At 44.0% G+C, this 71,480-nt stretch overlaps 2 protein-coding genes across 2 annotated transcripts in view; both read left to right on the forward strand.

Moving 5' to 3' along the window:
- C14H5orf47 (chromosome 14 C5orf47 homolog) overlaps positions 1-3,126 on the forward strand; it is a 6,654-nt gene extending 3,528 nt beyond the window's left edge. The window contains exons 3-5 of the mRNA XM_086759238.1: positions 12-114; positions 2,666-2,715; positions 3,100-3,126. Of these exons, the coding sequence (XP_086615364.1) occupies positions 12-114; positions 2,666-2,715; positions 3,100-3,126 (180 nt within the window). The remainder of the gene's footprint in view (positions 1-11; positions 115-2,665; positions 2,716-3,099) is intronic.
- Positions 3,127-12,964: 9,838 nt separating this feature from the next.
- NSG2 (neuronal vesicle trafficking associated 2) lies at positions 12,965-50,594 on the forward strand. The gene is made up of 5 exons (XM_086759166.1): positions 12,965-13,221; positions 13,782-13,932; positions 27,241-27,360; positions 46,965-47,075; positions 48,628-50,594. Exons 2-5 carry the CDS (start codon positions 13,804-13,806, stop codon positions 48,817-48,819), a joined length of 552 nt encoding a protein of 183 aa, XP_086615292.1. The 5' UTR covers positions 12,965-13,221; positions 13,782-13,803; the 3' UTR covers positions 48,820-50,594.
- The last annotated feature ends 20,886 nt before the right edge of the window (positions 50,595-71,480 follow it).

Below are 71,480 nucleotides of genomic sequence, written 5' to 3' on the forward strand. Positions count from 1 at the left end.
TTATCTTTCAGGCCAAAGTCTGGCTTAAGGTCCAGAAAGTAATTTCAAAAATGCTTGAAGAAAATGAAAAGTTCAGAAGTCGACTCTTGACTTGCAGTCAGTTCGATGGAGAAGGTAGGTAATGAACTGATAATATTTTGTTTTAGTAGAGAAAAAAAATTACTATGCAAGTGCTTTGACTTAAGATCCATAGGTTTAAGCTCCATTCAGCTGTTTGTTTTGGGTAAGGGATCTTTCAATTCACAAATTATGGAATTAATTGCATACTTTACACACTTCTAGCCATATTAAAAAAAACTCTTGTGTTACATTGAAGGTCTTACGTGTATTAATTTGGAGGAAGCATGGCAGAAATCGTTTCTGCAGTTTAACATTAAAGACGTGAACATAAATTATCTGTAAGTTTTTCTGAACACATGAAATGTGTAATTAAACTATTATTCACAGATCGGTCTAAGGCAGTACTTGTATGAATAATAATTTATTTTTTCATACAGGAAAATAGTGGTTGGTTTCATACAGACAATAAATAAATTAGATGCTCCCCAAAGGTAGCTGTAACACAATTTAACGTAACCATCAAACATGGTCTCACACTGTGCCCTGAATACAGCTATTTCATTACTGGAAAATGACTTGGGAATTAAAACCGGTGCTCTGCATTGAGGCAACTTCAATTAGAGACATTGTAGTTGCTGCACAATTTAAGATAATACAGTGTATGCTTACAAATGTAATTGGAATTTCTGGCCTCACAGTCTGATGAGTTTTAAGAAAAAGAATATACTAATCCATGAAGAGTTGCCAGGCAAGTTAAAGAATGGCACATTCACCCACAGCGCCTCTGCTTAGCTTGGATTTGTGTTGATGGAAATTTTCCACATGTAGGGGTGTTTGGGTATATACCAAAATGTGTGTCGATTGTTGCCAGTATCTTATTTTTGGAAAACATTGTATGTTGCATACTGATTTGATTTCCACACATGTGACAAGAAAATATTCCCGTAAAAACTTTCTTTATGAGAACAAAAAAGTGCAATTCTGGTTCGAACCAGAAATTTGTTTACCCCAATGGGTATTCCCTGCAGCCTACAGTGGATGTTATTGGAATAGCAGAAGAAATTCCACAGTATGCTGCAACAACACATTCCACAATTATGCTGCAAATATTCTGCATTAGGTGGAAAAGCACTTCTTCTGTTTGCTTTAAAACCAATTCCTGATTAATTTTGGTATTATGAGATGCTGAGTATTAATTATGTGCTATTCTTACCCTTTATACCAATTATTATGCCATTGACTTCTGTCATATTTCCATTTAGTTCTCTCTCAAGCTGAGAAGTTCCAGTCTACTAAATCTCTCCTCATATGGAAGCTGTTTCCTGGCTCTGATAATCCTTATTCTCTCATCTTTGCCATCAATTAAAATGTTATCTACCTCTCTATATGGTGCATAGTTCATTTATATTATTGCTCATTTGTCTGTGATAATTAGAGTAATTATTTGCAACTGTAACACTGTATCTGACTCATGCCTGTATAAGTGAGCATCCGTGAAATGTAAGAATTCCACAGGGATGGGCATGGGTACCCTTCCTCCAGAACTATCTGTTCCTGCTAGCCAGGAGAGGTTGAGTGGAGGGGGTGCATGTTGTTCACAGGGCTTTTTCCTCTCTAACACCTGTTGCAGAAGCCATTGTAACACCGTGCTTCTCTACCTTACCTAAAGGTTTTGATCTAGCAGCTTCCAGGTATTTTCTCCTGCAGCTTAGATCATTGCAGAAGGCTTCGTGCACAGCTGTTAATGTATTATGTAGGACTTAGCAGTCACTAGAGAAAAAAATAAGTCTTCTGGAATTTTTGTTTTCTTGCTTTTAAGAGAAAGGAAAACAAGAGACAAGTAAAAATCACATAAAAATATATGATTGCCTCCAAAATTTCAAGTTATTGTAAAAAAAGCCAATAATTCTGCTGATAGAAAATATCTCCTAGGTGGATTTACCATCTCAGTGTAATGACTGCTAATCTGCTTTTCTGTTTGTTATGGATACGCAATGTGCTGCTTGTATTTACGGACAGGGCCCATTGCCTTTTCAGGTGCTCATTTCTTTTTGTCATCTGGAGAGAGCAAGCATTGTCTTTGTATATAATTTCCAGTGACTTAAAAAAAACCAAACCCACAACCAACGAACCACACCCCCCACTCCCCAACACTTAACTCTATCCTTAATTGTAATTGTACCTCATTTTTCAGGAGCTTTAATTGAGAATCTACTATTGAGCTCTGTTTAGGTGAAAACCATCAATTCTAATACCTTATTTCTAATTAGCAGATTTTACACAACATCAAATCAAGGAGATAAGTCTCCTATCGATCTGAATTTTTCATTAAACAAGAAGCAAATGGAATAATTCTAGCAGACATTTAGATATGGATCAACAAATCTGAATAAACTGGGTTCATTTTAATCTTTTTTTTTTACTAGATTAATAAAGCTAGAAAATTAATGTCGCAGTTTATTGCCTCTATAAATAGTTTTCTTGAGAGAACAAAAATCTACTTGAATTCTAATGCTACCTATTTAATCCTTGGAATGCTGCAATTAAGATTAGATTCAGTGTGACTGAAAATGACGATGTGCCTCCACAAAATATTCTCCCACAGGCAATGATATGAACCAAAGTTCACAGAATGAGGCATCCTGCCTGGACAGGGTATGTATGTAGTCCATTAATTGCCAAGCGAGATTAAATGCTAAAATAAACAAAATAATCATATTAAAAAGACACACTGATATTGTTTAATGTTATTAATAAGTACCAGTTGTATATTTCACTATTACTGACATTGGGCTCAAATGTTTTTCAAAATTTCAGTCATATTTGGGAAGTAGAATGGCCCTGTTCTCAGCAGGAAGGGTTGTGTGCATTGCCAAGACCGGGAAGAAGGATTTTACCTTTTCATTGAGCTAAATCCTTCTCTGATGGTCTAAAGTAAAATCTGAAGAATCTGAATAGAGTCTTTATTTGTCACACTTTATATCTGACTTTTTTATATTAAAGGCAATGCACCACTTCACTTTTATCTTTTTTCTCTAGGAGGAGTCCATCTTTGGCTGGATATAGCAAGAAAATAAAGGAAGATTCAATCAAAAAGGAAATACAAAAGTAATGAAAGTTTTTATTTTGATCTAGTTCTTACTGAAGTCGGTGGCAAGACTGCAAGTGATTTCAGTGAACACAGGTTCTCTCCTGTTTGACATATGCACTTCTACTGTTTAAGAGGTTTGTTTTTACAGGGGCTTAAACAGCTCTGTTGCGAGATATTTATTTCAAGTCATTAAGTCTAGTGTTTCACTTAGCTATTAGTTTTTGAAAGTTTTTTAATGAGCATAATATTGTGACAGTTTGCTTGCAAAAGAATAGACATACATGTTTAGCACTGACTCTGTATTTATAGCTATTCTTTTGTAGCTTGTCAGAATCATAAACATACACTAATTCAGTAAGGCAGAACTCCACACAAGATATAAAGAAACACTTTTTTTCTTAGTCATTTGAATAAATTTTACTTTATTATATTAAAATAATACACAATTACCCTTCTGTTCATTCATCCATTTATACATGAATCTCAGCAAGTATTCTGAATATGAAACCAGGGGAATGTTTTCTGTCTCACTGTTCATCGTGAAGCACATAACGATATAATCATAATCAGAAGGTATTGTTTATCTAGCTGACTTCAATAACACAATATAATTTTCTTCTGTTATGGAGTTTCATACTTGAACTCTTGATTGACTGTTAAACCCTTTTAAACTAGCAAATTGTGTAAATGGAACATGAAGACTGCATAAAAATACTATGTACATGAATTTCATCTTTGTAGATAAAACATTCACCTGTCACAATCATATGTCCTTGGTTTCAATAAAAGGATTGTTTTTCATTGCATAATGTCTTAGTGTTTGCAGATATAATGACTGGCATGTCAGAGTGTTGAGCTTTAATAACATGCTAGCGATTGTGTCATTAAGCAGCAGAGCATTTGGAAGGGTTTAATCTCTGATTTCTTAACAGTAAAACTGCAAGTACATAACTGGAATGTGCCTTTTTGATGACAGCTCTGGCATCAAGGTTCTTTTCTGATTTGTGGTTGAGTAATATTCCGATTTTACTTAAAATAGTTGACATTTCAGCTTGGAAAAGGAAGTGAGAAAGCAAAGTATTCAATCAAGATGTGATAATTTTTCTGGCAGAGCAAAAATGTCACAGTTCTTTGGTATTTTCAAAATACATGTTTGGAGTCACATATATTTTTAGGGGTTTTTTTTTGTACTAAGGGAGATAATCTCTCTATTCCCACAGCTTTATCAATGAAATATTTGCATGGAGAGTATTTAGTTTATAATCCTGGACTGTAAACTGTAGAGTTGTTGCTCTAATGTTTCTTTTCTTGTAAACTACAGCTGCAGTTGGTACTTTTACTGGCACAGACTTGCAGGACCCTGGAAACAAAGCTTTTCTTCCAGATGCATAATTGCTACTTTTACAACATAGGTGAGATGTATTAGCCTAAACCTTTGGGTGAAATTCAGCCAACTCATTAAGATTCTTTGGATAAATATAGACCCTTGTCTGTGGGACTATGCCAAACCATTTTAAAAGGAAGAAATTACAAAAGATAAATATGGTCCTAAATCATCCCTATCCATTTACCTCATGCAATCTGAAAAGTCTGTACAGGTTGGTTGTCAGTAGCTGCCAGGACTTTCTGATAGTGTTTTACCTGCTTGCTGCAGCCACTCTCTGTGTGTAAATCCCCAGAAGGTGCAGGGGAACACTCAGCCCCTACAAAACAGATTTGATCTTTTATTGGTACGTATGTGGGAATGGAGGAGTGCCAGCTTCCCCTTTGCGTGTTCAGGAACCAGTGAGGTGTTGAGGTGTGCTAGTTTAGTCCTAGCATTGCCCAGCTTCACTAGCTTTGCTAGATTTTGTGTGGACACGGAGTAGCCTGGACTTACGTGCTGTGTTGCTCCAGTTTTACCCAGATGTGATTTGAGAGGAAGGCCTGTGCAGCACTGACCTTCCCATATGGCTTTGTACTTGCTAACATCCTGCTAATCAAGAGAAAGGAAAAACTGCTGCCTTCCTTATTAATCCCGCAAATCTCCAGAATGCTGGTCGTGTCCAGAGCTGAGGATGGTCAGCAGCACTGCTTCTCAGCCTGCAGCGTGTGTGAAACCGCAAGTAGGAGCCTGCAGCCCCTTTCCCAGAAACCCTATGGTGATGATGATATGATTAATTTGTTGGGATCTACTAATAGAAAAGAGCTTTCTGTTGGCAGTACTTTGAAAGGGATCTTTAATTTCAAATCATTTTGGGCCAGAACAGTAAATGCAGTGGGGCAAAAAAATATATGCTGATTTAGGTTCAATTTCTAATCCTTTGGGAATTGAAGTCTAGTTTATTAATGTAGGGACCAGGTTTCAAAGGTACTGCTGTGAATGAAGGTAGTCAGAGTAGTTAAGCTGCTGAAAAAAGAGTGGAGAAAAAGCTAGCTCAAGATACACAGACAGACCAGCTGACACATACTCCATCACCATCAGCTCAGACCCTGCAGTAACACATTTTTTTTCTACCTTCTTATGACCATTTAAGCGTAAACTTCAGAAGAGAAAGTAATTGTTGTGTTGTATTAAAATATGCCTATATAATCAAGTAAGTAACATCTTCAGCCATAAAAAAAGAAAGGATTGGTTTACACAAGCAAAACTTTATTTAAACTCTCTTTGTTAAAAGGAGTCAGAAATAAACAAGGGACCCTCAGGGCCCTAGATCGTATGCTTGAGATTCAGAAAACAACTGATCCTCCTCTGAAGTCCCGCAAATCCAAAAGCAAGTGTCATACTGTCCTGCTGTGGTTCCTGGGAAGCAGTGTTGTTCTTTCACATTCTTCAAAATGCATATCAGTTACCTGAAGGTTTTAATAACAAATCTCACTTGGAGTGCGAACCAAAGCAGATGTGCAAATATAGAGGTCACGCTTTGTCTTTGCTTTGCCTTGTTCTCAATACATGATTTCTCTTTCTACAGAAAACAAAAACTCTAGTTTATTTGAAAAGTTTGAAAATTTTTCATCTCAACCCTATGAACAGTTGCCAGGATATCTGATGAGATACCTTGCGGTATAAAGGTGAGAGGGAGCAGCCAGGGCATACAGAGTAGCTGAAGGCATTGCTGCTGAATTCTTATTATCTGTAAATAATAGTGTCAGACACTTGTCTTAAGATCTTAAAGCCAGTCTGAATAAGTGTTCTTTTGTACTTTGTTTTCATAAATACAAATGACTCCATATGAAGGTAAGCAAAGGAGAGTAAGGCCTTTGTTTTTTAAATTACTGTTCCATGCTAGTTAGACATTTACTGGTAAAACCAAATTTAACTGGAAATAGCACATCTGTGAGGCCTGAAATATTTTGATTGAAGTTATCCCATTTGATGAATTCTTGCCAAATTGAGCTCCCGTGGCTCCTGGAGCACTTCTTGGCAGGTCAGCCCAGGCATTGCAGCCTGCTCTGTCCTGGAGTGCGCTGTCCAATGGCGCTGAGCACTGTCCAGGGTTTGGGGGCTTGAAACTCCAGCTGGTGGTCTTGGGGTACTGCTTCCAACCTACTGTAAAGCTAAAAGCAAGAAAATCCTGGTAGCTTGAACTCCACTTTGATTGCCATGTTTGGAAGCGCTAAGCGGCTTGGCTGAAGCAGGACTGCTGGAGCTCCTGCATGCCCTGACGTGGAGCTGTGACTTTGGGCAGGCTTCCCGGGGTAGTCCTCAGCATCAAAGCTGCACTGGTGCCAGAGGGTCTTGGGAGATCCCACGGCTACTGTGTGGAGCTGCTGCTTGCAGATGCTGCTGCTATTGCCAGAGGCTATGTCACTGATCAGACGCAGACTTGGGAATTGTGTTTTGGAAGTGTTTTGATGTTTTTGAAGTGACCTTTCTGGGAATTTCCAGTTTGTGGGCATTTTTGAAAGAGTTTGTTTCCTGCTTGATTTGGACCAAAGCCACCAATTCAGATAAAACTCCATTTCCTGCAAACTGGAGGCTTTGCTCGCCAGGCAGCTCTTCTGCTGGTGCCCCATCTGCTCTGGTGTTGTGATGGATCAGATTCCTCTGCCCTAACAGTAGAGGTTCTGTAGTCCCATGGTCTGTGAGGTTATCATAACTTCATCATTACAATGTAATCAATCACTGAGGTTACTAATATTTCATTGCTGATTCCTTCCGTGAGAAGATTTCAGCTCTTAAGCAAAACTTGAGAACGGGATGTGGAGTTTCTAACACAGTCAGATTTTGGGAAAATATAAGGTGACCTTTGTCTTCACTGAACATTTACATCCAGTAAATGTCTTTGTCTTTAGGGCCCTCTCTGATAGTCAATGTTCGTGTTTTAACTTCAAAGCTTCTAATACAATTTTGCATGGACTCTGACTAAAGAATAGCCTTCAGCAGGCAGTTCAATTCTGGGTTTTTTTTTTTTTGGGAAGTGACTGAAAGCAAATTTTGGGCATATGTGACATTTTCTGTGTGCAGTAGGTCCTTAAGTATAAAACAAAACAGGAGGCAACTTTGATTTATGGCTCTCGTAAATAATTCTCAGTGACATAGGCAGGTTTGTGTACTATGTATATTTTCATTGCATAAGCACTTATATAACTATGGTGATAGGAATTTGCATAAAAAAAACAAAGAAACCAGACTTTGAGTTTAACATCATAGGCTTTCCAACACATTGAAGTAGCAGGGGAACCTATTGCTTAAGTGGAAGCTTACTTTATGAGGCAAAGAGAAAAATTTATTGAAGCATATTAAGGCCACGGTGAATTTTTATTAAATATTCACAGGAAGTTGCTCATTTGTTAGTGACAGCATCACGGCCATCTGATCTGATGCAAAAAAGTTCATGTTTGAAAGTTTCTGCCTGCCTGGTAGCTAGTGAAAACTGACAAATTCTCCCTCTCTTCCAGAATCTTTGCACTCTCTTGTATTTTGAAACGAATAATAAATTAACGTGGCTTTTTTTCCTGTACTGCTGTATGCTTATTTTCTTGTTCCTGATGTCTGTGTGACAGGAAGTCAGCAGTGCTGATGTAATTCTGTGTAATGGATGAGTTCCTCCACAGCAATGACTACGAGTAGTTAACCCCCAACTTAAAATGTAGATGATCACTTTTTACATCTCTTGGTATTTCAAATTCCTTTAACTACCTATAAAGTAAAACTTCTTGACTATGGTGCTAATTTGCATGTGGAGTGATCTTCCAAGGAAAAGAACAGAAGTGCCCTCCTTGCTTGACTCTGCTATCCTAGACTGAACAAATCAATGGGGGATGAGCAGTTTGGAGCCTGGGCAGGGAACAGAGACTGGGCCTTTTCTAACAGCTGTAGGTCTGCAGTTCGCTCAGGCAAGCACTTTAGTGGTAATAGTCCCATATTATGGGTTCAGATTGAGGTTGTGGTGAGATTCCTTCCCATGTCGATGTGCTCTGTCTGAATGTTAATTTCCACCCATATTGTGGTGTTTTCTCCAGCAAAACACAAATCTGAATTATCACTGTACATATTTGTTAAGTTGCAGGACTCAGATCAGGGCTAGGTTTGGCTGAAACTGTCTCCTGAACTGGTTTTCTTTCTGAACTGTACTCCTTACTGATCTTCACTGTTGTATTTGACTAATTTTGAAAGGAATTAATGCGAGTGTTTGAGAAACAAACTTGATCTTTTGGTAGAAGAGTCTGAGGTGGATGATGTTACTCCTGGGATTGCCCAACCTTGACTGCATGGTGTGCAGGAAACATATTTTATGAAGAGAGACAAGGAGCATAAAGATTTCTTAGATCAAGGAGCAAGTAAGTAAAATAATATTAATTAGCATTGAAAAGAAGTTGATTTATATGTTCAGGGTTGAAGTGGATAGAGGTTGAACTATTCTGTGACTGACATTTTGTTTACAAGTTGCAGAATTTACAATACAGTGCAATGCTATACCCAAGCCCTATTACAAATATTATGCCTCTTAACTACAGCCAATAATCTTCAGTGTAAACTGATAATGAAAACAGTAATTCTGCCCTGATTTGTTTAACTGGAAATAGAAAATAATATATCGTGGGAGTCTTATTAAAAGAATAAAAAGAGGCATATATTTTTGTTGACAGAAGAAATATATTGTTTATTCCTCTGGAGTCTCATGTTGCTCATATTGCTGCTTTGTCTTATTGCCAGCCACTGAGCTGCTCTGTGTGGGTGGAAATGTCAGACTCTGTATTTGCTCCATAAGACAATCTGTATGTTACTTTCTGATTTCTTATAGTCAGTTGGGTTTGCTTTAATGTTGTCCTTAGAGAACGTTCACTTTTAGCATCTTGCTGGCAACTTTAGGCATCTATTTTTTTCTATAAAGCATCCTGCTTATGTAAATTTGCTCCTGGTAGTTTGTCAGTTTGTGAAAGAGGCATTTTGCAAAGAGGTATTTTCAAACTGAAGTGGGATGTACTGACCCTAAGTAGCTAGAGGGCTAGTTCAGTCTCATGGAGGGAACAGAAGCTACTGGATGTAATGTCAAGGAGGGCTTTGAGAGATTCATCATCTCTCTGCACATCTCCCTCCACCACACTGCCAAAATTCTCAGATGGTGCCACTGAAAGACATTGATTAAAATGTGCTTCTACTCTGAGAAGTCATAAGGTAAAAGCAGCATCTGCTCACTTATCACAGGTTCTCACTGCTGGTACTCACAACTAAAAGTCTTCTAGTGAAAAAGTGGCTCTAGGTGCCAGTGCTCGAGTGCTGGCAATTTTGAGCTGTGTTCTCTGGGTTACATGGAATATCTTCAGCAGAGTTTAGTTCTGTTTACTTATCAGTAGATTTGCAACTACATGGAAGTTATTTTACAGTGGAAGTAATGCATAAGAAGGAATGGGATTTACCTCATTGTCCCTTAGCTATGTTACTCTGAAGAGTATTCAAGTATAACCAACAAAAGTTAATATATTAAACTCTGTGAGCATATCAGTGTATTCACGCGAGCAGACATGCCGAACAAGCAGATAACCTTATTTGCAACTTTATTTTTCATGGTGTAACCACAGCTTTCCACGGGTTTGCACAAGTGATTTTGGAGATTGAACATCAATGTGTTTCTGAAAAGTGTTGCTTAAGACATTCCCTTAAGTCAGAGGATCTGCCTATGTATCGCTAAGATAGTATTTTGGCTAGCAAGATATTAATTACTAATGTTGACGTGCATCAAAATGATTTGGTTTTCAGATCACAGAATGCAATTCCAAGCTATGAAAGACATCACTTTGCTTTTCAACAAAGAGCTCTCATGTCCCTTGGTGATTACCAGACAAAGGTGGAAAACCACATTGCCGTGTCTATGGAGTTACAGTGAGTTGTTTCCTTTGCATTTTTTAATAATATTTCCTAGTCCCTCAGTTGAAAAGAGCCCTTTTGTTGACAGTGAAGCTAGAGTAGTTCAAATGTATCCATTCAGTAGAAAATAACTAGAGTCTGTGAATCTCTGGATGGTCAAATCACTTCAGATGATACGATCTGTAATGTATTGAAAGTTGGGGAAAGAGTTGCTGCAGTTGCACTTGCTTGCTTGGAGCATCTGCCATTCGGGGAGAGGCTGAGACACTCAGGATTGTTCAGTGTGGAGAAGGCTCTGGGGGCTCAGAGCTGGCCTTTTCTCACTTGTGCCCAGTGACAGGACAAGGGACAATGGGTCCAAACACAGGAAATTTCATGTAAGCATAAGAAAAGCTATTTTATGACGAGGGTGGCTGAACACTAGAACAGGTTTCCCAGAGCATTTGTGGTGTCTCTGTCCTTGGACATATCCAAAACCTGACTGGACACAGCCCTGAGCAACCTGCTCTTGCTGTCCCTGCTTTGACCAGGGGGGTCAGACTGGATGCTCTGCAGAGGCTCCTGCCAGCCTCAGTGATGCTGTACGTGAAGGATACAAAATGCTCTGATAGGAGCCTGGTCCAGTGCCCCTCTAGGACCAGAGAGCTTTGGCTCAGGATCTGGAGAGTGGGCAATCTCTGGGATGAGACTGGGCTTCTGGCATAACTTGCAAAGTATATGCTTTTGGATTTTCTTACAGCCTCTGCATTTTGAAGGTCCTAATTATTATCCTGAGCCAAACTATCACAGTGGCATTCATCTCTGTGCAGAGCATGAGAAAAGAACTTTGCAGGGTTTATAACTTGCTATGTATTTGCACAGATCCTAGCCCAGATGGGCATTGATGGTTGATTTTCTGGTATTACTACAACATGAAAACATTGTAGTAATGTAATGACTAATCTTTAGTGAGTGTTTTTATGTGCTCCTTCAGACCTATAGAGCATAAGTCCTTTATTTTCCCTGCAACCTGCCAGCTTTCTTTGTAGGTATCTATTCTTGGTCTGGTCTGCAGCAATCTGGAGTTGTAGTTACAGTGAAAATCTTGTTGAGTCTTGAGCTGAACATTTTTGTGATGGATGGGTTCTGAGGGGAATTCTGCTACTGAGCTTAAGGAATCTTTCTTGAATTTCCTGAATATGAACTCCCAAAACCTTATGACGTGATCAGGTTTTTTTGCAGATGATTCTGAGAACATCCAAAAGCTATCTGCTGACAAACTTTAGCACTGACTAAAAGTTATTCAAAGTCAAGTTTTGTATGCGGAAGAATCTTATTCTTAAAACCAGAAAAACTCTCTTGGATGAAATCTTCTGTAGAAGTTCGGCCTTATGCAGAAATGTGATACAGAAAATTCCAACCCGAGTGTTAAAAGCTGGTGAAGCTACCAGAAACAGGCTATTTAACGGGCTACGTAAGGTGATATTAGCAGAAGGCAGTTTTGCTGCCCCACCTCTACTGCCTGTCTCTCAGCATTTCTTGCTCTAGACGTTGAACTGCTGTACTGTGAACAGGCTCACACCCATGCATTAAGCGCTTTCACTTGCTCTGCCGAAGTATGGCTTTAAATGAATTTCACAAGTGGGTTCTAAAAAGGCTTTATTATGGAAACAGTTCACGCCTTTTAGGAGTTTATTTAGGTCTTGCAAAAGATGCCAAGTTGCAAGCTCTGGAGGCGAAGTCTATATTTATAAACAAATCAGGCCAAAGTCATCCCAAAGCATCCTCTGTCTCCAAGCGAAGTGCTTCTGTCTCGTCCTGGAGGAGCTGGTGAGGTCGTTGACGCTGGCAGGTGGGCCTGTGCTTGCTGTGGCTGTATGTCTGGTGGCGGTGGAGGTGATGTGGTGGAAGTGATTTCCAGTCTGGCTTCTGGAAACGGGAGAGTCGAGCAGGGACAGCGGCTTGTTCCTGCCCTGTTCTTTCAGCAGCGCTGGTGGGCACTTGGCGGCAGGGCCGGACCTCACGCAACACCCTGGCGATGGGCGCTGTGGTCCATGGCAAAGCGGGGCAATGGGGTGCCCGCTTGACCCAGCAGCAGTCCCATCTCCTTGCAGGACCGCAGCCTCCCTGGACCCCTCTCCAGCCCCCAGCCCTCTCTGTGACGGCACCTGTCCCTGCGCAGTGTGCCGTGGAAGCGCCCCAGCGTGCGTGGGGCCCTCTCTGACCTTCACGCACCCGCATTTCTGCGTGCACGCCACGCTCCTGCAGTGCTGCGGGGCCCTCTCCAGCCCACGCCTCCCGTGCAGCCACACCCGTGCCCCCGCAATCCCTTCCCGCAGCCCTCAACCCACCCGCAGCAGCACCCACGCCCCCCCCTCCCCCGCCCGCCGCCGCGGCCGGCCCCACGCGCGGCCTGCAGGGGGCGCCACCGCCCGCCGTGCGCGGCGGGGACGCCAGGGGGTGCCCGAGGCCGCGCGGCGGCGCGCGGGTCCGTGCGCGCGCGCGACGGGCGGGCGGTGTGTATGGTGGCGGGGGGGGGGGGGGGGGGTGGTGGGGGGGGAGCCGCTGCCCGCCCCCGCCCTCAGTCGCGCTTGCGGAGCCGCAGCCGAGCGCAGGGCGCAGCGCTGTCCCTTCAGCACCGCGCCCCCCACGCGCCTCATTACCGCAAATACAAATTAACGGAAACCTTTCCACCACCCCCACCCCGCAACCTCGCCTCCGCCTTCCCCTGCCCGGCCCCCCCCCGCCCCCCCGCCGCAGCGCCCGGGCCGAGCCGCCGCCAGAGACCGCGTGGTTTGCAGTAAGTAGGGGCTCAGGGGCGGCGGGAGGGGCGCGGGGGGGTGCCCGCAGCCCCCCCTTCCCCAGCATCTTCCCCTGCGGCGCGACCCCCAGCCCCGCCGCCCCCGGGAGAGCCGAGAGGAGGGGACCCTCAAGTCCCGCAGGGCGTGGGGTTTGCAATGGAGGGGGGGGGTGTCTGTACCCTCATAGGGGCTGTCAGAAAAATGGGGGGCGGGGGGTGAAAAGCACCCGTAGGGCCAGACGGCCAGGGGGAGATGTGTCCCGTCCCCATGCGCGTCTGCGGTTGTTTCGGCGGTGGTGGCAGTCCCGACCGGTAACGCCGCCTGCGGTGTCAGTATTTGGGCTCGTGGCGGGGGTCTACACGGGGTGTTTGTGGGGCGTCTGCGTAGGGCACGGCAAAATGCATGCGTGAAGTCAAGGTGTGGCGTGGGGTGCGGGGTGTCTGGAAACCCAGGCATAAAAGCCCAGGTAACTGATCCGCTCAGCCAAACCGAGCCCGGTGAGGCAGAAGTCCTCCCCTTCCCGCTGCCCTTGTGACGTTGGTCATCTTGCTGGTTTTAGGTCTGGAAAGCAAGGTCCGAGAATGGTGAAGCTGGGGAGTAATTTGAATGACAAGAACAACAAACCACCATCCAACGAAGATGGTTTTCAGACAGTTCCTTTGATCACACCTTTGGAAGTAAATCACCTGCAGTTCCCGGCTCCGGAAAAGGTAAAACGAAATCAGACGGTGCTCCTGCATGATTGCGCACACGTACATATGCTTGGTTTTCACCGCCTTGGTGACTTACGGGTCTCTGGTGATGTGAGCTGTGGCATAGTGTTTATTCAATAAATAAAAAGGGGTTATCTTTCCTGGTGTGTTTATCTGTTTTAACATGGCAAACGAGCACGTAGCTGTCCCCCAACTCCTCCCCTCCTCAAAAAAAACCCCAAATATTCTTTCACAAATACAACTGGAAAAAGCTTAGTGTGTTTGTCTTGCAAGCGCTGGAGAAACTGAGGAGCAGTTTGCAATGCATTGTTATCGGTAAGATTAATTGCCTGCATTGAGAGTAATGTGATAACTATTCTGAAATAAGCAGCTATTTTAATTATCTTGGTTAAGATTTGGTTTCTTCTCCATGGCTTTGCAAAGCTTATTTGAGCATTGAGGATGCAGATTTCTCTGACGAGAGCGGCTGAATTCCCCCATGCCCGGGGTGGTGATGGAGCAATCCAGGGATTCGTTTTCCCAATTGGCTCCAGCCAGGGGACAGCTTTCTCCCCTGCCCACTCAACACTCTCAGAACCGAATGCAGCACTAAAATGTCCAGAAACGTGCATCAGCGATTGGCTGTGGTTTGGTGGTTGGGATTTTTTAGATGCAGTATGTACTGGGAAATCTTTTGTCTATATCGATGCGGTGACGACGCATATCAATATAACCTGGTGAGGACATGATGAGACTGTAAAAATCTGTATGCCCCAATAGTCCTTACCAAAACAAAGCCTGTCTGCAATGTAGTTCCCGGATACCACAGAGATGGAGCCAACTCGCCCGAAAGTATAGACAGAATGATTAGATCTCATGGGATAATGGAATAATAGTAAAGTTAACACTGATGATTATTGAGCATATATCCTGTTTTTACTGTAGTGCAAAATGAATTTTCTCTAAATACGTTAAGGGAACATGATGATGGATGTGATAAAACTGTCTAGATAGACAAACTATGTTTATTTTATGATAGAGCAGAGTCAACTGCCTTGACATCCTGGGGACCAGAGCCATGCCAGACAAAGGAGCTCGTTTCATGTGCCTCATGGCAATCAGGAGCAACTTCACTGCGTTCAGGAGGGTAACACTGCCATGAATTGTTGTGACTGAGGGACTAAACTGGCCCTTGTCTATGACTTTGATAAAAAAAGATTAAGGAAAATAATTCAGGCAAAGCAGTATGATTTATCATAAACATCTGAAAAGCTCAGAGGAAACTATAGATGTGTAGAAGTAAATAATTTGATGCTAGTACAAATGGATCATGAGATCACGCAGTGTCACATGATGTGAAATTTAAATGACTCACGTATCAGGTGAGACATGGATAACCTAACAAAAATCTTTTAGAGCTAATAAAGTGGTAATGAGTGTTCTCACAACCACCACGTTCCAATTGCCTGTTGGTGAACAAACACTGGAGTGTATTGGTCTGGTGTGATTCCTTGCTGATTTTTCTGTTTAAACATGCCTACATCAATAATTCACATGTTGTTAGGTTACATTACCTTCATTAGCATACATTACTGTCAATGCATCTCCTGACATCCATATTTTTCTTTGCTGGAAGAGTGGGATGTGTCTCCAGGAGTGCTGAGCGTGATTCAGAACTCGTTAGAGTCACCGGTATTGATTTCAGCAGGCTGCGGTTCAGCGCCCGTGCGCGGTAGGCCTGGTATTAACGTCGACTGGAGATCCGCTTGCAAGAAGGGGAGGTTATTTGTGATAAAAGCCATGTAATTCACCATCTGTTTCCTTTGCTCTTTGTAGAACGGGTTCTGTTGGGGTGAGTTCACCCTGGGGCAGAGGGGCTGGTGGAAGAGCAGCTTAAGGAGCTGAGCCTCGGGCGAAAAGCTTGGGCAAAGGTTAAGTGATGGGGGAAATTTCAGCTTTGTACTTAGGAAAGCAAAGCTGATGCTGAATTCAGCCAGACTGTGAGCGTGAGGAAGAGTAGACATGGATTTTGCTTTTCAGAACGTATTCTTGTTTGGACTTGCAGTCAGGAGGCAGGGTTAAAAAGCCCCCTAAAATCGATTTGACTTTTTTCCTCTCTGCTCCTAAAATCTGCCAGCTATCTGTTCCTCAACCCTGATTTTTAGCTTGGGCGAGCGAGAACGGCCGAGGCGCTCCCCGTGCCTCTCGCCCGGGGTGCGGCAGGGGCGGCCGGAGCCCAACCGGCTGCGCGCTCGGGCGGGCGCTGCGCGCTCCCCGCCGGTCTCCACACGGGGGCAGTGCTCGCGGCCCCGCTCCCGCCCGCCCCGCAGCGCCGGCCAATCACCGCGCCCCTGCCTCTGCAACAAAGGGCTGGGGCGGCCCGGCCTTCTCCCCGCGGGGAGATGAGGGGAAAAAAAGCGCTGCTAAAAACTCTAATTTCTGCAGCTCCAGCTCCAGTCTGGCTGGGAACGGGGGAGTGCAGGCTGCGGCTGGCCATCCCCGAGCGTACTGGGTCTGTGCGGGGCAGCCCAACCGCTGTAGTAATACGCAGTAATGCCTTCACCCGGTGCGTGGGTTAATTCGCAGGCCTTTCCCAGCTGAGTCTTCGGCACCTGCATGCAAACTGAAGAAAAGCAAACCTGTTGTGTGTCAGTATATTCTCCTCTGCAGATCCTTAAAAGTACCCCACAAAGCCTATGGACTCCACAGACTGAAAATGGTGTTTTAAAGGCTTTAGATACCTGTTTTTTTTTTTCTTCATTTCTTGTAACTATCACTTGAGAGTCACTTGACGTGACTCTCAGCATTAACCTCTGTGGGTGGCTCACCACAGCTTCATCTCTTTCCAAGTGTTTCTGTGCCTGGCTCCCCTCTCAGAGAAAGGATACAGAGCGAGAACGTAAAAATGAGGCTTTTGCTCACGTGATGTAATCCCTGAAGCCTCTCTGTTTTCCGGTAGTTCCTTGATTATAAGAAATCGTGTGGGGGTGATGGGGGGGAAACACTGCCTAAACTTACTGTTTGTCCTTTTGGGGATGCTTGTTTTTCGAAGCGCTGTGAGCTGAGCAGCTCCCTCTGATTTCCACCTGGATGCTGTTGGAAAAATCCAGGCAGGAATTCAGGAGGCTTGAATTTGGCAACCTTTTTAAAAAATTACTGGCCACTGGACTGACTATTTCTTTTTCCACCAAACGAGGACGTCTCCTCCCGAGGCTCATGCTGTTCCTCCCATAGCATCAGCATTCCTGTCGTTCTGTCAGCTTGTGCGGCTGCAAGGGGAGAAATGTAGCAGGGACAGTAATTTCTCCCCGAGGGTGCTAAGCCTGCTGTGTATTTTTATTTATTGACTATCTCCAAGCATTTTCCTTGCCCCCTGTTCTCTTGCCAGGGTGGCATTTGCAGAAGGCTGAAGCAGATGCTCTTAAATCACTTTTGTGTGGCCTTTTTGCTGAAATCCATCCGTGTAACAAGAATAATAGCCATCACCAGTGACAAGCCCTTGACCTGGCTTTTATGTCTCTGAATTTAACTTCATATGTATTCAAAAAGAAAAACAAAAAAGAAGCCTCTTTTCTTTTAGGACCGAAGAGGAAAAGGCTGGCTGTTCATTTGTTTTCCTAGGTGTAGACAAAGTGCTTTGACTGTAATTGTTACGTGTCTCTGCAGTGATAATGCTAAAGGATATGCAGCTTTTCAGGGACCATACTGTTTCACTGAAATTTTAAATGAAACTAACAATTGGAGACCCCTTGGTCTCATAGGCTTGCTTCAATATTATCCAGCATGAAATGCCTCTGTTCTGGCAGTAAAAATCCTAATTTTACGTAACACAAAAGTGCATGAAAGCTATTGTTAGGGCTGAAAAAAACATCCGACATCTCTTTTGTGGGGAAAGCTGCAGAAGGCTTATCGTGTGGTCCATTGTTCTTTATTTTGAATGCATCTGGATGCTTGAGAAATAATTTCTCTGGTGACAAATTCCGGCCATCCAACCCAAGAAAGAAAAAAATAAATGTTACTGCTCTCTTCAAATGCTTTTCCCATCCTGTGCTCCTGCCTCTTGCCCTCCCTCGCTGCACCCCCCTCTGAGTGGCCGAGGCCATGCGTTTACACAGAGTAATCAAGAATTCCTGAAAATCAGGAGGGTCCCTTGTGTTCACAGCCTGTCCCTATTGGTTTAACAGGAAATAATGTTTTGTCCTGGCCAGCTGAGCAGGCACAATTAATAGTACAGTGGATGAGTGATCTTGTACCTAGGGGACTACTTGCAGCTCTGTCCTGAAGTACTGATGTCAGTCTGCCCTCTGCGAAGCCCAGCAGCGCATGGCAGCTCTAGCCAGCCTGAAGGCACGCACTGTCAGGGCAGTGTGGAGCTGGTTTTGGGGTGCTGCTGGATATGGTGGGGCCAGATGCAGCTCAGCCTTCCCTGCTGCTGTCTGGGAGGGCTGCTGATGCAGCTGGGGCAGGCATCTGTGCTCCTGCTCACGCTGCCGGTGAGTTTGGAGGGATGGAGCAAACGGCAAAGGAGAGATGGGGCAGGGCTAGTAATTGTGAGAGTTGAAGGAAGTAACAGTAAAGGGAGGAGGTGGATGCAAAGGGAAGGAAAGCGTGAATAAAAGAAAGGAAGGGAATTAAAAGGGAGTCTTGCAGACAAAGGAATGCAAAGGCTGTCTTGCCTTTCTCCATCCTTTCCTTCCCCCACTTGGGATACTGCCTAATCCTCACAAATACCAAAGTCTGAGCCTTCTCCTCCTGTGACATTTGTCCCTCTTCTGCACTGTGCAAATCCATTTGTCCTCTAAATGTGTATTTGAATGTAAACACCGCCTCTGCTCATTAAGCTGTAATAAATATTTGCAGCAACGCTCGCTCTGGCGGTGCAGGGTTTCTGGGGTAACCTTCTTGATTTTGTTTGCATGTCTTGGACGGCCCTACTTGAGGTTCTTGGCAGTTCATGATGCTCCTCTTTGGATATGGCCAGAGTGGGGCTAGCCTTCCCCTAGCATACTGAGCACCTCTGCTTGCGGGCGATCCCGCGCGGCGGGGCTGTGCTGCAATCCAGGCGTGTGCTCGCAGCCGCCTGGGACAGCGTTCCGCCGCCTCGCTTGCATACAGATACTGCGCTGTTGGTGCAGCTCTCGAGTATGGAAAGTCTTGGGATTTATGTAGCCTGGGCAGAAATTTCTCTCCTTAACTGCACTGCTATCGATGTCTGAATTAGATTGTTTAAAGCTAGCTCATGTCTGCTTTTGTGAGCTCCATTGCCTCTCTTAAACCCAGCTATGTCAGCACTGCAATTCCTAGAGCTGCATTCTGCAGAAACAGCAGAAATCGACACAGGAAAAGTGCGTTAGGGAATGGATGTTTGGCTAAGCCTGTTGCAATCTATTCTTTACTCTAACATGAAAGCCCTGTGCTGGAGGTAGAGTTATTTCAGCAAGACCATGAGGTGAATGCCGCATACTTACTGGTCTGGAAAGCGTGACTGGGTAAGATTCTTGACTGGTGTGTAAGTCAGCGTAGTTTGAATGAAATCATTGGAGCTCTGCTAATTTACCCTGGCCAATTTACCATCACTACAGCCAAGTGATTGATTCTTTTGTCTGCTTTGCTGTACCCTCCCCTGGCTGAACCTACTGAAATCAATTTGTGTCACCCCTTCACAGCCTCCTGTGGGCTCCTGATGGTTATGGTCACCTAGGGATTTGTAGGGAGACTTAGCTGAACAATTTCCAAGCTCCCTTTGTGCTTGCGAGCTCTGCCTTTCCCTTCTGAGCTGCTGTCAGCTCCAAATACAGCGTTTGCATTCTGCCCTGCCTTTCATTGGTGATGCCAGGGCTGATTACATTTGCTGTCTTTGTCCTTTTGTGATGTTCCTTATGGCTGGAATATCCTCCTGGCACTGATTCAGAAGACAACTTTTTTTTCCTACCATCCTCTGTGAAACTAATTTCCAGCACAACACCCATTAGATGAGCTGATACAGGGGGGAAAAAAAGCAGGCTGTTTCTACTGACTATGGCTTTCTCCATTGACTATGGATTTGATACCCAGGCATCCTTTGTTTTTTTCTTTTCATGTATTCAGGTAGGGACTAGGATGCCATTACATACATCCTAAATGCTAATTTTAGTAGAAATCTCTGGGACGTCTGCCTGCTGAGATGTGTTCATCCTGTAGATTTGGAAGCATAGCTGCCTATCCCATGGGATGGGAGATAGTAATAATTTTTTTTGTAAAGTTTTTAAAGACCTAATTGTCTAAAAAACTGGGAATTTGGGGCATGGTGATTGCCAGGTAGTCTGAGATTACTGGTCCACCCAATCTGATGTTTCTAGCAGTAGCCAGTGCAAGAGTTGGAATGAGGTACTGGAGATGCTGGAGTAGACGTGGAGCTGCTCATGTCTATGAATGTTTCATCCTAAGCCTGCAAAGAGAGAGATTGTTTTAGGCCCTGAAACATGATTTTTCCATCTCTTTTCCTAGACTCTTTTACTGCTAAGTATTTTAACTTCAGCTACTGTTGGCACTGTGCACATCTCGTTTGCTCTTTGAAGCTGGCTGCGTGTGAGGATTAGAGCTTGTAGGTCACTGGAGAATTTTGTGTGCGAGCAGGTGGTGAATTTTAGCCATCCCTTGGCTTGTAGCACGTAAACCGACTCAATCACAGCAGATTTAGTGCCAAGACTGGGGGGCACCATTTTTCTGTCATCAGTAACCTGGACGGCACGGTCCAGCTGGGACGTGGTCTGAGGTCTTTCTCAGCTATTGATGCTCAGTTGGGTAATGAAGGCAAAGGAAACAGTGATGAGTTTGTATTTTCTGTTCTCTTTCTGCAAGGAATGAAGAATGTCATGTCTTTGGAAGCCAAGAGTCTCATTTTCATTTAAAAGTGAGCATGACTAATCCACATGGAAACTGATGGGTGTGTTACAACCATTTTGTGGGACTACAACGTCTAGCTTTGAACCTGGAGGAAACCTTTTTCCCTGGGAGGAGAAACCCATTTTGTTTATCTCTTCCGTCAATCTGAAAGCCACTCAGAGTGAGAGACTCTTCATTATTAATAATCCCGGGAAGTAGTATTTTAAATTTTTATGGTTTGCACTTTGCAGCACCTGAACCACAATATATTACGTGCACCGTGGCAGTGAAGTGGGAATTACAGCAGGGCTGCATGTCCTTTTCCAAATGAATAATTTAAAGTTTTCACAATGCCAGTTGTGTTAAATATTATTACTCATTTCTTCAGGGAAAACCGTAGAGCTCAAACGCAAATATAAAGTGGCAATAAATGATGTTACGTTTAGCCAGTCTGAGACAAGACTCAGAATTCGTATCAGTTCATTTCCTGAAACACTTACTTGCATAGCAGGAAAATCCTTTTTAAGGCTCCATGCTTAATGTGATATTTTTCCATTTGTCACATTTCACGTCTGCTCTGCTCCTTCCTCCTAAAAGCAAATGCTTTTAGTATAGTCCACTTGATTAGAAGCTTGCTTTCTTTTTCTTTCAGTTTCCAAAATATCTAGATTTCCCAGCACTTTGTTACTGTTTACTTTCTCAAGGTTGTCGATGATGGATTTCCTGCTGGTGTACGTGGACTCTCATCTGTTGTTTCTCATCTCAGCACACCTACAATTTTCTAAAGCATCACTACAGAGAAGGTGCCTGGTCCTGCATTCATTAAAGCTGAGGAAAGGTTTCCTATTGATTCCCGTTGTGTCACTAGCATTAAGCCTGGAATAATAAGTGCATTTAGGTCTAGGGCTCGATAAATGTATTGGCAAACAGCATCATTAGAAAAATGTTGCTTGTGTGGAGCGGCATGATGGATATGGCTTGTTGTCCTGTCATGCTTGGGTTTTTATAACTTTTACAGGCCATTCTCTGTAGTCTGCTACTGAGCTCTTGCAGAAAAGCATTTGAGGGACTGGAATGAGGAACCAGAACATGCAAGAAAGAGAATGGAACGTGCAAACCTTTCAAGACACAGAGAGTGTTATTACATCTGCTAACCTAGGATGATTGAGGACAACAATTCGGCAGAGAGCTACCATTTTCCATAGAGCATCTGACTTCCTACCCACCCCAGCTATCTCTTGCTAGCCCCTAATCTCAAAAATGTTATATTTATATGGAGAATGTGCTGGAGCTACTATTATTGCTCAGTTAATGAAAACCTGGTCTGTTTTCCTGACTCAAGCACCAATTGCTGGTGTGACTCAGCATATTACTAAGCTTTTTCTCCTCTTTTTTTTCCTATTCCTCTGTCAGTAATATGGGGATACTGGGGTCATGCTGGCAGGTAAAGTGCTCTGAGTGGTGTTGCTGAAGAATGCCCCGGGAGCCCTGTGCCTTGGTGTTGTTACTGGCTGTGGGAAGGTGACTGAAGGCAGCTTAAGTTCTGATCGGTCAAAGTGCTTAAATGCACACTTAACTTTAAATATCTGGCTGATCCTGCTGGTGTTAATAGGTCTACTTGCTTTGCTGAATTGGAAGTTAATGAGTCCAAATGAGAGATAAACTTAGTTTTGGAGGAGGCTGCAAGGACTGGCAGTGTGGATTCCCGTCATTAGAAGTGTCTTTTTGCTGCTCTGTGGAAGCCCTTTTCTCTTTTCTTGTAGTCTTGCAACCAGTCTGCAAACTTCAGCTAGGAAGCAACTTTCAAAGAACAGTTTTATTTTGGATGTAAAATGAAGAAAATCCCAGGTAATTTATTTGTGTCCCCTTTATTGCATCTGTCATAAACAGCACAGTCCCTCTGCAGTTTAACAGTGGAGGGTCTCTGGGAAATAGCATGAAAACTTGACAGGTTACAGCAGGAACATAATTTGCAGGGAGGTCCCCTCAGCTAGTATTCTCCTAGACTCCATCCGCACGGCTGGCTTTAAAGTGCTATGGAAAGGCTGGACTGGGTTGGCAGGGAGGCAGCTCTCGTTGGTGGACAGTCAGAACGCACAAAGTGAGGTGCAGGCATAAGCTGTGCTGAATCAGAGCCTAGCTAATGAAACGCTAAGGCTGACAAGTGTCCAGAAATGTTCGAAGGGTATTTATCCAGCAGTCACAAAGGCTTGGGCATTCCAAAAAGCTGATGGGCACTGTTACTGCCTTTTTATTATTCATTTGCAGGTGTGCAGGTTTAATAATAACAACAACAACAACAACTATTATGATTATTATTATTCTCTGCCCCAGTAAGCTTACAGTTAGGAATGACAACCTAAAACGGCCAGACCCTCCTCACCATGAGGAGCACGAGTGAAGACAAGCCTTAGGGAGCATGCAGGCGGAGGTGAGAGCTCAGGAGGCAAGTGCAGAGAATGGGCAGAATGGTTTTGCTGTAGTGGAGGTGCAGAGTGGACTAATTGTCTTTTTTGGGAATATTCAAGAGATTACTTGTCCATGTAAGCACTGGTTCAATTGTTTGTGTTTATTTTCTGTACTCATGAGGCCAGAGCACAGCCAAGCAATGCTGCCAGCTTTGGAAGCTGCTGCCTCGCAGCAGTTCATTCCCACCGTAACAGCATCGCAGAGAAGGGAACGAGGAGCTGGGTGTTCCTTTCACTTCAGTTTGCTTTGAATTGCAACCTACACAGGACCCCAATTTTATACTCCCTTTCACTGGTTTCAATCAAGAATACTGAAGTTAGCGAAGCTGCAAAACAGACAAGAAGAGGGAATGGGTTTGTTCTGTTTACTGTGGTTTGTAATAAACGCCAGGAGCTCTCCCGGGAAACCTGTCGTGGTGTGAGATGGATGTACCTTGTTTGCATGGAAACAGCGGGATCCCGGGCTCTGATGGAACTGCCCTGGGGCAGCCAGTGATAAATGAACACTGATCATTGCGCTGACTGTGGAGTCAGTGGGGTTTTTATTACTGTACATCCAACGGCAATTTGGTTAGCATTTCTGGAAGACTTTGCTGCCAGGAATTTTTTTGTCTCAGCGACAAAATGGAAAGAGAAGGTGAAAAAGGAGTGATGGCAGGGAACAGGGGAAGGCAAGCCTTCTTTCCCACCGAAGCCAAATCAGAAAACTGAACAACCAGCCAAAATAGCAAAAAACAATAATGCTAAAAATATAGAAACTTTCCTTTATAAGATTAATTGTTCCTTTTCTAAATGTGCACTTAGATTAATACTTGGTGCTTTAGAAAATTTATTTTGTGTTTTGACCAGCTCGCATTTAGACTTGTTTCAGAGCCACTCACCACTGACACATGCATGGGAGGCTGTCAGCGTAGCAAATGCTACGCTAAAAACTGTGTGTGGGCGGGTGGGGGTGTGTGTATCCGTGCGTTATCATCCGACAGCCTTAGTTCCCTTCCCTGGGTACCGGTAAGGTAGCCCTGACTGGAGTGGTCTCACTAGTGCAGAGGCTCAAGGGGTGCGATGAACACAACTCAATTTCCAGAAGCCTTTGCGTGGGCTTCCTGATGGCAGCTTGACGGATGGAGAGGGAGCGAACGTTGCTGCAAAAGTGGGATCTGTGCTCAGGCTTATTTATTTAGACTGTAGGCAACTGAACGAGGTAGCTCTTTTCTTCTAAATGTGCACCCCGTGCCCTCAGCAAAATTGCATTTTTATCGTTACTGGCACAATATTGAATTCTACCCCTACACTGCAGGTTTTCAGTTTTCAGTTTGTCCTTTGTCATTTTATTTCTGTGCTGTCCTTTAAAGAGAAGACCTTACTGACTGCCCTGTCTTTCTTCTGCTGAGTAATTTCACCAGGTGTCTGACAAAGATACTTCTGGAGAGTGGGTATTTAGCTTTTGCAATGCCGAAAGGCATTCAGCAAAGGTACTTCTTAGCTCCTCTACTAAAGCTTTTTATACCTCTGAAAATTTCTCTGCAAAACATTGACCATCAGGATAACTACGGCTCTGCACACACACATTTCACTGCTGGCACAGTCAGCAAATTGAGTTTCAAGTACCTTCTGATCTGGCTGGGGACTGAGCTCACTTATTTATTCACAGACGTGATAGACATCGCTACTGGACTTGAACCTAATGCCTTGTGAAGGGCTGCGTGTATTTCTTTTCAGTCTTATGCTGTATCCCTGTAGACAGCATAATTCCAACTTTCCTACTTTTAGGATGTTGATTGTAATGACAGGTAAAAAATACCTGTAAGAAAGCTGACATAATGACAAAAGAGTGGAAGAAAACGTAAATTGTATATAGAAACAAGAAAGGCTTTTAAGTTTTTTTTTTCCTTATATTCTGGCCTTTCGTTAAGACCTAATGTTAGAGTTTGTGGAAAAGCTCTCATGTATATTTAAAGGTTTTGTCTGCATCTAAGAGTCACATCCAGCAGGAAGCATGAATTTGGGAGAACTGGATATTGTGACTGGTAGGTTTGAAAACAAGACCAGTGCAGTTTCTGAGCACTGGCTGGCAGGTGTTGGTGGCTGACGCTCTGTAATTTACTGTTCTGCGTTTACAGAAGGCCAGCAAGGAGGCTGGAAGCTCGGGGCCAGCTGGATGGAGTCCTGAGTGCACTTGCCTCCTTTTGAGTGAGAAAATGAGGTTATTGCTTGTTCATAGCTCAGAACTAACCTGGGCCAGCTTGTCCTGGATGGAGAGGGAGCTTTGCTTTATTTGGTCCACAGTGTGCTGGGCTGCATTTCAGAGCATGGTGGGGTTAGGTTCAATAGCAGATTCAGAGTAGGGTTAGGGTTCATCCCAAACCCTCTGAATCAAGGTTATCCCTGTGTCATATCTCATCATCTATGTTGTGTCCTCAGAAATCCTGACTTCTAAAATGCTAATATAAATATATTTGGATGACTTTTTGTTCCCTCTTCTTCCCAAGTCTCAATGTTTCAAATGCTAGTGTAATAAATATTATGGAGATTCACTGAAGGGTGTAAATATTCATCAGTCCTTAATGATTTGCATTTGAATCCAGAAAATTGGCTTATGACTCCACACTGATTTTCTCTCACTGATTTTCACATGGCATTAAGTACAGGAGGATTAAATACCTGGAGTTTTCTCTGGTCTAAACCAGACTTTGCTGTCTTCATTTGGAAATTAGTTCTTCATTAGCTGGTAACTCAACCTTGTACATCACTTAATCATTTTCAGTCCTTCAGGATTTTTTGTTTCTAACAAAGACCTTTAGAATGACTCCTGTCACTCTCATATGAACCTGTCACCACTCCTGCAGTATTTAATTTTCACCTTGGCAAGGCTGATGCCTGCGTAGGTCTGCAGTTCAGAATGGAAGGCAGAAGAGTGGAAGCGTTGGCCCTGGGATCAAGACCTTCATGTTCTTTCTATGCTTTTGTGTTTAACCTATCCGAACCTTGCAGACCACACCAAACTGTTACACGCTTCGTGGACCTTGTCCCTGGGTTGGGAATCCTGAGCAGAAGCGCTGTGGCAGTGTGTGCTCCCAGCCACAGCCCCCTCCCCAGGGATGAGCTCCATCTCTTGGCCAGTGCTGAAAACAGAGACATTTTGTCTTCTCTTGCATTTTCCAGCTAGATTAAGATAGTGTGGCTATGCTGGCGTGCTCTCACGTTGCTATTGTGCTCATGGATGGGTAGTCTTTTGAGATTCATGTGTATAATGGGATGGATACGCTCATTCCCCTGAGGAGCTATTAGTTTCAGAGTACAGCCCTGATGCTAGTCCCCTCTGGGAGCAGCTGGTGTTAGGTTCTGTGTTTGCAGAGGGTGGATTTGTACCCAAAATATTTAGGGTCATTGTAGGTTACAAATAAATTCAATGTAGATTGCCAATGCAATTTTGGGAATTCGACCGTGCCCTTTTAAAAGCCACTTATGGCTTCTCCATTGGCAATAAACCACTCATTTTTGTAAGATTACGAGGACCTGGATTAGTCAGCAGATGACACACTGAGATCTCTGGGGACAACCCAAGGTGATAGTATGAGAGTAGTATTGATAATCCGATTGATAATTGGAGCCTGAACAAATGGCCTAAATAGAAATTGGCTTCAGTAGAACTTGTTAGGCTGGGGTTTTTAAAAAGTGAGGTTTTTCTTTAGGACAGGCTGTTATTCTGCGTGTTCTGCCTCTTGAATATGATATAAAAATTATATGCCTAGTCCTGAACAAAAGTGGGTGTTAAACATTTTACTGTCAGCTATTTTAAGACTCCTAGGTCTATGTGCCTGCCTGACTATTTTTCTGTCTCTCCTAGTTCCCAAGGATGTGATGAGTTTGAGTTAATTTATGGTTCTAAGGCAGTTGTGTAGGTCCAGGGGACCGTTTATATAGAAAAGCTTAAAAAAAAAAAAAATAAATGTGTGCTCTGTGCAGAAACCTCAGAAGTGTTGATATTTTCCAGGTAATTGTGAAAACAAGAACAGAATATCAGCCTGACCAGAAGAACAAAGGAAAACTCAGAGTGCCCAAAATTGCTGAATTCACAGTCAGTTTCACTGATGGTGTAACAGAAAGACTAAAGGTAAGAAATGGTTATTCTGCTGCCTTCTGATACAAATGCCATTCATTTTAAAATAACTGAATCAAAGTGACAGTAAAGACATAACAAATTTAACACCCCACTCCTCACTAGGGTCAAAGAGAGGTTTATCTGCATGAGTAAAAAGCTTTTTTTTTTTTTTATATAGAGCAGGTAGGAAAATACCTTCATAGCTAAATCTAAAGTAGGAAATGTTTTCCTTTCCCAGGAAAAGTTATGAAAATAATTTCCAGCCTGAATTGAAAGTATAATGGGTTTGAATCTTTTTTCTTCTCACATTTGTGTTTAAAAAGAATTTAAAAATTCCAATGAAGATTGGTTGAAACAGTTTGTTTTGCCTTTTAAAAATCTTTTATCTTGCAGTCAAACAACCTTTTTCATATTTAAAATAAATTATTATTATGTAATTATATTATTATAGAAGAAAAGCCATTTCAACCTGGATAAAAGAAGAGATGATAGACAAGTATCCAAGCATATCCTGTCCTGTAAGCAGTTGTGGTTCACAGGAATTGGAGTTTTCTGATGAAAAACGTTTGCTTGAGAAATTTTCAACAGGCTCTACTCAAACATGGAAAGAAACTCATGAATTATTGAGTGCCCTTAGTTCCTGTTGATTACAGTGTATTAGAATGGCTCAGTTCCTCCTAAAATTAGACTCCACACGCGTAGCAGCTAGTATTTTCTCCTTTTACGCTGAGAAGATATGGTGCTTTTCCGAAACCATGGAGCATAGGAGTGATAAAAATGTGAGATCTGATTTCACACTTCCAAAGTCAGAGGAAATATCAATGATTTAAGTAGAAAACATGGAGAGTAAGCAGTGCCTAGTTATAGTCCTGCTCCTTGAAAAGCTAGCAATTGGGCTTCTAGGTTTTTATGAAAGGGCATAATCCTCGACAATTAACAGGAATTGACTCAAGGAACTGAATAGTCTTTCACTGGGTCCAGTTGTTCTTAGTTTTGCAAGAAATAAAAAAAATATAATTATTTTCTAGTAATTTAGAAGAAAACAGTAACTTTTAAAATCGTAATGTGATCCAGGAAAACTTGTTATCATTTGTCCTTGATAAACTTTACAATAAAGCTTGTTCAGTTATTGAAAGGAGAAATGTTTAGCTGCTCTCTTCTGAAGCACTACAGAATGGCACTACTTCTGTTTTTTCCAGAAATTCACTAACATGTATTTCACAAGGACAATTCTGTTGCTTTAATCTAGGATGTTTAAAGCCATGATTTATTCTTGAGAGGTCTGTGAATAAATGTTTATAGCTTCTTGGTTTTGTTTTTTTTTTGCAGTAGATATCACATATTTTGATCTAAATTACTTAACCAGGGGCATACATGCTGTTATTTTGACTGAATTTTTCACTGATCTTACTGTGTGCGTAGTACCTATTTACCACCAATAGTGACTCTCTCTTGGTAACACTAGTAAAGTAAACAGTGAATTAGCCACTGTTAAATTCCCAGTCTCGGAAATCACAGCAGACATCTTCCAGTGTGAGCAAAGTACAAATCAGAACCAGACACAATGTGCCTGAGAAACAACAGTAAATGTGGAGTCTCCTGGAAGAGATGTGTTGGCTTGTGACCCGCAATAAATGGCATCATTGTTGATATTGTAAGTAACGGTGCGTCACTGGGTGTTTAAAACTTAATCCCGCAGCCCTGAAGAGTGTTAAGGTCAGTGTAAGACCAGCTTTTAGTTCCGTCAAAAGATCTGACCCTGTTATTTAAAAAAGCAATCAAAACCATCTCATCCTTACACAGTGGGCATGCTGGAAGCCCATAGGTTAGATATAGCATAGAGATAGCAACCTAATCTGGTTGAAGATGTCCCTGCTCCTTGCAGGGGGGTTGGACTAGATGACCTTGGAAGGTCCCTTCCAAGCCAAACTATTCTATGATTCTATATATAGCACATCTACTGCTACGGATAAATCTCATTTCATCTACTCCTTCTATAGACTGTATTATTTTTCCCATTCTTCAACCCCCCAACTTGCTGTTGCATTCAAACCTCTCCTTCCAACGTATTTTTTCCTCTCTCCTTCCTATTTTCAGAGCAGCTCTCCCATTGCTCTCACCCGTGTGTGTGCAAGGACCGCACAGCAGCAGGCGCGGGGGATGCAGAGGCTCCAGCTGCCTGCACAGCACTGGCAGGGGTTTAACTGCCTTCCCCTTTGCTGCGCGGTGGGGATGGCTGTGGGAGCTGTGCCTCTTCCCAAGCAGCCTGGCAGCATGACAGTTTCATTTTTAAGCTATTTCCTTTCCCCAAAGTCCATATGATTTCCATTCTCTGCTCTTCAATGTCAACTTATTAATCACTCAGCCTCTCGTCTAATACTGGATAAGACTATAAGCCTCTGCCTGCCTGCTTTTCATAAGGCTTCCATGTATCGCATTAAGTTTGTAGTATTATTTCCTGACAAAAATGAGCTGAGATAATAGGTAATATTTCATTACCTTTTGCACTTTTTTTTTTATTGCACCACATTTTTGTACCAGTGCATATTTTTAGTGAAGTTATTAAAAATACTGCCCTCTGGTTATAAGCAGGCCTATTATCTGGTACTGATGAAATCGTTTTACATTTGTTTTTTTTATAAGAGGAAATAATAGTAAATACTTAACTTTTATTATCTCAGTTTGGCTACACTTTTAAAAGCTTAAAAAAAGATAATATAAATGAGATCATCGTATTTTCTTTTGCTGGCTGGTTGCTTTGTATAGCCTTCTAGCATGTGGTTCATTGGAAATATAATCTGTACATTGATTAGAATTAATCTATACTTGAGCCAGGCTGTTGGTAGCTATCCACTGGCAGAAGCAAGTAAATAATCCCATTGATTTCTACAAGAGAAATGATGGAGGGAAAGGCAGGAAGTGCATCTCAGCGTAGATGGTCCATTGGGTTAGTGCACTCTAAATATGTGAGATCTATATCCAGTAACACGTGTGGGAAATGCATGTTCGTCCAGTCTCTGTACAACTGGTGTGAGTCCGCAGCAGTGCTTGAATTCAAGGGTTTTCACAGGGAGCCGTTTTGCTACTACAGCTCTACTAATCTGTGTATGAGCAGCAATACGCCTCAGCACGTGGTACCTGTATGCTGGGGAAAGAAATAGGACAGTAAGAGAGTGCAAGTAAGTAGCCAAGAGGTCCTCTCCTGTCTGCTATTGCAATGCTTTAGCATCCAGAAGAATATGAAGTGAGATGTCTTGTATTCTATATTTCACCCAAAGAGTAGAATTATCGTCAATTCAAACAGAAATATGGCAAAGTGAGTCTTTATAATTACTATGTATTTGTGGAAAAATGCTGCTGGGACTACATATGTATGACTGTGTTCCCCACCCGCTAATAATATCTCTGGAGGGGTTTTTAACATTCCTGTTTCAATCAATGAAGTGCTTTTCTTTCCTCTCTACTTCTGGTCACTTGGTACACAAATGTTCTCTGTGAAGAAGGAAACTTTTAATGAGTTCTTGTTTTTTTTGTTTTTTTTTTTTTTCCTGAGTCATGTAACTGCATTATACAGAAGAGCAGGATCTCTGGGGGAAATTTGGGACCATATGAACGTGGCAGCCAAATCTGCAGATGCCCTTTATTCAGCCTTTTGGGTATCTTTTATTGAAGAGGCTAATGAATTATTAGACAACTTTCTCGCATGAGCAAGCCAAAGCCAGAATCTAAGCTTATGCATGCATATTTTTTCATCCATCCAGAATAGCACAGATCTGAACTCTTTAATTATCGTAAAGCAGAGACTGTCCCTAGGCAACGGTTCTTATTTCACACTACCTCTTCCAAGAATTTTAGATAGCTTCTGCAACTTGTCACATCTCCTAATAGATGAGATGATGATTCTCTATAGCTCAGCACACAGTGTCCTGGAAGTTTGACCGATTAGGCTTATTCTTCAGCTGGATGAGTCACCCCATACATACTTTATTACAAATGTTTAAATAGTTGTGTGTAGATGAGTTACAAGAAAATGATGCTAAAAGAGCCTTATGGTTGAGCCATCCATACATAAAAGAAATTTCTCTTACCATTTTACTCCTCTACAGAGAAGCAATGACCTTGCCTCCTCCAGGCTGTTTATGCCTTTTGAGTGTGTCCCTCTAGAAAATTTTTGAACTGCAAAGATCTTATTTTGCAGTAATGATGTATACTAAGGTTTTCTGTTTGGAGAGGAATAGTGTCTGGTATTTGCCTTCCATTTTGCACGCTTTGAAGGTAGTGCATGTTACCATGCTTTGGTGTCCAGTGGTGACACTGAGGTGTACTAAGAAAGGTCTACAAACGTGGTGACTCTCACAGGTTCATGTTCCTTTGTGGGACAACAGATCTAACCCTTTACATTTGAGGTAGGGCTTACTGCTTCTTTCGGCCAGTGATATCCTATGTTATAGCTTCTGAGAACTATATCTCATATGCAGTTATCTTCATTCTCCTGAGTTTCTGCCCTTCTTTCTTTCTGTCAATACTGAAGTGAGATCAAATGCTCTTTTGCTTTTCAAGCAGATTATCCATTGATTGAAAAGTCTTGTTATTTCTGGATGGCAGAATTTCCAGTGACTCCTTTTGTCTTCCAACCAGTCCAGATAATACAGAAATCTACTAGAAGCATTTATAAGGTGGAGAGTGGTTTTATACCCACTTTCTTGGCTGTCATTTAGCTGAAGCCTGTGTTCAAGGCATCAGCACCCTGCTTAAGAAACAAGTTGGAGAACAGTTGCTGATAGATTTTGTGCTTGATCCAGTCAGACCAAGTGTGTGTAGGCAGACCTGTGCTAGCCCTGAGTTTGCACAGATTTTTCTGTCTCCACATAGCTGCAGAAGAGGTGCTGGAGTGGCCTTTCAGCATAGGCTTACAACATGCAGCTTTGAGTTGACACACGTAACTGGACACCGGTCACCGGTCACCGGTTTTGTGCAAATTGCTGTATTTGTTACACAAGTCAGTTCACGTGCAACCAGTTTGACCTCAGTTATCACTAAATGTCACAGAGCTATTCATTACTGCCTTTTCAGGGAGACATGATGTAATGACTATTAGCTGGGTGATAGTTGCCTACCATAGTTCTCTCACATCTCAAGTCTTCCACAGTTCTTTCCTTTTCCTGGATCATTTTCTTAAGAAAGCTGAAGTAATTGGTCTTTCAGAGTTGGAATAATTAAACTATGTACTTGTCTTTAACAGAACAAGTTGGGAGTGGGTGTATGGGGGAGAAATTGAGGTATTTAAGATATTTTCTTCTGAGCAATTTATCTACCTGGAAAAATAATCTGCAAGTATTGATCAGTACTTCACTGAAGAAGACAGAGAACTTCACACTTTTTGCTACAGGTTGGCAAGATCCATTTTCAGAGTCACTGGCTGTGTAACCTGTTCCTGTTGAGTATGCAATCACAATATATTTCTTGTCATTAGATCAGCCCTCTCTTCCCTCCGGTCTGAAACTGCTCTGATACATGCAGATCCAGTATCCAGTGGATGTAATTATTCACCACACTTTTCATGAGGTTCTCAAAATACAGTGGAACCCATTCAAGTGTTTCTGTTATTGAAATGCTCATAGTGAAACAATTATTTTTCTCCAACCTAATATGAAAGATGTAGAACAAAATCAGTTTGTCTCCAGCCACACCCTACAAAACAGACGTTGATGCAATTATTGTTCATTATCAAAAATAAGCCAGTATCTGAAACGCTTGGCTCCTAATTAAGAAAGATTTATCTGGGCCAGGGCCAGAGCTTGATTTCCTCTTGGTAACAGCTTTGCTGAAATGGAAGATGCTTCCCCTGCTTGCAGAATCTGACCCCTCGAATCCCCAGGGTGTTCAGCTGGATCTTGTAGTGGAAGGGTCCTCATGTAACAGGCGTTGCAGTTCACAGGAAAGGAAAGTCTTGGGCTTGTATGCTTGTGGAGGAAGGTGGGGAGTAGATCTTGATGACTTTCTTTCTGTAGGTAAGATCCGCTGAGACGTGAGCACAAGGTGTCTGGTACAGCGTGGTGCAGAGAACGGCTGTGTGGCCTCTGGACTGCCAAATGAGCATAGCTTTGAGAAGCATCTAGTTTCCCTAAATGCATACATTTATCTACCTGCCCAGCCTGCCCTTTTTTTTAATGGGCACATCACCACTGCAGCTGTGCAGGTGGCAACTCTCCCTTGCTCTGCTGCACCCACACCCAGCCTCAAACGTGGCATTCCTCTCTTTCTGCTCCCTCTGCTCCCCCTTCCCGAACTCCCCTTCCATGCCATGGTTCCTGCAAACTTCTCCATAGGATGTTCTGCTTTCACCTGTAGGCTGTGGCTTTATGCCGATAGTTCTTCCTCTAACCTGCAAAGAAATGAATCCCAGAAGAATGGCATGGGGCTTTTCGTTGTGCCCATTCAAAGGCGAAATAAATTTTAATTGTTAAATTACCACAGAGCAGGGGTAACTCGTAGAGAAAGGACTCCTCTGAGTGTGAGCAGGACAATTTTCCATACTGCTTTTTAATACTAACAATAACAATGTTACCATGGTGACTGGCACATCACACTGGTTATCTGGAAGATGCAGAGTCGCTGCTGAAAGATCCCATTACATTGACTAATGCGAGCGGTGCTCAAGGGAGGGAGCACGCTCTAATACACAGAGATTTTTCTCACTTTGGTGATTATTGCTAATGCGGCTGAGATGTTGTTTCCAGGCCACGCAGCACTTGGATGCGCTGTGTGAGCTTGTGAGGACAAGGGACAAAGTGGGGGAAAATCAGAAAGGTGGCAGGCACAGGGGAGCAGTGGCAATAGCATTCACGCATCTTGTTGCACTGGCACTGGGGATGGGACAGTGGTTTCCTGTTGGGTCTTGCATTCAAAGAGGGACTTGGAGAGGGGTTGGTACAAAGAGATTAATTTCAGTCTCCAGGGACTGATTTGGAGGCTTATTCACTCCCTTTGGGAATTCTCAGCTATCACCAGGCAATCTCCTTTCCCAGTGGGCTCGGATGCAGTGGGCATGTTCTTCTTGCAGGGGTGTCAGGCAGCTCTCACTACACCTCAGTCTTCTCCAGACAGTGATGAAGTGACTTACCTCTGGAGCCCGAGCTTTGCCTTCGCTTTGGAGGCTGAATATTTTCCACTGCAATGCAGAGGGTCACGGTTTCTTCTTTCTCAAAAATCCACTGCGCAGCCCTGCCTGGGCTTCTGTCTGCTTACCTCTGATGCAGACTAGCACCTGTGTGGATTCAGACTCTCACGTGTGGTGTGTATGAAAGGAAGTGAGAAATGTTGCTCATCATCTTTCTGCCTGAGCTCAGAGATCATTCTTCTCGTCCTCTGGCTGTAATGGGAAGAGAAGAGGATAGGTTGTATCTGTCCTAGTTGGTCTCACCGCTTGCATGGAGGAGATTGATGGAGCCATTTGTGATCATTAGTGACAATTCGGAGCTGTGAGAATGAACTGAATGTGGATTTGTGGCTCAGCTGCCAGAAAACAGATATTTCTGATCACCTCCCCAGGTATGGTACTACAAACCCTGCAAGCTTTCCCCTGTCTGGGTAGAAGTCAGTGGTTTTTGTAAGAGTTCCCAGCTAATACCTGGCTGTCTGGTACAGCCTAGGTCCCAAGAAGATAAAGCCAGGAAGAGTGTCCATGTCAAAAACACACACAAGAAAAGTATATTTTGATTTAACTAGAGTGTTTTATACGACTGGGTTAGGGACCATCTAGCAAAGCAAAGGAAAAAAAAATACATGACTTTAGTATGAAATGGGTGATTCCTTAAAGTGTATTCTTGTTTTATATTTTTTTTTTTTTTTACAGAAACAGACATACTCTTTCACAAAGTCAGAAAAAACATCTCAAATTTATTTTATTTTTGCCATCTGTGAACACTGACAGAGTAATCAGCTGAAGAGATTTGTTCAGGGTTATTTTTTTCTTTTACTTGATTTTTGGAGAGAAGAAGAAAGTTAATTGCTGTGCAGAAACTGTCTAAAAATGGAAGTCACAGAGGATATTCACATGACTAAGGGTGTGTGGGGTAGACCTGCTGAATCTAAATTCTCCAAACCATGATATACTGGAGGAAGAAAGGAGTTACAGAGCAGAAACCTCAACTGACCCTTTCCTTTGGAACAAAATGCTTGAAAAATATTTCTATAAGCGACTGCATGGAGAGAGCCATTCCACTAACTACAAAATGTAATTGCAGTTTCCATTTATTGTGAATGATTTCTTACACTGCATCTTTGTCTTCCGCAACACAATGCCATGTTTCGTTCTGGTACCTCTGCCGCCCCACAGTAAATCCTATTTGTTGGGTAATTTTCTTGTCAGCGTTTGAGGTGGAATGAAATATGCTGAATGCTAGTTTGGCTAATGTAGCAAAAGGGACTGAATGGGATGAAGGAGCAAAGAGTTTTCAGATGACTGAAGCCAAGGCAAAGTTTATTAACTGTCGCGAAGTGCGCTTTGAGTCTTGTAGCCAAACCACAGAATGCTAAAAAAAAATAATAATAATCAGGGAAGTGAAATGCTTCACTCATACATTTTTTTTTTTCCCATGTAATGTTTCATTCTCTCTATTTTTAAAGCAGCACAGGCTGCTGATTGAATGTTAAACAGACCTGAGCTCCCTCTTGTTAGTACTTGCAGATGTATTAAGCCTGTTGGGTCAGATCCACAGCTAATGGAACTGGCCTCATGCCTTTAAAGGCATCATAATCAGCTAGATTATTCATTTTTGTTGTTTGTTTTTAAAAGAGTAGCTTTTGTAAGTAATTTGCAGCAATAAGGTTTCACATTTCCAATTTAAAATGGAAAGGCTTTTAATTCTTAAGTTACTCAGGGGACAGTGTACTTGCCAGGCCTTCACTCTGTTCGTGTATGAAGCACCCACATAATAACAATCAGTTTTTAAAGAGAAATGGATGTACTGGGCCATGCTGCCATATTATTAGCTTTTTTCCTGTTCCATGATGGTAGACATAGATGTTAAATTGTGTGTGAATGCGTTCCTGAAGGAAAAAACTTCCAATTGATGTTTTTTTTTTTTTTAACCACGAGAGAGCACTGAGCAAAGGTGTTTTAATTTGTGGAGGCTTGAGCTTTCATTTCATTTTATCTAAGAAGTCCATGGGCCTGGGGAAAGTTATCTTGTGCCCAGGCATGTAAATAGCTTAAATTGTTCTGGGCCTTTTTAAATCCAGTCTTCTGTTGTTGAAGGCTGATCAAGAAAATAGTAGTGTCACATGTAAAATCAAAATAGAAGAAAGTGATGGGGGATGCACATACACAAGAAAACATGCCTTCAGGAATACCATTTTGTACGTTAGCCCAGTGCATTGATACTGTAGTCTGAAAGGCTTGCTTTGAAAATTGCCCTGCATGTGGAAGAAGGTATTTCATAAAGTAAACAGACCGCAGCTTTTCCCCAGAACCCACCTCAACCTTGACCATGGGTTGGTGTTGATGCTTGGGTGGTTTTGCACACATGGCCCAGAGAAAGCCAAGTTTTTTGAGACTTAGATTCTTGCAGCTTTGGGTGGGTCTTGCTGGATTGTCTGTGAGTACCAGTGGGGAGCAAGCTGTGGAGCTGGACCTGAGCGTGTGTCAGGTGTCAAAGAAAGCCAGCAGCAGAGCAAGGAGCTCAGTCTGCATTTCCCAGATCTGTTACCACGTGCTAATCCCTGGGCCTGTTCTTATTCAGGGCTCCTAATGCTTTCCCTGCACCAAATCCAATGTGGGGGAAGCGAGGAGATTGGGATGATTTTGCATGTACGAGTCTCTTCTGAGGTTGAGTCTTGGCAGGCTGGGAGACATTTTATTGATGACTTATCCGGTATTCTTGTTAAAAGAGCATTTAAAAAGAGCCCTTGATGAGATAAGGCATCTGTTGTCATGTTCCACGTGAAGTGACTGGAGGAAATGTCACAGCCAAGGCTTTGCACAGTGCAAAGGGAAATTGCAGCATGCCACTGATGAAGGGTTAGCCCTGGAGATGATGTATCTGTCTACTGCAATCCCACTAATTGAAAAACCATCTCAAATTAGTGATCTGGAAGGAAGCCTCTTCCAGCATTGCTCAGCTCATGAAATGGTATGTCAGGTGTTATTAGCACCATGGGTTTGGGGAAGAAAAGCGCCTTCATAAGCAGTGTTCCTGAGTCACACCACTAGTTTAATTTTAGGTTGTTGCTTCTTTTCTTTTGAAGGTAGCAGAGTCACAGAAATAAGGAGGGAAGGCTTATAATAGTTGAAAAAGGAAGAAAATATTCTTGTAGGAGAAGGGGAAAAAAGACCTTTAAACACCTGTTTGGTCTGCCAGAAAGGCCATGTATTTATTTGGTGTTCCTAGAAAAAATATTATAGCATCTCAATATGCCTATTCTGATGAAGGATTTTTTAAATGGCATTAAATGGCAGAAAAGAAAAAGCAAACCAACAGAGCTTTTTATTTCCCTAAGTGGAAAATCACTAATATTCAATGGTGGAAGCATCCTTATTGAGAATGACATTTTAGAACTTCCATAAGGAACGGGGGCTTGGAAACTGAGCCATGAATTTTCCATTCGAGGGGTTTGACTTGGCACAGAAAGACGTCATGCAGACCGCAGCTGGCACCAGACACAGTTAAAAAGATCTGAGGATATTAGTGCCTAAGCAGCCACTAGAAATTATATTACATGATGGAGACTGGCTAATATAATTGAGCCAGCTAGTTATTGTGTGCATAATTTAATTATTTGACAAATTGCTTAGAAACACAGTGTTCTTGTTCCACAGTCGTTCTGCACTCACAGTATTAAAAGGCGCAGAGCAGAGGAGTTGCTGGTGGATTCGCAGTCATCTCGGAAGACAGCCGTTTCTCTTTTAAGATTTGCAAGCTTGGAGAGGTTCACCGGTGTGGTCGTGGTGGGATGGTGCATGCAGAGATGTACAGCCAACAGGGACATGGCTGGTGTAGCAAACTAGCTCAGAGACAGCTAGTGCTGTTTCAGGTGGATACCTTTGAGACTTTAGGGTAGTTGGAGAAAATGACCCTCTTTTTTTTCTCTACTCTGTGAGTCTTTTGGACTTTGATTGCTGGGCTGTGTGGGCTGAAAGAAACCTGTGAAACAGTGGAAGAGACATGAGATGTTTTTGGACCTCAAGATTGTACCATCCTCATGCACGGTGCTCAGTGTTCTTAAGAGACTTGAGGTCAAATTGATTTGTGGTTATGAATTCTAAGATATAGGACAAAAAAACCCCTCAACCCTTAAGCTTCCTGTAAGAAGCCGTGCATCACTAAGGAGTATTTTCCCATAGCTCTGAAGATTTAGGTACATGATTAAGTACATTTCTCTCTCACAAACCATCTCCTAAGAGACACTACTTAAGAATCTGGACACCAGCTGGAATAAAGCTGTACTGTAATAATAAAGGACAAATCCTGCATCTTCTTGAACAGTACCAAGCAAATACGAAGACCTAATTGTGTCACTTTTTTTCAGTTAGCCTTTCAAAATTTCCGAGACTAAGCTGTTATTGTAAAATCAGCAAAATCAGCAACTTATTACACAAGGATTCTTAAAAAATCAGAAGTGAAATGCCATTTTGGAAGAAATGCAGCTGAATTTTTTTTTTACCTGCAGGAGTACAACAGGGTGCAGGGCAATGCACCACACAATTTATTTGGCTGACTCTAAACAGTGGAGCAGCTCTTCCTGAGGTGTATTTCAGAGTCCTTATGCCCATGGTTGATCCGTCTGCGTGACCTGTCAACCTGTGACTCCCTCCCTGCCTACAGGCCTGGGTTTTCTTACATGAGCAACCTGGATTCAAATGGTGGGGTGGTTCACGCATGGATTTCACCTGGCATACAGGTGGGAGGCAGGCAAGATGGACAGCTGAATCTGGGATGTTCCTGAGTCTTTCACTTTAGCTGTAGCTTTCAAGACAAGATCTAATGTTGTCAATCTTGCATCTGCTTATCAGCTGGAAGAAGTTATGAGATGAAAGGGAAAAAAATTACCCTCCTGAATTTTTCACTGTCAAGCAAAAATCCTTTTAATGAGATCATGAATTTATGAACATACGTTGAGATACCCTTACAGCTGAAACCTTTCTACTGAGCAGCAGGACCTCTGGGACTAGCCATGTGGGGAATGGATTGGTGATTTTGTGATTTTTTTTTTTTTTTTTCTTGCATGCAAGTTGTCTGGGTTGTCAATGGGCTGATAGGTTTCCAGGTGTAACTCTGGAAAGAGCCTTGTTGCCTATCCAAGTGTAGCTCTTAAGAATCTCTATGAAAAGAATCTTGACAGAATTTCAGCCGATTTTGTTTGTAACAAATTTTACCTTATTCAGAGTCTTTCTTCTACAAAGAGAAAACTAAAACCAAGATAATTTCTTCAACTGAATTGCCTATTAAAAGTCACAAAATTTCCTAATACCCAGCAACACTGAAGGTAGCTTGGAGAACCAGACATAGCATCATTGGTGGCATTCTTTCCTGGAAAACTGAAATGTGAAGAAGGTGAGACTGCGGTGCGGGAATGGACAGAGGCATCTGTCCATTACAGCTGCTAAGACTAGGAAAACCGTGCAGAATTTTGTAGGGATTTTTGCATGGTAAATGATCTTTACCTGGGAATTAAACTGATGTCCTTCACATTAACACACAGCTCTACACTCTGAGAGCCTTACCTCTTCTCTGGGTGCTGCTTGTCTGGCTGTTTTTTCTATAGACAGCAATGCTTTTTCTGGTTGTGGCATCTTCTTGGCTGTACTGCTATTTTGAGTGTATATAGGCATATATATATTGTGTGCTCTGAGCAGTGGGAAAGGTGTGCAGAGTCAAACATTTATTTGCAAGGTTCAGGGAAAAAAATCATGCTTGATATCTAAGCAGTGCCACCCACGCTGATGAAAACCTGTGCTTGCCAGCCTCTCACAAGAGTTGCATGAGCACGGAAGAGATATTCTGCACTATTTCCTTCAAGCAGATTGATAGAGATCTCATCATCTGTTTGCACCATGAGAATTGCTCCACTTAGGTGGCAAATGCAGGGTGATTTCAAATGCCTGGGCACCTGGGGCTTGTGCCTTGTCCTCCAAAGCTGGACTGAATGCAGAAGTTTACCCCTCAAAGAACGGGCAGTACGGTTATTTTCCAAATGAATTTTAGACAGGAAATGATAAGGCTGCTGCCTGAGCAGTGATGGAAATGAGCACACGGATTGCAGCACTGTACCAGACTCGCTGAAACTCATTGCAATGAAGTGGATGTGTCAGAGCAATGTATGAAAACCACAAATGGACAATTTCTTAACCCCTCTGAAGACATCTGAGCCTACAGAAGGCACCTACTGTTTTAGTGTCCTGTAGGAAACCAAAAGAGATTTTAACACTTGACTGCCTCTGTGAATCTGAGTCTGAGCAACTAGTTCATGCCATAAAATACGAGAAAATAGGAGAACTCGGTGGGGGAAGAGGAGGCTGTGCCTTTTGTTTTATTAAGCCCTACTTCAAGCCATGTGGAGGCTCTCCGTATGAATGTCTAATCTTTTTGGAATCTTACTGAGCTCCTTCTGCCAACCATATTGTACAAAGTAAATTTGTTAGATTAATTTCATAGAATAATTGTGGTTTGGGTTAGGAAAAAAACAACCTTTTACTTCTTCAAAAGGTGTTGCTTCACAGTTTCGTAGGATGTTATCTTTGTTTCACTGTCAGGTGGCGTGCATTTGGATGCCCATGTTATTTTCTCTCCCTATCCATTTTTTTTTTCCTGTTTTTATGCTGTGTGCCGTGTGTGACACCATCAGTGGAGCCTGTGAACGAAGCATAAAGGTGTGATGATAAGCCCTGACACCGGGGCTGTGGTTTTAACTTCTGTTCCTCCAGCTGCTAATGCAAGGAATATGTGGCTTCACTGAGAACAAAACCACATCCCCACCACTCACCAGCACAGGTTGGATGCTGAATACTGATAGAGAGCTGTCTGCATCCAGTCCTCACTGGGAAAAAAAATATTTGTCAACTCAGTTCAAACAATGCATAAATTTGAGGGAACAGCCATCTGCTGACATTTCCCCCACCTGCACTGTCTGAAAATCCTTCCTTCTGAATATCTGCTCTGTGCGGCAGTATTCCCATCAGCCTCTGTTCAGGATCTGCCTTTTTCCCCTTCCCTTTTTCCAGAGAGTTCAGGCTTCCCAGGACTCTTAAGGCACCAGAATACCTCCCTGGTTTGTGTGACGGTCAGTACCAGCCCAGTGTTGGTTTGTAGCTCCCTGCAGGCACTGTACCTCAGCAAGTTATCAGTATTGCTGTCAAAGCCCCTAAGGCTCCATTTTTGGAGGCACCAGCAGCTCCCAGCTCTTGTTGACTTCCATGAGGAGTGAAAGGTGCTCACCCTTTCTGAAAAATAAGGGCATAAACCAGAAAATTTTTGTAATAAGGAATAAAAATGCAGAAACCTTGCAATGGAAGTGGCTATTAAAAGAGTGCCCTGCTGTTTGGATGTGGCATTGCTCTCTGGTTTGCTTTTAAATAAGGCTTTTTTGTTGTAGCTGGAAAGGGAAAAACGGAATTTTTGACGAAGAAAAAATTGTAGGCAGCTGTTGACATTAAAGAGAGTAGGAAGGATGCTTCAACAGACAGCATGAAAGCCAGGTTAACTGGAACACCATTGCAATTAGGTATCGTCTCACTGGAGCAAAACGTAGTGGCAACTTATGTCCTGTTGCTTGATGGGGATGTGTTTTGTTTTTTTTTTTTTTATCTGTGCTGTTGTGAAATGCAACATGTACTTCATCTGTGGGAAAGGTGGGGAGGAACCAGGCCAAGTGCGCTGTTGTTGATGGGAGGCTGACATCATCTTTCAGGGATGTTAAGGGCCTCTTTCCACGTTTCGTGGAGGATGGGGAGTTTTTTGGTGTGGTAACAATGTTCTCTCTTCTCCAATCCAGCAGACACTCCCCTATTAAGGGAACCTTTGGGAACCATATGAGACTTTGGGGAAGGGGCGGGTGACTCCTCCCTTCTTTTACCCACTTGAGCAGTCACACATGACCAGATTCATGCCCGCAGCACTTCTGGGTTTTATCTGCTCACTAAATTTTATTTCCCCTCTGTGAGTGTTTATATTGCTCAGAGACTGCCAAGGTTCATGTTAATCATAAAAAAAAGTGGAGGTTTATTAGGTATTGCAGCTCTGTGATTCTTTGGTGTTTGAATGTTAATGAAGCTTTGCGTGCTCTGGAATAGCTAGAAAGGTGAATCTTAGCTCCGGCATGGCAAAATATCCAGGAGTAAATTTTTCTTCCTTTTCCTCTGGGTTGTAACATCTTACGTGACATTTCATCCCAGAGCAATTTTACACTACATGTCATCATCTGTAATATTGTGTCACGCTGTAATTTTGCAAGTGCCTGGAACGGCAGGAGGGAGGTGAGAATGGGCTCAATTACAGCCCGGGGGGATGGGAGAGCTCAGCGGAGGGACCTGCTCCTGGGAGGGAATGAATTGGGTGTCAGCACTTTGCCGGAGCAGTGACAGAGCAGAGGGGAATTTATTCTTTTTAGGGGCTCAGTGGGCAGGCAAGAGGAAGGGAACGAGTCAAATCACGTTACTAATGGCCATTTTCATAGGCTGTGCCTGTACATGGGATTTAACAAAAGAACGGACGTTCATTCTCACCCCAGACAGCTCCGTTCTTTCTTTTTCTGAAAGCTAAAGGAAGAACTTGGCTCTGATAAAAGCCTTCAAAGCAACTTTGGTGGTAACGCTTGGGGAAGACAGACACAGAGTCATTGTGGGTGAGGGAGACATCCCGCTATTCAGGGATGTTTCCCTTTCACAGCCTCTTCTCAAGGTGCAGCCAGCCCTGAGGGATCCCTCTGGAATGGGGGAGCTGTGATGCAGAAGGGGAGGAAGGAACCAGGTAGACATTAGGGCAGGAGGAATTGTGTGTGCAGGGGGTGTGCGTCCTGCTGGTGTGCAGCCTTGCCAGCCCTGATGATGAAGGCTGTATTTACTGAAGAGAGCTGGAGGGTGAGCAGCTTCTTATTGCTCAGGAACCAGACATACTTTCTCACTGAGCTACACTCTGTTCATTCCCAGGTGGCATTTGGTGTAATTTCATTTGCCCTTTGTCTCTTCCTCTGCCCTGAGCACAAGTTCGTTCCTTCGAGTTAACCTAAGCAAGATTTCTTTTTTTTTCATTGTACATTGTATTTAGGACAGAGCAACCAAACTGGAGAGCTGAGCATTTCTTATTTTCTGAATTTTTAGCCAGGGTTTCTCTCTAAGCAGTGCTTTGGTAGAGCAAGATGTAGGTCTTGCTTTAGTGCCTTCAAACTAACCTCAAAGAGGACTTGTGTCTTTGTCATCTTTGTATTGGTACGTCAGTTGTCATTGGAGGAAGTACCAAGCCTCACATGCTCCTCTTTTAAATGGAGAAGAGTTGATGGGCATTTATTCTGCAGGGGTAAATGCTCTTCCACATTGGCCTGCCAGAGCTGGCTTGTGATGGGTCTTGTTGGAGAGGGGTCTTTTTCCCAGGTCTGCTATTGGAAAAAAGTAGAGAATGTTGGCATAGTTAACCCATGAAGTCTCTCCTTTTGACTATACTTCTTCAAAGTGACGTTTTAACATTTTTTTTCAGGTGTAATATGACTTCTATTTGGGGCAGAAATCATGGCAAATTCCATTTCCATCTCCCTTAAATCCAGCCAAGACTTCTTCCTCTTCAGCACTATGAAAGGGGACGTGGCTTCCCCAGGTTGGGAACCCATGGGCTGCCATAAAGCTCGTCTGAAATATTTCCATTGGAACTTGCAGCCAAGTGTGCTTTGATGCAGAGGAGATGGAGCCCGTATTTTCTTGGTCAGACTACTGCAATTCATGCAACTGTACTTCTTTTCCACCAGCAACCTTTTCAGCACACCAGGACTCTTACATGTGTTTTCTGATGAGATCCAGCAGTAAGTGCTTCTCCCTCTGCAGCTGCCTTTTCCTTAATTGACCCATTTTGCAGCAAATTAGGCCCCAAGGAGGAGGTTAATACGAGCAGTTATTCTGAAAGGCAGGTTGGGCCTTCAGTGAACTGTTCATCACTGTAAAGCCTGTTAGCCCCAATTTTCTTACTTTTCAATACTTTGTTCTGAAATATTCTGACTTAACAATGAACTTGCGAATCTGTCCTGCGAGGTACAGTCTCCACACCTCTCTCTTTCCTGACTTTTGAACGGAATGTGTTGTATCAGAGTGAGGTTTACCTTCACTCTTTCTTTTTGTCTTAAAACAGCCACCAAAATTGTAGCTATGGATCTTCCAGCATTGCAGGTGGCATTGCCAGGGCTGCTTTAGCTTCTCTGAGAAATAGTCCCAATGTTCCGTGTGAAATGTAGGAATACGTCTCACCAGACAGTGCGTCTTTCTGCAGGATTGATGAGTGAGAAGGCTTTTCCTGCACTGCAAGCGATTACAGTGGCCCCTCTGAGCCTTTGCAGGGATTGTGTATCATACAGGTTCTCAGAGTCACAGCTGCTGCGATGACTGAAGGGGAGAATTACGACAAAATTCAGGTGTACCAGTATTAAGCAATTAGTGTATCTTTGTTGATAGAATATTACTAATTTTACATAATGTTATTGTTATATTAATAATATTATATTGATGAATTTTGAGCTGAGGCTGACCTGCTCGTTGTCAGCTGCTGTTCCTGACAAGCCTGTGCACTATACTGTGGGAATTATCTCTGTATTTCCCCACTTTCTACCATCACATCTCCTTTACATTAGTTAAGGGACAACTTCTGCCTGTACCCACTATTCAATTTCCTTGAACACCCATACAAGAAAATAAACAGGATTGTGACATAAATGTAACAACAAAAGGTTGGATGAACTGTGAATGAGTAGATGGAGCTGAAAAATGTGTGGCTCTTCCTTGCTCGGGCAGTAAATGATCATAATTGCCTTTGGTACAGGTAGGTGCAGCCCTGATACTGCGACGGGGGCATGTTTTGGAGGATGAGCACATGCATGGTCTGGTGGCAGCATGCCTGCAGGCAGGGGCATTAGCCCAGGTCATGTACACAGTCCCTGCCCCGTCCTGCCATTGTGGTTTTCTCAGTAGATGGGTTTTGATGTGACCAGGGAGACTTTGCAGCCCTGGGCTCGGCTTCTGGTGCCGTGATGGGAAAGTGGGATTCAGAGGTAAACAGGCTGTGGGTAGGAAAAAGCCTCTTCGATCACTATCCCTCCTGTAGATCCATGCCAGACCTCAGCCTTTTCCTGTAGGAACTTCTTCAGTCTGAGCTCTCCCAGGCTCACCAAGCACAGGAACATTGCAGCCTCTTCCCCTTGCAGGCAATCATCCTGCAAAATGCTGCTGGTGCTCATTCCCAGCGACCCAGAGCAAACTGGGGACCTGCTGCGGCTCCCTCCCCGCGCTGCTGGCTGTTGCAGCAGTTCTAAATGGTTCCCCTACTGCTGTTCCCACCCCCGTCAGCTCTGTAAGTGGCTTCCTTTGATGAGGAGCTCTAGTTTGCATGGTAACACTGGAGCCCCAGGGACAGTGATTATTTTTTTTCATGCCAATCCAGATCAGTGTGAGACAGCAATCGCGGCAGGATGGGTTGCTGTAATTTAGGCAGTAGAAGTCCAGAGCCATGTATGCTTCATTTGCTGAATTACCAGCTGGGACCAAGAAAGCACTGGGGAGGAGGAGAATAAGAGTGCATTTGGGACCCTTGCTCAGTCCTTAGGCAGGACACAGCTCAGCTAAAAGCAAAGGTCAGAGCCTCAGGGGCTCTGCATGGCGCCAGGAAACCTGCTGTTGAATGAACAATTTACCAGTGACCTGGAAGGGCTGGAGAGAAGGGAGCAACAGCAAGGAAACGGACTGGTGCAGCAAAGTAACCTGCTTGGGAGTGGGAAGAGGGACAATACTTGGGCCCAAAAGAGCGTGTTGTGTCTGGTTCCTCCAACACTGGCATCTGCTCTTGGACATGCTGCAGGATTTACATGCTGGCCTTTGTCAGTGGTTGGGGTATTCTCTCTCCTTTCACAGCTTTGATAAGTAGAGAAGGATTCTCATTCTCTCTTCTGCATCGCCCAGAAGGCCCAAAGGATGTGTGCTGCAAAGGCTTTCGTTCTCCCTACCTGCTCACCTGCCTCTGCTATCAGAAAAGCAGGATCTTGCCGTGGCTCTAAGCTTATCTGCAGAACAGACCCCAAATGTGGACCCTGGCTGCTGGGCCAGTGATGGTGCTGCCAGTTGAACAGCTGAGAGGATGGGAACACAAAGCCCCTGAGAACACCAAATGCCTCAGCAAAATCCATGCATTTGCAAAGGGTTAAACATGGGAATGTGCGCTCCTGAAGGTCTGGGGCGGGGGTGGGAATGATGTGAGAATTCAGGGCTGTTGGATCCAGCCGTTCATTCAATTACCATGCTTAGTTAAGTAGTGCACAGTGGAGTGAAGACTGCAGGCTGTTAGGGTGGCTGTTGCTGTAAGTCATTTAATTACGAGGTTGCTCATATGTCATTTTAACATATGTAGAGTAACATTATCCCTCTTTTGTAGGTCACTATTCTCATAAGTCTGGCTCTTGCATTCCTTGCCTGCATAGTGTTTCTTGTGGTGTACAAAGCCTTTACTTACGACCACAGTTGCCCAGATGGATTTGTTTATAAGGTAAGAAACTTCAGACAGATGAATTGCCTGAAATAATGATAGACCCTAATTGACTACATGGTTACAGTCTAGTCTGGTTTTTGGAGCAGGCCAAACAGAACATTTGGCAAGAATGTGTTGAAATGGGAAAAGCGCTATGGGAAATGTGGACTTGCATCTGCCTCTATCAGCTACTGTTACACTGTAATTGTTGGGATTAGCATTTGGTGAGCACTACAGACAGATGTTCAGGAACAGTCCCTCATATTTGTGAATGGATTTATGGCAGCTGGAATCCCACGTTTGCTTCCCACACATTCGAGTGACTGAGGTTTACTGGCATACATTTTAATGCAAAGCAAACTCCCAGAGTCCTGGCACACGTATCCTTTGTGAAGAAAAATCTGAATTTGCCCATGTAGTTAATTTTTAGGTGCTTTTGAGCCTCTATCAGGAATAAAACTATGTAATTTAATTGCTAAAACCCTGCTGCCCAGTGGTTTTACGTTGAATATTCACAGAGAACTCCCTGCCTGGTCTGTTGAGATTAAAAAAAAAAAAAAAGTTTGCAAAATAGTTCACTGATGCCTTACTGTGAATAAACTCGTAACCTCACAGGAGTCTTAACCACACTGGAGATAGTCTGTTGGCTGGAAAATAGAGTAAGCATGTTGATGTATTGGTCATTGTGAATTATTCTCTTAGGTTATATAAAAATAATGTTAGGATGGAGTCATGAATTTCAGAATCAGATCCAAACCTGAACTTCTGAAGAGATTAAAGTTTTTGGACTCAGATTTCAGCTAGTCACATTGAACTGGGAGTTTGGGAATCTCGTAATTTAATAACTGTACCTGGGGCCCTTTGCGTCCTTGGTGCTGCTTTGACTCCAGTGAATACCAAGCAGTCCGACAGCTGTTACCATTTCATTGCTCTTTTACAGCTGTTGCGAAGTGAATTGTTGTATCTGTGCAGTTCTTAGCTGACAGGTTTCCACACTGGTGCTGCGGAGACGCGTGGGCAGCGGCTGCACAGACAAGGACCTCTGACAAGGGCTGGCCAGTTGGGCTGCGCTTCCTACCCTCCCCGACCAAGGTGGCCGTTGTACCGGTCAGAGATAACACACTGGAACAGCGCAGCACGCAAGCAGCTTACTCTGCCTCTGCCTGTCCTCTGCTTGTCTGAGGATTAATTCTGGACTTCACTTCAGTCCAGCACACAATAAGAGCTGCTCAGCCAGCCCTGCTAGGACTCCAGCAAGGGGCCTTGGTCTCTGTGCATGCCAGTAACGTACCAAACCAGTCAAACCTTCATTTTACAGTCCCCATTTCCCATCCAGCCTGCAATCAGGGTTGCCAGTAGCAACAGGTTTTGAAGGGTGCTGCCTGGCTCTAAACTTTGTGCATTCCCACGGCGCTGAAAGGCAGTCGGGGCTGCGCGGCAGATGCTCTCGCCGCAGCAAGTCTGAGTCAGACATCATTCGTGTGAGCGGCTAACCCTGAGATTTTTAAAGCGAGAGCCTGAGCCTGATGGGACCACTCTTTACCTCTCTTGCTTTCTCCCCTGCTTCCAGCACAAGCGGTGCATCCCGGCCTCACTGGACGCGTACTACTCCGCACAGGATTCCAACTCCCGGGGCAGGTTCTACACCGTCATCAGCCACTACAGCATGGCCAAGCAGACCAGCTCCCGGGCCGTATCGCCCTGGCTGTCTTCAGGATCGGCAAACCACGAAGCCAAGGCTGCCAAGACAGAAGGTCATTAAAGTTAACAAGTGGTGACAGGCAAAGTGGGAGGGTGGGGGGACAACACCATGTCTATACTGCATTGCTCTAGCTGAGGGTGCTGTGCTAACAGCATGACAGGAATAAATAAAACCCAAGTGCAGGAATCATCTTAATGGATATTTCTTTTTGTGCATTGTTCTCGTTGATTTGTAACCAAGTTGAGCTCTTGTACAAAGGCATGTTTGATGTTGACTGTACCTTACGATGTAAAAATATTTTTAAATCATTGCTTAACTATTTGTTAGAAAAAAAAATTAAAAAACAAAAAAAGCAAATTAGGTAAACAGCCAGAGAGGATAAAAGCAGCAAAGAGAATCCCGCAAAGTTTTGTCATTGCTGGGAAGCTGTGACATGGTTTAATGTGCAGTGAAGGAACAGCTGAAATCCTTTTGAGAGACAAGGTAGAGACAACCTGTTACAAAGACATTGTGATGTTGTTTAGCTTGCAAAGGAGGAGTACGTTGCTATCAAATTGAATCTAGCACCAATGTTCATTTGCCAATAGAGGAATGCAAGCATCCCCTCCTCCCTCAAACATCCACACGTGAAAACACACATGCACACGCAGACCTGCACAGTGGCCTAAGTAAATCCAGGAAGATCAAGGCATTTGTAATGAGGTGCCACTGTGCTGGCGATCTTGGCTGGGCTCTGAGGCTGAAATCCTGGTTGGTATCTGGATGTGGAGCAGGATGGAAGCAGATAGAGGCTGCCGTAGTGAAATCAAGAATATACTTCTGAGCACAGGGGTGTAAGTCAGGAGATCAGGGCTTTGTTTCTACTGCTGGCATAGATTTCCTGCATGACCTTTAGCAAGTTACATGAGGCTTTATCCTTTGGGATCTCCCTCTGGAGGGTCACCAGGAGACAAATAAATTGAGGAACCTTTCAAGAGTGGTGGTAGTATAGAACAGTATTAAGCCTCGAACTTTTCAGCCCCTAATTTTCCCTCACCTGTGAAATGGGATACTCCTGCTTCCCTCCTTCAAGTTCAGATACTGCAGTGTTTGATGTCATTCTAGGTGGTTAGAGAGGGATGGCCATAGCATGCCCTTAGAGTTCAAGGGTCCCATCAAATCTCTTCTTGCAAACACAGACCAGACTCCAAGCTTAATCCAGTCCTAGCCAATGTAAGACATCCTTTCGTCCCAAATGGCATGTGCAATTAGTGGTAGGATTAAAAAAAAAACAAAGAAAAAAAAATATCTCTTTTCAGAGCTGTAAGCTGTTGCTGCAATGCAGCTCTGCTCCTCGGTAGCGCAGGCAGGGTGAGTCTGAGCAGGAGGCGCAGAGTGCACAGGGAGGGCAAGGTTCACATTTGGCTAAGGCTGCTTTTTCACATTTGTGGCTAGACTGGGATGGAAATTAGGAACTGACCCCTTCTTCCCCCGCATTGGGCAGTTTTGTCCTCCATTTTGCATACATAGACACTAGAGGGTGTAAATGAGGGCAGAACTCCTCAGTCCTGACAGGCGTCATGATAAATAATTGTATAGTGTAGCTAAAATGTAGTGCCAAATGCCATTGTCTGATTTCCTATCCTTCCTTCCCCTTCCACCTGTAAATTCATTTCTCACTCAAAATGTACAAACCAGCCCCTCCACCAACAATCAAAACTCCAGCAAACCACTGAACAGTTTATAATTTTGTGGTGTATTTTTTGTCAGTAGGTAGCAGAGACTGAAGTATTTTTTGGTGTAATTCTTGAACTTTTCTGACGGGATTAAAATAAAGCTAGATGTGACTGAGCGTCTCTGTGGCTCTGGCAGATTTTTTTTTTTTGGCGACCAGTGCCACGGACTGGGAGGTGGCAGGTGGCAATGTGTGGGTGCCTGGGGCTGCTGAGTGGGGCTGCAATGGGGACTGCACCTTTTCACAGGACCCAAAGTGACTCTGGCTTTCAGAAAAAGTTGAGCTCTATATCCAAACTCTGCAGCTTGGTTTCTAACAAAACCACAACTATGTTCGGCTCGCATTGTTCAGAAAGCAGATTGTATTTCCTCAGCTCTTTGAAACGGAATGATACCCTGGCATGACACTGGCTCATTCCCAAAGGCTAAAGAATGTTTTATGAAAAACCTCTGGATGGCTTTCTTTAAAAAAATAAGTGTATTCAGAGTTGTGAAATTGAGCTACCGTAGGAGAGAAACCACTCTGGTGTTAGAGGTCACCACCAAGTACTTGTGAAATGTATTAAAAAGGATTCAGCGTGCTTTGCAGAATGGAGTCACAGGATAATTTGACCATGGTATTTCTATTGCCACTTTCCCAGTAATACTCTAACTGTATGTTTACTTTAATCTAAAATACCCAATAATCAAATAATTTGAATTAAAAGGTTCTAGTTATTATTAGATAAGTGAGTCAGTGGGGATAACCATTCCTATTTAATAAAGATCAAAATCTGTATGGAGTAGAATGGAAAAAAAAAAAGACCCAAGGAAGACTCATGGGAGAGCAAAAGAAACCAAACAACCCAACTCCAGCTGCAAGTTCCATTACTGTGAGTGTTGTTATTACGGTTTTTGTACAAGCTGCAGTAGAGCTTCCAAGTTCAACCACATATTTTAATCACAGTGGCAGACAGAGAGAGAGTAAATTGAAATTGGAGTACATCTTCTTATTTCAGTCTTTAAAAGCCTTCTTCAAGGTTGATCATATGTTTTAATGCTGATTAAAGAAGCGTATTGGTGATAGTAGAGTCTCATCCTGGCTATCGTCTCTCTGTGAAGCTTAAAGCTCCTGACGGACTCTACAGAACAGTGTTTTTGTGAGCTAGTGTCTGGGCAAAGGTTCAGTCTCAGCTTTGAATGGTACCGATGAACAACCCTGCCCTTTTCCCAACATTTATGCGTCAGCCAAGTCAAGTCAGCTCCATGCTTTTCATCTGTGACTTACCTTGCTAAAGCATGAGTCCCTTTGGGTGATCTTCTCTGTTATACTCGATCACTGCAGTGGGCTCAGATTTTGAATTCTCCACCAAAATATGCTTGTGGACCACGGGGACTGGAAGAGTTGATTTCTCTTCTTAGATAGTCATGCAGGAGATGGGTGCCTGGATTGTTTGTCCTAGCTGGAGTGGTAGGAAGGGATGAACAAGAAGTGTCAGCACATGAATAAGCTCACTTTGCAGGGACAAGGGGCTCACTTTGCAGGGGCAAGGGCACCCTGGACAGGCAGGATTCCTGTGGAAGGACTGGCAGAACATCTGGGAAAAAAACCAAACCTTTACTAAAGGTGTGGTGATGCCATGATGGGAACTGAGCTGCTCCAGCTTAGGCTTGGAAAGGGAAGGAAGAAATTGTGGCTGTTGGAGCCTCAGAAAGATCGAGAGCAAGAGAAAAAGAGATTGCTACCAGCCAAGACATGGAAGCATGCATTGCTTTTCTGTCGTAACCCAATGACCCTAAAGCACTATATCCTGCTTGACTGATACAGAATGTCTTGTTTTGGAAAAGCTGCCCGTTGTTGCTACAAACATCTGCTGACCGCAGCATGCCCTGGGGGGAATCGCTCCACCACTGATTCAAATCCTCTTGGACTGCCTGCAAAAACTGTGAGAAAAGGAGCTGCCGACGGCAGGACCCCGCTGGCACAGGCAGAGGTGTCTGTCCAGGGTGTGGAGGGGACTTCCTGCTTTGGATCTGCGTTGGACAGACAGCGCAAGGTGCTGCCAGTGCCTCTGTTATGAGATCAGAAAAGGAACACTCCCTGTTCCTCTGCATGTGATTTTTTTTTTTCCTTTTATCCTCCTCTGTGCTTGCCAGCTGTTTCTGGTTTGTAATAATACCTCCAGTGATAAGTGTAAGGGTCGTGCACTGAACTGTCTACAATCACATTTTATACGATTAGTCAGGGTTTTTTTTTTAAAGCACCCTAATTATTACAGTCAAACCGGATTAAGCTATTCCTCTAATAGATTTTCAGTTCCTGTAAAATAGGCCAGAGAAAATGACTTACGGGAGAGGACGGGGGAAGGGAAGGCTCTTTCCTTCTGTCTCTTTTGCCCTTGCTGTTTTAAAATGCCAGCAGTGGCAGGGGCGTTACAGGAATCCCAGTGAGAGCATTGGATGAGCGCCCAGCAAAGTCAGGGGTCTTGGGCACTCAGCTGCCCTCCTCACCTGGACTGGTGCACTTTGGGGGGGCTAAAAAAAGTAAAATCCATTTCACTGAGAACGTAACATTACTCAGGAGTAATGTCAAGTCATTTGATGGGTTGCTCCGTCATGGAAAATAATCCTCAGGAACTGGAACTGCAGGAAGGTGATAAATGTGATGGGGTTATGGCTGAACCGCTCGCCAGCCTGGGCAGGATTAGTGCTGAAGAGGCTTTTGTCCTGCAGCCTGTGATTGGGAAAAGCAGAGCAAGAAGAAATGGAAAAGCCTCTTAACGGCAGGTTACACAGTTCATCTTGGCGTGGCCGTTGCCCTGCCCTGCCCTGGGATTGCCTGAGCCTGAGCCCGCTGCCGCGGCCAGACCCATCTGCTGGGGCTGTGCATCCCTTTGCTCCGCCAAGGGCTCTGCCTGCGTGGAGGGGCTGCTGCAGCTGCCAGTGGACCCTGTTAACACAGGGACAAGGGTCGGAAACAAGACCACTCGTGGCTTCCCTTGCTGATAATACAAAGCGTGAGCACTACTGCTATGAGCAATAATGACAATGCTGCAAACAGAGGCAGCCATTAATGAAATATTTACACCACTCGGGCAGCGGCGTTTTGGATGGATTGCATGCCGAAGCTTCCCTGTGGCAATGGGTGATTGATGGTGACATTATTACTTCCCGCTGCCCTGCCCTCCTCCACCGGTGTGGCTTAGTGAAGGCCAGTGTTCACCAGCTGCAAATGGCTGAGGAGAGCCGAGCCCTTCGCAGGCCGGGAGTTAAAAAGAACCAAGCTCACGCTACGTGGGGCTGCGAAGCCACAGCAAGCCCAACTCTCCTTTACGGTCGGTGGGTCCGTGCCAGCCGGTTGCTTTAAGCCCACAGTGCAAATCCAAGGGAGGCACTGTGTGGCAAGAGGAGCAGCGCCCAACGCCAGCCTCTGCCAGCGGCTGGTGGCACCAGGTCTCTGCTGGGGGCTCCACCAGTACCATCTCCCCGCTGGGTAAGTGTGCAGCTACCAATGCCCTTTCAACAGCCTAAAACCCCAAGCTCCCCAGCCCTCACAGGCACTAAACATCCTCTCCACAAGCTGCTTTTCAGGGCGATGGGTGAGCCCTGCTCGCCTGGGCAGCAGCCAGCGCAGGTAATTGGCTCGCCCTGTCACTCAGATGGAACCAGCACCACAGCATTGCATTGCTCGGTTTTCTGCTGAACACTCCTTATTCCCAGCCCCCACGTTGTGGCTGCATTTCAGTGGTGGGCAAATTGATTTTTGTGTATTTTGTATGCCAGGTTATTACAATTACTCTTCAGGATCCTTTGGGATCAAAGGCTATTATAGAGATGAAAGCTCATTAACAATAAATATAAAGGGTCAAAACTGCCCATAAAAATGTATTAGAACCAGATTCTAGTTTGGAAATGTAAATATAGCATTTGGCAGAGCTCCGGACTGGCTAGTCTGGTGTGCAAGACAGCTTAATCCACCGGGAAGATGTGGCTATTTTTATAGCTGCAAGTAGAATTACTGTATGAATTATGGAGTTTTGGCTCACTGGAAAACCAACTCCCCCCTGCTATCAAGAAAAAAAAGGAATTGTTGAGAGGGGGTGTGGAATAAGATAATTTCTTCTGCTAAGAATATAATTTTTGTAGTAGAATTGGAGCATCTTTGGAAATTTACAAGTATAAACGTTAAAGAAAAAAAAAACAAAAATAAAGGTGAAGGGAATTTCAAAATTATAGTGGTAGCAATTCAAGCACCTAAACAGTGAAAAAACTGCAACATATTTTCCAGATATGTTTTCACAAAACAATTAATGAAGAAGAAGCTGAATTTGTCTTTTTCCAAAAACATTTGACCCACCAACATTTCCAACACTTTCATGTACAAGTGTCTTGAGCAAACTCCAGCTACTTCACGTGCACATGGGTGTAAATGAGCCCATATCTTGCCAGTTTATGGGGTCTCGTTCCCCCAGCACACAGCTTACTGGAGGGGCCGTTCTGTTTTGCAGAGTCTCAGCTGTTATTGTTGTTCCTGTACTCTTACAACAAGAGCAGATTCCTGGGGACCCTGGAAGGAAGATGGAAGCAAACACGCATGGCAATGATTTGGAGATCCAGACTGCTCCATACATTTAAGCAGGACCAGCATTCCAAACACAACCTCCTTAGCTGCCGGGTGCCAATGGCTAAGAGCGGGTTACAGGTTGCACAGGATCATTTTTGAGTAGAGTTTTGCTTTGATGCTGCAAGTAATGGGTATTCCACAGGAACCATTTTTCTCAATCTGATCCTCAAGCTGAAGGTCTAGCAGAGAAAAACAGAGGGAGAGAAGTGGGTTTACGATTTTTGCTGAGGAAGAGGCAATGTCAGCAAAAGTGGGGTCCCGCGGGGCTCCGGCCTCGCCGTTCAGCGTGAGCTGACTCAGGCTCCAGTTCATGGAGTTGTCGCAGTCACTTAACCTTTAAAGATGTAGCATTCCCTCCTTGCTCCATGATATCCCTTGAGAGGGCATTTTTCTGATGGTTTTGATCAATTGGCATAATCACGGAGACCTTAAGATGAGTAATTAAGATGTTAAAGTCTTTGGCTCATACAAATTACATTAATCTGTGCACGCTCCACAGCTGTGCTGTCACCCTGCCTTGCAACATACCCCATTATCTTTTTACTTCTTTTAAAATTTACCTTGCTTTAAAAAATGACAATGAAGCTTTTTAAAAAAAAACACACAAGACAACATGCCACTTCAGCCTCTTCAAACTAAATAAACAAAGAAGGGGAGAAAAATCTATTCTGTTCCTTATTCAGCATCAGGGTTTTGTTGCTTTTCCCTGCTGCATTCAGTCCGTGCGGCGAAGTGCTGACTGCCTATAAAAAAGGATGCCTGGCTGTCTCTTCAGCCCTTTTATTTCCAGTGTATTTTGGAATGCACATGATGGTGAAACTGTTGATGTTTGCACAGACACATATTAATAACCTGTCCGATGGAAGAAGCCTGAGAAATAAAACATTTGGATCCTGACCACAGCTGATATTTTGTATTGGTGGTTGCTTCTGTGAGAAGTTATTACTTTTAGGGACATCTAGCCATAATCCACCTGCTAGCACTAATTCTGATTCAAAGGGGATTTACTGCTATTAAAGAAATGGGCCCTATACTGCTTTTGGTGGGCCTCATATAAGCTTTACTGCTGCACAGAGGAAAACCTGAAGGTCCTAAGTGAACTCAGGGTTTCCCTGTGCAAACACACTGCAGAAAGACAGTGCCTAAGAAAATGTGGTTGAAGAGAGTGGGCGGCCAAAGGAGGCAGGAGCGGTACCTGCCCAGAGTGAAATAACTCGCCCAAGGGCTGACCGATTCCCCAGTATGGGGAGGCTGAGAGAAAACAAACCCACAGCTGAACAGGTCACTGGGCGGCGAAATGTCCTGTTGGAGGTGAACTGGCGCTAAGGAGACTGGCCCAGAGGATTTGCAGCTTATGAAGGACCCTGCTCGATGCTGCAGGGGAGGTGTACGGCAAGCGGCATCCTCTGCCCACACTTCCTGGTTTATCCAGGGAGTCTCAGCAAGGGTTTATTTATTTCAGTCCTTTTCTCCAGCAAATGGCAGTCACTGTGGTGGTAAGGAGAAAATAAACTCTGCAGGAACAATAAGCCCCATGTACCTGAGCTCATGGCGTGTCTCCGGGCAAGCGGATGGAAATGTCAGTTCAGAAAGCAGAGGGCATCCAGGGCTGTTCTCCTTGGTCATCACCCTGCCAGCACGGCTGATATTGCACCTGATCAAAATGCACGGAACACAGTTACCTGTGATAATTTGCTCTTGTTTATTACAATTAATAAATGAATAGCACCAGATGAGACAGAGCCGCCCGCTAATTGGTTTGGAGTTGTAGCGAATTTTTGTAGCAGGTTACAGCCTGACAATGCATTTTAAGCATCAAGAATACAGATAATTCAGCCCACAGTCCATCCCCAATTTGATGACATCTGTGCAATGTAAGTAAGTTTAAAAAGAACTGGGTTTTAAGTTGGAAAAAATTAGAAACATTTCTTCATCATCCTGCCAGGTCAAAGAGAGAGAGAAGGAGTTGCTAAATGGAGCATTGAACAATTTATTTATCCCTCATCTTTTTTTTTTTTGTTTTGTTTTTCTTTTGGGGAAAGAGATGGGGTCGTGTTTGTGACTCAGGTGAGCAGGCTGCATGCCCACCTTGCAGTCCTGTCTGTGATGGCGACAGCCCAGCACCACAGCACCACGCACATGCCTGCCTCAGTTTCCCCATGCGAGGGAAACCGATGAACCGCGTTGGGCTGCAGAAGGGGGATTAGCTCATGTTAGTAAGCAATATGCAGAGAGCTCAAACGCCAGCAGAGACTGTCGTGGGCTTTGTGTGACTGCCTGTGTGAAGTAGCAGGGGATTAAGGAATCACAGTTTTATGGGAAACACCACATAAGCGATAGAGAAATAGCAAATCCCTCCAAAAGCTAAGATCAAACACCTTTTTCCTAAGTCTTTGCACAAACATAGGGTAGCACAGATAACATATTTCCTTACAACTGGCTTCTTTTGAATAGTAAACGTGTTCATCATGAAGTTTCCACTTTCAAGTAAGTTCACCTGCCTCCAGATTGTGTTATCCCTGCATCCGTGTGCAGGCTCTTTCCAGCAGAGCACCAAGACCAAGGGCGCAACGACCCACAGGGAGCCTGGGGCACCCAGACGTATTGGTGGGGATCACACCGAGGAAGGACAGGCTGCAGGGTGTGGGCAGCCGAACCCTGCGCACGGCAAGGCCGCACGTTACCCCAAAGAGCAGCCACGGGAGGAGCCGAGCCCCATCCACTGCACTCCGGCTGTGCAGAGAATCAGACATTCCTGGAGGCGAACAGGAGCTTTTCATCTCCTAACTGGAAGTCAGGAGGTACTCAGCAACTCCTCTGCACTTCCAGTACCTATTGCCTTCCCGTTTGTTCCTTGGGTTATTTCATCCTTTCTGTCCGAGACAGAGTGAAAAAGGCTGCATGAGAGATGGGTTGCCACCAGCACACAGCACTTGCAAAGCTTTGCTGCCAGTTTCTGTGGTGCTGAGGGGGTCTGGAAGTCTTGCAAATCTCACGGCATGCCAGGACCTGAGTGGAAACACATGTGGGGCTGGGCACACACTCCAGCATCACCACCCAGGGCTGAACTGCAGCACCGTATTGAACAGCCATGCATGATCTGGCTGCTTAAATAGTGTTTCCCCTCCCTCCCTCCCTTTAAAGTCCGTGTGTCTGTGAAAAAAAAAGGCACTATAGAATGCTCAGAGAGTGGAGTCCTGTATTTCCTAATTCTGCCTCAAATCCCACCACTGCTCCCTGCAATCGGGCCAGCGGGGAGAGCTGGATAAACAAACCCCATAGCCCCGTGGTGGAAGAAAGGCTGTTCTGAGAATCCGAGCAACAGCTTTGGCTGAGTGTATTTAAATCTGCCTCTATCCTGCCATGGATAATACAATTGTTCCTGGGGGAACCCTTTAGAATTGACATAAGACAGCAAAACGCAGGAGAGACTGCATGGACCCAGTCGTCCGTTCGGACCAGTTGTGTTTGGAGATAATGGCGGGGCTGAACTCAGCCCTCTCGCTTGCCTGGATTCTCCCTTTAGAAAGGGGTTCTCCCTCTGCATTAACCTAGCATGAGATCCTAAGTCTAGGGATCTGTATCAGAGATGGGAATAAAAAATGCTGATTTGTGCCATCTGTGAGCAGGGGAGCGGATGGCTGGGCATTGCCAGGAGGACAGCCTTTGGCTATATGGCTCCTTAAGTCAGATTTACTGGGTCCCATGAGAATACATATGCTTAAATGATAGTGTGTTATTTTTGATGGGTTTTTTTTTTCATATTTTATTCCTGAATGGCAGTTGTCCTCTTCTACTTATTGAGAGCCGCTGAGGCAGAGAGGTGTTCCTGCAGCGTGGACAGTGCGACGCGTTGAAGTGACATGAGCTCAAGCTCTAGTGCGTATTTAAAATCAAACAGCACAAATCAGCTCTTGAAGTGCACTAGGGCCGTAGCGAGGGTGCTTTTATCTGGGATGTATCTGCTGTGAGTAATTCCACCACTCACAGGAACAAGAGTCTCTCTGTAATCACTTGTGGAGGGACTAAACAAGACAACCTAATTACTTTCAGAGAGAGCATTTTACAGCAAGTAATTGGGTGGAAAGATGAGAGAAAGTTAGTTGGTGTGGTTAGGCTGCTGGTCTGGGATTGCTGATTACCTCTGCCTGCGATGCATTTTGTGTCGGGGAGCTGCCTGCTGTGAGAAATAAAAACCTTCACAGTCCTTTTAGGGAAACAGCCTGGTGTCACATTCGTTCTTGACTGATGGAGAAAGAACACCTCGAGGTTAAAGGGAAAGGCTTGTGATGCCACCAGGGACTGTTGCTCCTCGCTCTCGGGGGCTGTCAGCCCCCTTGGTGACGTGCTCACCTGGGCAGTGGGAGCAGCACGGGTGGGAGAGGGAGCAGGCGGCTGGCAGAGCCTGGGGCTCAGCCCTCTCCAGCATCGTGCTGGGCTCAGCAGGGTGCGAGCTGGGGATATAAAATTTCAATTTGAATTCTATTTCTCTGGACTGTTTGAAGACCACTTGATTCAGCTTCCACTGGAAAGAAGAGTGTTGTAGTTGAAATGAAATGCTCCTTCTGATTATTTTTTTCTTTCTATTTTTTTTCAATTTATTTTCCTCCCTAGCTACAGCACGGCTTAATTTGATTCAGCAGAAATCTCTTCTGTGCACCCCACCCCCCCTAGTTTCTATAGTCTGCTCTTTATTCCTTTTGCTGTACCAGGACTTTATAATGGCACAAGGGACACAAGACAAACACCATCTTTCAGATCCAAACAGAAGGTTTCCTGATCACCCATTGCTTCAGACACACGGAAATGAAAAAACACAAACTCAGAACCTGTGGCTGATACAAACCCTCCTTCCCGCTGACCCAGAGAGGGGCTGGATGCTCTGGTCAGGGGTTTTCCCAAAGCTAGGCAGAGGCGCTCCAGTTTTTCCCTGGTGAAGATCAGGGGTGTTCTGCTGAGGGATCTCACCTATGGCTGGATTTACAGTCCAACTTCATCTTTGAGTTTGAGACACATTAAATAAATCTGTGAGGCTGCAGTTTGAGAGCCAGGTACATTGCCGTTTATAACCACGCGTCCCCTCCCCAGGCAGCCTGCCTGCTGCATCACTTCGGTCCAGAGAGCTGGTGAGGGCTGGAGCTGCCGCACTCTGCTCAGAGCAAGAAGCCAAAGGAGATGGATCTCTCACTTATTTTTCAAGCCCATGATCCTGTTCACGTGGACTGGGCATGACACCATCACCCAAGAACAAGGCTTGGCTCTATAAATGAAAAATCACATTTGGAAAAATCCCACCTGGGTATAATCTCACATTGGCTGTATCTATCTGGAAGGAGAGTAAATGATGTTTAGGGAGGCTTTCATTGTTGCTATAAGACAATGAGTGGTGAGGTGTGTTGATGGCTCATCGCTCAGGCTGCACGTTCCTCAGAGATAACAGCAGACATATAGGCATTGTCGGATTAATTATCAATGTAATGAGTCTGTACTATAAGAAGGACCAGATACCGTATAACCCAGACTGACTGTGAGCAGCTGCTGACAAATGGCTCTGTGGAGAAATAAGAGGATGTTACTGTCTGATCCCCCTGCATACAGAGCGTGCCAAGGCTATTGAACGTATCCCGAACTAATCCTACCTCCAAAGTGTTATGATGGCAAACGGGTGGGTGGCGACTGCCGAGGCATGTAGAAAGGAGAGGAGTGTTGGTACCCAGCGATTTTTGGTGACGGTCCTTACACACTCCATCAGCTGGCTCGGTGCTGCTTTCTAATTTGAATTGTCTGGCAACTCCTGGGAAGTTCCCTTTCCTACATCTAAAGGTGAAGCCCGCCAAGAACAGCAGCTTGCTGCTGTTTGCTTTACGGGGAAGCAGCGATCAGTCCCACCCCTCAGTTCCTGCAGCTGGCCGGGGAAGATGTGCATGCCTGCTTCTGCAGATGGCATCATTTAGGGTAGTTTTGCTGGAATGATAACTCGTGTGGGGAAGAATCAGCCCTTCTCCCAGGAAATGGTGAATTTTCTCCAAGAAACTCCACTATATTTCCAGGCAATTATCCTACAGCCGTCCTCAGTTCTGAAGTGAGTGTCCAGATTTTCAGAAAAACTGGACAATCCCAGTTAGGCCTGATGCCGCAGAGGAACAGAACTATTTGCAAAGAGTATCCCTGTAGCTTTATAGAAGTGGGAAGGGGAAAGTCTCAGCTTTCCAAGGAGCTACTGTTCACCTACCACTGTGCCAGGTCCCCGTGGTGGGGCATGTTACCTTAGGGCAGGTTCTTGGCTGTGTTGAGATCAGCAGCAAATCTTCCATTGACTGAAAACTCCCAGATTTCCACTTAGGTAACTTTCAGATATAGAATGACTATTTTCAGGTAATTTCAGGTATTTCAATGCTTTTCTCTGAATCTTATAAAATGCCACGAAACCTTGATTTAGGGGTTAGCAGTAAATAGCACCAAGGATGTATTTTTAGCCTTCTAAAATGCTTTTCAAATTGTTTTTGGTAATACGTTTACCATACGCAATATATATGATGGAGTAGAGTGGCTTAAGGCAATTTTCAGCATGTTTTTCTAATACTTAGAATTATTTACTCCCAGCTTCATCACTAATTAATACTACACTCATCCCAAATTATAAGAAGACAGTTTTTTTTTTTTTTCTCATCCTTGTATCGCCCTTCGAAATCGTCCTGCTAAACTCACTTGTAGCTGTCTGTATATCTTAGACATGCTAAGGACCAAGCCCTCTGTTTTTTAATAATTGACACCATTTATTTTTTTACCTTGTCTGTATTCCTGCAATCATGTGCAGGTTTTGCAAATTACATTGTAAACCCAAACTGTTGCTTTTCACTGGGCTGCACCAAGATCTATTTTTCTAATACAGTCCTGTCATTTCTCCCCTCGAAGGTCTGTTTATGCCAGCTATAACTCTCTTTAATAGTCTTGTCCATTTTCAGCAATTTTCCAACTCAGGAGCTAAGCAAACTGAAAGAAAATTATTTAATTGAGGGAGGTGTAAAATAAGGAACTAGTTTTCCTGTTCATTAAAGTATTTTATTCTCTGCTTTCAGCACCTTCAGTTTGTCAAAATATCAACACAAGGTACCAGAGTAAACACTTTTTCCACATGTTAATTACACTAGCATTCAAGATTAAATCTTTGGCATTCCAGAGAGAAAGTGTGCTTAAAGGATCCCTGATGAGGCCTGAAGCACCACACATTTCCTCTGACCTTGATCTGCTTACTGCAACCATGGGAGTCTCAAACTGAGCTTCATCAGTTTTGATCCCCAGAGGAGAATTCCCAGCCTGTGGAGCATCCTCTTCCCAAACCCTGCCACCATGGCAAACCAGAGTGTGCAGATCCAGCCTTTGTGCATGGTACCATAATACTAGGGGGAAAAAAAAAATCCACTACTTCTTTTTGAAGAACAGCTCACTTTTTTAGTCTGAAAGTTCGTAAAGATTAAGAGTCTGTGTGCAGGGAGGAGGCAGTGAAGGGGGGTACAAAGTCGGAGGAGGAGTTGGAAATGGAGGATGTTTCTTTGACACTTTCCTTTTCATATCATCACTTCCCTTTCCAAGTAATGGAAAGTTCAGCACTTCCACCCACCCGCAGCAGAGGGGTTAGGAATAAAAGATTTTTTTGTTGCTGCCTTTGTTCCAGCTCGTTCTGCCACGCAGAGACTGTATCAGCATTAATGTCTCCCAGCTGTTAATCAGAATGATATACAGGATATTAAAAAGCATTTGTGCTGCTCTTAATTACAGGAGCCTCCGAATACCCTCAGACTGCTGCGTCTCCTGATCAGACTTGGTGGCGGCTCCAGGCGCGCACCAGCCCCAGCACAGCCCTTCGATGGAGAGGGCACAGCCTGGGCTCTGACCGGGGTGGGAGAGAGAATTGGAGGAGGCGGTTGTGTGGTACGAACCCCTTCAATCTCTTTGGTGGCTTGCCAAAGACAGTGAGAAGCTTCCTGCCCTGCTTTGCCTGTTCCGTTGAGGCTGGACGTGAGTTTGTCTGTGGAGGTTGTAACACAATTCATTGATATATGGTGGAATCATTCCCAAAAATGTCACTGGTGGGGGGTGTTGCATATTGGGCTACAGTTAGAGCGGTTGCTCTTGATCTGGGAGGAAGGAAAGGGAACTGTGCCATAACTTGCCTTTAATCCTTCAAACGATGTGAGTCAGATGCAGAGGTTTGTTATAGGGGACCGAGTGCCTCCATCATGTGTGGTTGTGGAAACATCAGGAAGGCAGAAAAGGCAAACAATAACCATGATCAGTATTTGCAGTGCAGCTCCTGGACCTGCACACAGAGTGGGTGGAGGGTGTGAGGACCCTTGCCCACCTGAGAGGCAAGAGTGAAGGAGGCCTAGCAAAGCTGAACAGCCTGGATGTGTACAGGAGAGGGAGAAGCGAACAAAAACCCCACCCCTGAATCACAGTCCCAGGACTGCAATTCCAAACGCTGCATACCCAAAACTGAGCAGAAAGTCCATGGAGCATCTCCATCGCTAGGAAGAATCAAGCCTGAGCTGGCCCCCGCTGTCTTGGCTTTGGCTTTCGGTGCCTCTGCGTGACAAGGTGACTTACCCGTTACAGTGACCGAGGCAGCTGTACAATATACCTGTTTATTAACCCAGCTTGCAGCAAACGGCTGCCATTTGTATACAAGCACGTATATAATTTAACAGAGTCCCTGTCAAAAAGGAGCACACGGTGGGAAGCCTTGACCCCCAAAGCACTTGGCTGATATTTATAATCCAAACAAAGCACACACAAGTTGCTGGGCTTTTGTTTACAAATCAGACATTTGTGCACCTTGCATAGGCTACTAAATGTGGCTTTGAGGATAAGGCTGTAGTAAATTGTACCAGCCAGCAAAATGTGAATTGCTGAGCATGGTGTTTCAAGATATTGAAGCAGTGAGTCTGATCGCTAGGCTAGGAGAAAAGGGAACGGCTGTAAGTGTGCAGGGTTGTAACAAGACGACGAGCGTGAGCTCCTCTGGTGACGCTATTCCTGGCTTTCCCTGTTTCCACTTTGTGTCGCTCACACTACATAACCATAAGGAGACAGTCGTTGTCAGTTGCTGACTGTTATGAGGGGCACAAGCGTAGGGCAGGGTGAGCCGAGGAATCCTGCAAAAGCTTTCCTCCAAGTTTTAGACACCGCCATCAACACAGCTGCCAGAACAGCTCGGTGGATCCAGTTCCTCAGTCGTGTGGTGTGATATCTCCTTCACGAGATCCCAGGAGTGTGCAGATAAGTGGTACAACTTTTACACTTCTCATCTTTTTTTGTAACCCTTACCAAGTTACTTTCATAGCTGCAGTTTCTGTTTCCAATGAAAAACCCCGAGTGGCAAAGCCCACAGGAAAGCACGATCATACCTTGTGTTTGTGCTAACCTTGCCAGGACCTTTAGGAAATATTTTAAGAAAAGCAATGAATGAGAAATTCAATTATCCTTATCACTTTGTCAGGCTCACAGTGTAATATCCAGCTTGTACTGGCAGAGTGTCCACTGCTCAGTTCTCCCACATTTTCATATTGTGCTTCATACCTACCTCTGGGTAACTCTGTACATCCTCCTGTAATACAACTAGTACACCCCGGAGCATGTCTGCATAGTCAGGATTACATCTTTATACCTTTTATCTTTTCTTTTGCATATTGGTACAGACAAGACTATACTTGTAGTTTCTTCTTTTAATCCAGCTTTGACAAGACTCTCATTCGCCACGTTATTATTTTACATGGTCTTTTTAAAAAAAATAATAATCTCCACCTTTTGGGTTTTTTTCCCCATTATTTAATTATGTATCTCCTGATATTCTCAGTCTAATGACTGTGTCTCTTTTACAATGTAGTCCTCATTTAGTTTTGGTACTGCACAATCAGCTAGTCTATTGTCCATTTCTGATATAGTTTACTATCATTATACGATCCCATTCTGCAGCACCCACACAGCTTTTCCTCTGACTTTCCCATCAGCATAAACCATATCTTCACAACTGTGATGTTATACATTGTGAATTTCTTCCTAATCCTTCTGTTTACACTGCCTAGTTTACTCTTGCATCTGAATATCATATACATGCTTCTTCCCCTTTCTATTCTATGTACGTTAAACTTATTAGTTTAGCTAATTAAGACTTAATTTTATTTTACTTAATAGTTTTTTTTTCCTTCTGAGGAGCTTCTAAATGATTATAGAAGTCAATTCTTTCAGCGCCTCCTAATACCCTGTTAAATGGTCCTCCACCACGTTTGTGAAGGCCTTATTGGTACCCATGCTTGTTTGCCCTCAATATTCTTCTTATAATTTTTAGAAGAAAAAAAAAATCTTTGCAGTTCTAGCCATAAAACTCATATCAGCTCTGTAATTCCAGATTCACTACTAAAAGAAATGCTTTGGTCTCTCTTTTTTAGCAATTAAATAGTCCTTTGTATGTATGAGTACTGAATCTAGTATTTAACTTTGTACAAATACTGTTATTATGAAGACTGCTGCAGTTGTTATTTCCCTCAAGGAAAGTAAAGAAAAATCCTACCCATTTCTATTCCTGATATAATTTAACTCCCATTTAGTGGAAGCCCTTCACTATGGTAATGGCACCAGGTGTGATGTGCTGTGGCAAGGAGCCACCACAGAGAAGAAAACGTATGGTCATGGCACCAGAGTGGCTGCTCCAACAAGGGATGGGATGTCAGGAGGTTGGGGTCCCCATCCCGTTTCTCCCCTGTAGTTGCAACACAATCATTTGCCCCACCAACATGGGTCTGAGAAGGTGTTTCTGCCTGAGAAGGTGTAAAAGGAGCTGCCCCGTCGGAGCAGGTCACTTTGACCCAACTATTGACCGACAGCAGCCACCCTGGGAAAAGCAGTGAGAAGCAAAGCGGGCATCACGTTTCCCCATCTGCAGGTAGTGATAACAGATTTGCACTGTTTTAACAGGCTGATCTCTTTAGCTGAATATCTCTCTGGAAACCGAGTTAGCCTAATCATTGTGATTGGTAATGACTTCTGCTCACCGGGGACGGAATTAGCAAGTTCTGCTTATCAAGGGCATGTTTAGGTACTGCCGTACTGTTGAAAGTGGTGCTCGCTGCAGTGTAGAAATCTGGCCCTGCTCCTTCCATGTCTTTGCAATGTCCCTATCCTGCTGCTTCCAGAAGTTGTACCAGAAATCCAAAAAGGAAAATGTGAAAATGCAGCCAAAATGAGCTGCCCAGCCCAAGCAGTTAGCCACAGAGATATCAGGGATGACTTCTTGAAAGAATAAGGCATATGATGAAATGATAGCTTAGTTTGGTTCTTCTTTTTTTCTCTGATTTGTAGGCTTTTTTTTTTTTTTCCCATGGCCTAAATGCAGTGACGTTTTTAAAACTCCTTCCATGTCTTTGCAATGTCCCTATCCTGCTGCTTCCAGAAGTTGTACCAGAAATCCAAAAAGGAAAATGTGAAAATGCAGCCAAAATGAGCTGCCCAGCCCAAGCAGTTAGCCAGAGAGATATCAGGGATGACTTCTTGAAAGAATAAGGCATATGATGAAATGATAGCTTAGTTTGGTTCTTCTTTTTTTCTCTGATTTGTAGGCTTTTTTTTTTTTTTCCCATGGCCTAAATGCAGTGACGTTTTTAAAAGCATCCTCTTTCAGGCTCAGCAAAACCCTACAGAATATTCTTACCCCTGTGCCTTAACTGAACATGTGTTTCATCTGGTACTGAATCAGATTCCTAATCTGGATGAGGAGATGGGGCTGATGCAGTTGCTGGCTGGGCTGGAGAGAGCTCAGGATGGAGGGGGCAGCTGGATGGGGCATGGTGGTATGGACTGCAGTAACCAAAGTTTCTCCTCATCCTCTAGAAAATCCACCCTCCTGCAGTGTCTGATGGATAGACTCCCATGTTCACCTCCCTCGGCAGGGATCCTGTGGGGATGCAATCCCTGTGGATCATAAACAGCTCTGAGATCCTCAGAGAAGAGATGTTCTAGTTGTACAAAATAGCATTATGACCAAGAGGTGTGGGGACTGTTTCCCAGTTGCAGGAGAGTGGAGGAGCAGGGGTAAGCACAGGCCACCACAACAGCTACCCTGAGGAGATTATTGTAGGGCCTTACAGAGCTTTAGACCCAGAGCAAAGCCCAGTGCCGCTGCCCTGTGCGGTGCTTCATCGCCTTGCAGAGGAACTCAGGGTCCGGCGAGCGGAGTGGGACCAGCAGTGAGGTACTGCAGGGACATCTCCAGGGCTGGAGGGGAGCCAGCTGCTTGCCTCTGCCAGATGCAGAAAAAGTCCAGATTTCTTTGCTTTGGCATGGACAGGGGAGAAAGAGTCTCAGGGTGGAAGATACAGTGACAACCTCCCCTAAGGAGCGGTGGTCAGGAGGAGAAGCTTTATCTGTTTCCCCTGTGCAGGTGAGAACAGCCAGAAAAGAAACCTGAAACAATCTGCAGTGACGTTACTAACAGAGACTCTGCAGCTACTGAGCTTTGTAAGGACATGAGGAGCACCCAGGAGACATTGCTGCCATGAGGACCGTGAACCTGGGGATCTTTGCTACTCAAAGAAGTACCTATTTTAGAAGGTAATGGGCAATAGTTTTGTCTAAAGAAAAGCGAACTGTAGCATGGAGGTTAGGGGATGGGAAAAGTGAGTGGCTCTAATCAGCTGGTACTTCTGCCAGGCGGGGATGAAAGATACTGTACAAATGGGAAAACTCAAATCTCTCTGAACTGTTGTTGCAATGCCTTTTCACCTATTGCCTTTGAATGGGGCCAGCCATTACAGAAATACCATTCATACAAAACCTCCCCTCGCTTATGACAATTCCTCCAGGTTAGGAAGAAGCAGGACGATGTTTTACTGCCTAAGTTCAGCTGCTCAGCCCTCCAGAGCCAAGCACCAGAACTGTCCTTACAAAGAGAGGGAATGTCAGGATTAAGAACAGCGCTGGGAATACAAAATGAAAAAGGTAAACCATTCAGGATGGCTAACGACTAGAGCGTGGATTTATCTGATGGCCGCTTTGATCATTTGCTTCACACACCATCTCATCCTGCAAGGGGCTGAGTGCGTCCTGCGATGGGCAGAGGAACTTACACTCCCCGTGCGGAGCTGAGGGTGCTCAACATCACACAGAAAGGGGTCCCCAGAACTAATTTGATCCTGACAAAGAATTCTTGTAAGGAAATAGCCCTATAGAGCTTTGCATGCAGTAAGGTAATTAACAGATCATAGGACCACTTGGGACATTAAAGACTCGGCATACCCAATAGACCAAGAGGTCTGTAAATTCTGCCAAGGCTAATTCAACTGCGATGCATTAAAATAAGTGAGAGAACAGAAATAAATAGGTTCAGAGTTTCTCACACAGCAGCTCTGAGCTATTGCTTTTTTCTACCATCTGAAATCTTATTAACCTGCAAGTGATTTTTTTTTTTTAATTTTTTTCACCTCCCTTTTTTTGATTGCTTGGTTTGTACTACATCCAAACGGCTCTGGGGTGTATGACTTCCAAGAAGGCTTTTGAAGTAGTTTGTAAATGCGGTAGAAAATAGTTGTAAACAGTAATTGAAAAAGGTAAGAAAAAAGCACCGTCTGCCTTTTCTAAAAGCATTGTTCACTAGAAAGATCAAATGCATATTCAGCTCATTTTGCATGAAGGAATTAGGAGGAAGAAAAGAAATCCTCTTGGTCTTTGTCCTGCCTGTCCAGGTGAGATGCCCTGCAATGCAGGCTCTGCTTCTTGTTACAGGTATGGAGAAGGCTGGGCAAGATGGAGCTCTCATTGGCCTTCTTGGTCTAATCAGCATAATTCCAGTTAAATAAACAGAAAAGTATCTGGCCGAAATCTCAATCTGCAGAAGAACCGCTGCAGAACAGAAAGTGGTGTCTGCACCAGGTGTTGGAGAGATGCTAAGGTGCCCTGAGCAGTCGGGGGGTGATGTCCTCTGCAGTGTGGGCACCAGCATGGTAGGTGCTGCCAGAAGCTACAGGCAGCAAGGGCACTCATCTGTCCCTCACAAGGTTTCTGATAGCAGACACAAGAGGACCGCTTGTGTCCATTTGCCACCCAGTTCCCATTAAGTTTGGAATTCAACTCTCCCTTTGCAGAAACAGGGCCTCCTGCCCCCCATCCATCTTCTCCAGCTTGTCTCCTGCCTCCCGTCCCTCACCTCCTGTCCCCCGATTCAGTGCCTCCTGCTGTTGCTATTTCCCCTTCCCCTCTTCCCAGCAATGGGGCTGTTGGAAATACAAAATCATCCAGAGTATTTGCTGTCTGCAGGCCACTATTGCACAAAAGCAGCACTTAGGTCACCAAGATGCCACAAACTGCCAGCAGCTGTTAGGAAGATATTTTGCAGTGACGTGTTACAGAAATGTCAGCCAACAGAAGCTTTAAAATGAATGTTTTAGAGGGGTTAAAGGACATTTTCAAAGGAGATCTCCAGCAGCTATAGACCCAAGTAATGAAGTGGCAACCCTGCTCAAGACCCAGATTTCAATGTGCCTTAGTTCCCATTTAACCCTTTTTAAGGAATTAATGGCTCTGCTTATTTTCCAGCACAAGCCATTGTTCAGTGCCTCCAGGAAAACCAGAGTCACAGAATGTTACAGAAAACCTTCGGAGGAATTACGCAGAGCTGTCTTCTTGTTACGTTACAGCAGCACTGAAAAGATCCAGATTTTGTGTTGCTAGGTACTTCATGGATGCATAATATGATAAAACAGAGCAGGGACAGGGAAAAGGCATTTTGGCTGTTCCGTATCAACAAGGCTGGCAACTCGTGTCTAGAGACATGCAATGGCTTCAAAGGTCAGGGCAGAGAAAAGTTGTGAAGAGAGAAAGAAGAGTTGGAGTCAGATGTCCTGGGTCCCTGCTCAGGGATTTCAGTCTGTCACCCTGAATACTCACATGGGTAAGGAACTCACAGAGCAGTTCCTGTCTCATGGGACATCCCCATGTTTCCAAGGATATTGAGGGGAACTGCTGTCAAACTGGTATCTCACTGCCGGTAAAGCAAGAAGTCATTAACCAGAGCTGTCCTGCAAGCACCCATCAGACTCCAGTGGCCAAATTTGGCAAAGCTTCCCTCGACTGCTGTCACTACTATTCCTCTTCAGCAAGGAAAAAGAGTCCTTATCTCTTATCATTCACTCAGGCTGATATATTGCTATTTTTGTCACAAAAATATTTTCCAGGTCTTCCTCGTACGCTTCCTCCTCGCAACCCCGGAGCCGCTGCTGCTGCCTGAATGCCCGTCAGATGTTCACTCTTAAGTCCGGAGGCGTGAGGAATAGCTGCAAGGGCAATGGTTCATGGAGAAAATAGTTTTCCTTTCCTGACATCTCTATTTTCTCATAAGAGGCTCAGGCAACTCGGTGCATTGGCTGAAGACATCTGTTTGTGTGAAATACTACAGCACACACCTGTCTCCTGGCACGCGTGGGCGCGCAGGTGTCATGTGGTGTTGGATTTGCTCAGCCATCAGAGATGCAGTTTGTCATCCCCCTGGGGACAAGCTATAACTTTCTTCATGTTAGAACATACTGGAGACTTGGGGCCATATTTTTTTTTTTTCTAATGCTGATCAAAACTGCATTTACTGTTGACCATGGAGTGGGTTTTTTCTGGTAATGTCAGCATTTGATACTACATAACTTCCAAAAATGGGACATGAAGAAGGGCCAATTATCAGGATAACAACCATGTTATCTTAAAAATAAAAACTATAGCAGAAATGTTGGCTTTTTCCTTGTTACTGGCTTTTCTGTGTTGCTATTGTGCATTGAGCTTGCGTGCTACAAGATGGAACAGGCAGTGCATTTTTAATCTGATAAATAATTCGATGTCCCAAATTCCTCAGCAGAATGAGAAAGATTAAGACTTTTAGGATCATTTCTAAATGAACATCTTTCTTTAGCTTTTCTAAACCTCCTATAACTATACTGTTTGGATGCCAACATAAATAATCCTTTCTCCAGAGCGTCTTCATAAGACTTCAAACGTTTATGGAAATAAAGAAAATAAACATAGTTATTGTCTGAGTAATCACTCGTTTATTGATGGGGACAAGTACGCTCATTTTTCTTGCACTCTGGTGATTAGATTATGATAAACTGTGACATTTAGTGATAAACTTGATATGGTTGGTTACATACAGCTTAAAAAAAGTGGCTATCCAATTATTCTTTCATGTGATGGTGGAATGCATTAACCATCTGGGAAGGAGACTGCAACAGTTATGAAGCAAACAGCACCCTCTTCTCTAAGCAGCTGTGATAAATGCAAAGGTCACATGTAGAAGCATAGAACGGTTTGGGTTGGAAGGGACCTTTAAAGGCCATCCAGTCCAACTCCCCTGCAAGGAGCAGGGACATCT

The sequence above is a fragment of the Chlamydotis macqueenii genome, chromosome 14 (assembly GCF_036417535.1).
Source record: "Chlamydotis macqueenii isolate bChlMac1 chromosome 14, bChlMac1.mat, whole genome shotgun sequence".
NCBI lineage: Eukaryota > Metazoa > Chordata > Aves > Otidiformes > Otididae > Chlamydotis > Chlamydotis macqueenii.

Excerpts from the sequence above, each read along its gene's own strand:
- NSG2 (XM_086759166.1), top strand. The coding sequence starts at position 13,804 with ATGGTGAAGCTGGGGAGTAATTTGAATGACAAGAACAACAAACCACCA. Across the intron at positions 13,933-27,240 it reads AGTTCCCGGCTCCGGAAAAG|GTAATTGTGAAAACAAGAAC; the intron begins GTAAAACGAAAT and ends GATATTTTCCAG. Across the intron at positions 27,361-46,964 it reads GTGTAACAGAAAGACTAAAG|GTCACTATTCTCATAAGTCT; the intron begins GTAAGAAATGGT and ends CCTCTTTTGTAG.